The 71,285-nt window shown below is 44.7% G+C and overlaps 4 protein-coding genes across 4 annotated transcripts in view; 2 read left to right on the forward strand and 2 right to left on the reverse strand.

Moving 5' to 3' along the window:
- Positions 1–23,653: 23,653 nt before the first annotated feature.
- On the reverse strand, positions 23,654–25,948 carry mcl1b (MCL1 apoptosis regulator, BCL2 family member b). The gene is made up of 3 exons (XM_070965580.1): positions 25,260–25,948; positions 24,712–24,965; positions 23,654–24,543 (listed from the first exon to the last, which is right to left on the reverse strand). Exons 1-3 carry the CDS (start codon positions 25,750–25,752, stop codon positions 24,427–24,429), a joined length of 864 nt encoding a protein of 287 aa, XP_070821681.1. The 5' UTR covers positions 25,753–25,948; the 3' UTR covers positions 23,654–24,426.
- A 960-nt stretch (positions 25,949–26,908) lies between these two features.
- ensab (endosulfine alpha b) lies at positions 26,909–35,334 on the reverse strand. Its single transcript, XM_070966363.1, has 3 exons — positions 35,144–35,334; positions 32,289–32,411; positions 26,909–30,661 (listed from the first exon to the last, which is right to left on the reverse strand). The coding sequence occupies exons 1-3, from the start codon at positions 35,198–35,200 to the stop codon at positions 30,491–30,493; spliced, it is 351 nt and encodes a 116-aa protein (XP_070822464.1). The 5' UTR covers positions 35,201–35,334; the 3' UTR covers positions 26,909–30,490.
- Positions 35,335–36,102: 768 nt separating this feature from the next.
- On the forward strand, positions 36,103–41,997 carry hormad1 (HORMA domain containing 1). Its single transcript, XM_070966908.1, has 15 exons — positions 36,103–36,155; positions 36,421–36,565; positions 36,676–36,739; positions 37,451–37,487; positions 37,636–37,656; positions 37,779–37,805; positions 37,920–37,987; positions 38,525–38,673; positions 39,404–39,561; positions 39,797–39,865; positions 40,214–40,274; positions 40,667–40,719; positions 41,190–41,273; positions 41,579–41,602; positions 41,902–41,997. The coding sequence occupies exons 1-15, from the start codon at positions 36,117–36,119 to the stop codon at positions 41,995–41,997; spliced, it is 1,095 nt and encodes a 364-aa protein (XP_070823009.1). The 5' UTR covers positions 36,103–36,116.
- Positions 41,998–66,547: 24,550 nt separating this feature from the next.
- onecutl (one cut domain, family member, like) overlaps positions 66,548–71,285 on the forward strand; it is a 10,030-nt gene continuing 5,292 nt past the window's right edge. Inside the window, exons 1-2 of the mRNA XM_070965593.1 lie at positions 66,548–66,966; positions 67,399–68,784. Of these exons, the coding sequence (XP_070821694.1) occupies positions 67,746–68,784 (1,039 nt within the window). The 5' untranslated portion in view covers positions 66,548–66,966; positions 67,399–67,745. The remainder of the gene's footprint in view (positions 66,967–67,398; positions 68,785–71,285) is intronic.

The raw sequence follows: 71,285 nt of genomic DNA on the forward strand, positions 1-71,285 counted from the left end.
GTTTTTTTAAGAGTCAAATGCTTTCCAGCTATTTTCTGCATACTTTATTAATACTACTATTAAATCAAGTCGGACTCATGAACGTGTCCCATGTGTCAAGATTGCTGATACGTGCCATTTAGACCTCAGCTGACTGAAGCAGAAGCTGGACCTTGAGCTTTTATTTCATTTTATTTCACTGCTGCATGCTTTCGGTGCAGGGCTTCAGATGACTTCAGGACTGCATTTCTACTTTTTGCTGATGACGTAGCTCTGTTAGCTTCATCGAGCTGTGACCTCCAACATGCATTGGTGTTGTTTGCAGCCGAGTGTGAAGGACACATCAGCGCATCCACTGAGCTGCTCCACTGTCAGTGACTCCCTGTCTGAGGTCTTTCACCTGCACTTGCACACCAGTTTGTAAAAACAGTTAGAAGCCTGCACTGATCACTGTCTGAAAGGGGATTTTGGGTTGGGACACGAGGAAACGAGGGATTAATGTAAAGGAAAACCCAATGGGCTATGAACTGTGGAGGCAAGAGGCAGTTGGAAACATTTCTGATGGTTTTGTTGGTTAAACTGTTAAAACATGCAGCCTGAAGTCACCGCTGAAGGAGACGTGGAGGTGCCGGGGCAGCGTGAAGCTACGTCAGCGGTGATGCAAGTGTTGTTCCAGACCGCTGTGGTTAAGAGGGAGTTAAGCCTGAAGGTGAACTTGCTTTCCTCAGTTTATGTTCTAAACCTAAAAATAATAATAATTACAAGAAAATAAAACCAAGGCTGTAAAAGTTTCAAAAGCCTATTTTTCAATCAGCTTGTTACTCTGAGCGTCGGGATGCTGAATCAACACAAGCTTCCACCAAAGTCTGAACGGTTTTAGTTATTTCACATGAGATTTCTGTCCTTGCTTGCTGCACCAGTTGGATGCTGGTGAACATCCACCAGAGTCGAGCAGCATTTTTTGACGACGGTTGTGAGGTTGTTTCCTGTTGCTGCCGGGCTGCTGTCAATCAAATCTGACCCAACCACAAGCACACAGTCCGCAGTTTGTTGCATTCAATAAAATAAAAACTGAACATTAAGTCATGAACGTTTAATGCTAAGATGTTTTCAGCTGGAATAAATGTAAGATTTAAAATGATGTCATCATGGTTTAAAGATAATATCTAAAAACTAGATTAAAGTATGCATTGATATTTAAGATGTCTTGATCGGCAGCTTGTGAGCCGCTCACGTCATCAGTCTGAACTGACTCACTTCCTGAAATTCACCAGCATGGATGCAGACTGTGGGAAACATGCAGGTCCGCCAGTTCCCTCCACTGCAATCACACACACACATCCAGCAGTATCACACAACAGATTCAAAAGTGCTTTTTGTACTGCAGTAAAATGCTCTCTGTGGCTCATGTATTACTTTATGATCAGCTCATAGTGGAGTTAGTGTGAACTTCTTTAAATACAGCTGGTCGAGGCTGCGCTCCTCCAAGGACCACAAGATAAATCAGAGGGGTTATCAGATGATTGATTGGTTCTTTTGCACAAATTCGTATTTAGTCTGAACTTTTCTCTGGTCTGCTGTATTTTTACCTCTTTGGTTCTCGAGCAGTCGAAATGAAACCATGTGAAAGGTTTGCAGGGAAAGTCCCGGCTGCACACTGCTGCACACAAATGAATTTTCCAAGCTTATAATAAGTGTTTTTGTGCAAATTCTTAATCTGAAAAGTAACTAGTAGAGCTGTCAGATAAATGGAGTGGAGTGATAATTATAGTATTTACCTCTGAAGTGTCGCAGAAGCATGAAATACCAAATTGGAAGTAAAGTACCTGAAGCGCAGTGCTTGCGTAAATACACTTAGTTATGTTCTATCACTGCATATCTGCAGCGATGCAATCATCAGCCCTGTCTCTTTAGCATGACACTTGGCAGCGCAGCTCATGCTGGGAGTAAACACTGACTGAACTGCTGGCTGACGTGTGCTATGTGCACCCGGGGATGGCGTTCTCTCCTCCTGCTGTTCGCCTCAGCTGACTTTGTTTATCTGGACGGTGCTGACTTGCTTACGAGGCGCGTTTTCCAGAGAAATGCGTGGGAATGTTATGGACTGGCGCTCTGCTGTAAACCAGCTATTGCCTCACGTTGCACACAAGTTACCACACACACACACACACACACACACACACACACACACACACACGCACACACACCTTCCTGTATATCCATAACAAAAGGGAAACTGGAAAAACCAATCTCTGGGTGACACTAATGAGAACAGGTCGGATCTTGACTGGAGAGACGCTAACGGCAGTTGCGTTGCCAGCTGTTGGTCGGTTGGCTTTCAATTGTCTTTTTTAGGGCAGCGCGTCTCTCGTCTACCTTGCTATTCAAAGCAGGGACAAAGGCCAAGGCTGAAAAGCTTTAATGATTCGCAGTTGAAGCTGAGAAAGCTCCAAAGCTCTTGCTATTCCTGTTTAACCACGCAGACCTCGCATCGACTCCAAACAAACGCACATCGACCTTCGTGTTATATCCTGGAAATCCAGTCATGCACTCCCTTATTCGTGTATATGGGTTATATAAGTACACAGTGTTCCCAGGAACCCCCCCCCCCGCCTCTGGGGACCAACGCCTGCCCATATCCTGATCCTCATTCCTCCCATTCCTCCCGAACACAAACTGCTCCACTCTCTGCACCAGTGTCGAAGTTCTGCAGCTGCAGCTTTTGCAGTAAAAAAAGCAAAGACGGAGGGAGAACATGACAAAAAAGGCAAATGAGGTGCTGTTTTTAGAGCGCTGAGATGAAACGGAGGCCTTGAAAGGGGGAGCTGCGGGCTGATGTGTGTTTACAGGTATATGACTTTGCCAAAGACAAGCCTGCTCTTGTGAGTATTTGCTTTAGGAGGAAGCAAACAGAGTCAGCTGATAGAAGAGCTGGGAAAAGAGAGAGAGAACGCAAACAGGGAACAGGGAAGGACTGGTGAAGTAAATGACATCAAGCTTTAGCCGTTTTATAGCAACATGAGAGAGCAATACAAAGGTCATCAGCATGACTGCGGTGGCGTTTGTGCTGGGTCAGGCTCGGAAAAGCAGATGATGAGAGAGGAAGAGGAGTACAGGTCAGAAAACAGGAAGTGCACCTCCATTGTGAGACAATAATGGGAAGTTACATTCATTCATTTTTGTTCCAAATGAGAACAGCAGCAGGAGAAATGAAACTCAGAGCGATGAGTCAGAAGTCAGTTAGCTTTTGTTTAGACGTTTGGAACTGAAGAGAGAGCAAAAACAGCAGAAAAGCAGACTGAGGATGACTCAGGTCATCCGTTTCCTGTGGGTGTCCGACTGCGTGATTCCCTTCAGCTGGTTAATCTGATGTACGGGGGTGGGGGGCAACGCTCAATGCACCAGCACCAGAACAATCCAACTGGATAACTTGACCACAAGCTGGAGGAATTTTAATGACTGTAAGTGGTTTCATGCCACATAGACGGCACCTGACTCACCCTCAACCAGTCAGAGGGACGAAGGTGAATCATGAGCTCCACTTTAAAGCGATGCTTCAACACGAGCACCGGCCAGTCCCTGCAGGCTTCAAAGATGGCCGAGAAAAAAATGTTTGCAGTCTTCCTCTTCGGGGAGGACGAAGACTGCGCTGAAATTAAAATCTGTTTCTCCTGCACTGTCAGCTGATTGGTCAGACCTGCTCACTCATTGGCTGCAAACAGACCAGAGCAGAGATGAAAAGGGTCGAGCAGGAGTTCGCTGCTCCTGTGGAGGACGGCTTTCGCTCCTCTTCAAACACTGAACTGTTTTTTTTTGGGGGGGGGGGGGGCATTTATCTCCTCTCCTCGTCTGTGATTTCAATGATTTTGTTGATGAATAAACTGAACGAAACCCTAAAATGTGATGACGTGGCCATCGGCAGCATCTTTTTCTTCTATGTGTTGGCACCTTCTGCTCTACATAAACATTAATATAGATGTTACCAATTAAAAATAATGTGCAAAAGTAAATTCACATTCAATTATTATTAACATTAACTAAATGACAGGGTGATGAAGTTCAGGACAGGGGAATTTTTTGGTGTCTAATTGGTGCTAAATTAGAAAAAGTCCAAAAATGCTGATCCAGCCTGAAACAGATTTAAACCAAATGTGCAAAAATTATTTTTCAAAACAAGAGTCACGATGCAAAAGCAGTGCTTTTGTCCTGTAATTCACAGTTCCCTCCATGAACCTGCCTGCACTGAGTCATTTCAGCCGATCTGAGGCTGAACCTCCTTCAGACGTGGCTCGACTCGTGTCCTGAACTTGTTATTGAACGTCTGCTGCTGCTGCATCGGGAAACTGTTTCTCATCACACCTTCTCATCACGCCTTCTGAAACTAAAATCCTCCACTTTTCACTTGAATCTGAGCTCAGTGTATTATATTACACTGACTCATTTAGGCGGAATATAACTTTAACACACAATCTTATCATCAAAGGCGACGACTGAAACCTGCGTAGGAGTGTCGCTCTACAGGGCTGCAATATGAAACTCCAGCTCTGTTTCTTTAAGAGCGTGGGCGAGCGTAGTGAAAGAATGTGGAGACAGGCAGCCAGCACTGCTTCACGTTTTCTAAACACAGACGTGTATTTTCCCCCGTCCACAGACTCCACTGTCAGAGCCTTTAATTAAGTGAGATGTGTGTGGGAGGCAGAAGTTGGCCAGCATTTCAGTCAAAACACTGAAGGTGTGATTTTTTCGCAGGTAAAGCAGGGAAATTTTTCTGTGGGGGCTGATAAGGCACACAGTCTTACGGGAAAGCTGTCAGAAATACATGCTTTTCTGGATATGACTCGAGGCCGTGGCGAGGAAGTCGCTGAAACCTGACTGATGGAGCTACATTCAGTAAACAAATCGTCTTAACTGGGCTGCATTTACATGTTCGCAGCCCGAGGCGCATGCCTTATTCTTGACACATGGTTTGGATGCAGCCTTGAATATTCGATGGGTGTTATGCACCCAGCCACAAAAATGATCTCTAAAAAGCAGCAGATACCAGAGGGAGAAAACGTTCTTCCAGACAACAAAGAGGACTCATCCGTATTCCCACCTCGAGCCATGTGCAACAAAATGATTGCTTTTCCATCATTTTGCCAGTAAACACACTCAGGGCCTGTACTTCAGGTTTAGATCTGCCTCATGTCATTCGCTCAAAGGTGGTCTGCCCTCCTCTTCATCATTCTCCTGAAAAGACTATCAAGCAGCTTCTGTAATTCTTTAATAAAGTCGCAGTGGAAAACCGGAGAGCATGACCAATAGAAAGCATGCTTTCAGGGCCGGGGAGGACAGCACACTGAAACTCATCCAGGGAAACACAACACTGTCCCTGCTGCCTTTATGTAAGCCGCGGAGCCCCTTCAGGGTCCACTGAAGGGCTCTCTGCATTCCTTCGCGCTAAGCTCTTGTTTTTCTGGACTCACAGGGGCATGGCTGCACGTTAGCCAAGCCTGAAAACACCTCGGATCACTGAACTAATGCAACGCGCTTCGTGTGCACGTCGGGCCTCATGACCACCTGAGTTTGCCAGGTGAGGTCAAGGACGGACACCTGAGGTTTGTCATCACACCTGCAGGTCCAGCAAACCACCCCGCGGTGCTTTCTGTGATCGGACTTGAGAAACTACATGAGACGCTGCAAACAATTCAATTCAGGCGTAGCGGTGAAAGAAGCGCATTCGCTTTAATCAACCTGCAGCAGAAAGAGCAGTTTGTCTTAAAATTCCACATTTTTGTATTTATTTGACTATTTAAACAGATTTTTGTAAATTAATTCTAATCTTTTCCAGTTTCTCCCAGTCACAAAAATACATGAGTGATGGGTTTCCCCTGCTCCAGGCTTATAGTGCTTCTGCCCTTAAGGTTTTAAATGAGGATTATGAGGCACAAAATATTAGCTCTCCACAGTTCAGCAAACACTATCATCCTACGCAAACCCAGTGAGTCACTTACACTGCTCTTCACATTAGAGACAAACAAGAAAGACAGAAATTTGGGGAGGAAAATGCATCGGGAGTGTTTCTCCTGCACCTCCAGTAGGTGTCTTTGGTCACGTGCTGCCACTGGCCTGAGAATGGACTTATCTCTGTTATGAAGCAGTGCATGTTACACCAGGTTATCACGTGAACCTGTCTCTCAGGAATGTTGCTTCCTGTCTGTCTCACGCTTATCGTGTTTCATTGCCAGAATCTGATACAGCTTCAGCCCATACCTACATGCTTTGGGTGGGGTCTGCGGGGGCTTTTTGACCTGCAGGATCGCAACCAACCAAATCGATTAAGAGCTGATCACAGAACACCTTGCTCAGTGAAAACAAAATCTAACCTTGTTAGGTTGGCGAACTCTGGGTGTCGGTTTGATGATGCGGTTCGATTGAATTCAGCTCATGGTTGCTGATATTTGCAGGGTAAAGCGAGGCGACGTCAACGAGACTGCGGTGAATCTCTTTAATAACAGCATGAATGTGTGAAACAAATTAAGAAAAAACACCACGTGGATGGATGGAGATATTTTCAAATTGGAAAACCCTCAATGAACGAGCGCTGTGTGCATCACCACAGTCACAGTCCACAGAGGTGTGACCGGATGAAAGGTTCAGAGCTGTGCGAGGAAGATTCTTCATTTGCTCAACTGAATAAAGGCGTGACAAAGAACACCATGGACCTGAAGTCTGCTTCACGGCACAGAATCCATCAGGCTTTGAGTTACGGTGGACCAATCGGTGTCCTCTGAGGAACTACTGACGGCGTCTCTTTGGAGTTAACTTAAAGCGGTTAGCGTTAGCTGCTGTAGCATCAGTTCTACGAGGACTGGAGAGTGCTTCTTCTTGAAAGAGCAAAGCTCTTCTCTCAGTGGAGAAGATGTTTTCACTCTTTCCCCAGCAGGCTGCAGCAAGAGTTTCACTCTCCTACTACACGTATGGTTCATTGATCTGATTGGTTGAAGATAGCCCACGATAGACTGTGACCACCCACCAAGTACTTTGAAGGTCCAGACGTACATAAATAACTTCATTTTATCTTTACGGGACCCTTCTGGTTAACGAGAACTTGAGTATTATTTTTGTGGTTTTGGTCACTGGTTCCATCAATAATAGACTTACTGTGCTGAGCTGCTTTGATCTGGGAAAGAGGAAACATTACTAAAAAGTCAGACTAGAAACCTTTCATCATGGGCTACAAAGGACGTATTAAGAGACACTCTGTTCCAAGATGGCGAGTGGCTCATTGGGTGCGAATGCCAAAAAGAAAGATTTAAGGTTTGACCTTCACCTTTACCTGCTGTAGTTATTATTGCCTTAATCAAGTGCACTAATTCTGAGTTTTGATCATCTCGACAGACTTGTTTCCAACCCGTATGACTGTCGGGTCATTCTTCTCTTGTCCTGTCATACTTTTCTTTGGTGATTCCCAGTAAACAGAAAACAAAACAGACCCAACATACAATAAACAGGAATTCTTCTTCTGGATTGTTTCAATTTCGCATCAGCTCACACAGGATGCGTTTCAGAGGCAATCGGCTCTAATTGCATGTTTGTCAAAATGAAAGGAGGAAGACGAGCAGTGACAAGGATCTGCGGGGGGCGGGGGGGGCTCATAAGCTCATAGGAAAGTCCGTGTTCATTCAGAGGAGCATAAAATGCAGCCGGCAGCACATTCAAGATCAAACAGAGCGAGAACAGCAGTTTGTTCCCACAGAGGTCAGATAACCTATCACACATTTATCAGAGGAATCTGCCATCAGTCAGCAGCGACTGACAAACAGGACAAACTGCACCATGAACGCTTTAAGAAGCCTTAAGACACGAAACGGCCATGTTGGTAACAGCTTCAGCAACATAAATCAAATGTGTGTGCGATGTTAAAACAAGGTTTGTGTGCTCTGAAATGCTGTCAGTATCATCTCCTGCAGTCACGTGTCGGGCTGGCCTCTGGTCATAAAATGTTAATGTGGTGGAGCGGAGGAATGACGTCGCGCTTTAGTGAGGTGTTATATTCTCTTCCTGTGTCCTTGAACTGATCAGGCGTGTGTGTGTGTGTGTGTGTGTGTGTGTGTGTGTGAGAGCGGGACTGTTTACTCATGTGTAGCTATAGGTAGGAGGTTGTTGTTTATAGCCTGTGACAGTTTCCTGTCTTGGTGTCGTGTGGGAGTCTGTTTTCTATGTAGGACGCTCGAGTCATTTGTCAAACTCTTTAAGGTTTTCAGAAAGCAGCAATATTCCCACATAAAAGATGAAAAATGTTGAGACGTTAGTTTACAGCTCACATGGCGACTCGAGCTGCTTGTGGTTCGCTGCTTGTTTGTGCTCTAAAATACAAAATGAACCAAATCAGCAGGTCGTATTATCTACGCTTTGACAGTGTGATGGTTAATATGCTGCGGTGACGCTGTGGCTCACGTTCGTGCCTCTCATCTCATCACTGCTGCAAACCCGAGGTTTGCCAGGAGATAGATGAGACGGTTGATGCCACTTTGTTCAGTAAATACTGAGCTGGAGCCAACAGCTGGTTAGCTTAGCTTAGAAACAGGAGCAAAATCCACCTGCGAGCACTGCTAATGCTCGCTGACATATCTCTGAAGTCTAAAAATGACAAATTATGGTTTTATGGAGTCTCTGCTGGTTGCCTGTCAACGTCATGGAGACAAGAAGTCTGCAGGAAGTCACTGCCAATAAAGTGAGACATACAAGCCTTCAGAAAAAGGTTGTTTTCACTGTCTGTGTGAAGATTACGAAACATTGTGTGTTAATTAATGAACTTTATGGGTGCTTGAAGGCGTATTTTTCAGCTTTGGACACAGCCAGTTCAGCTGTTCCCCCTATTTACGCTAAGCTAAGCTCAGCTAAGCTAAGCTAAGCTAAGCTAAGCTAACCATCTCCTGGCTCCAGCTTCATATTCAGCATTGCGTCTTCAAGCTCCTCATCTAAATCTCAACAAGACAGCCAACAAACATACTTCCCAAAATGTCAAACTGTGCATTTAAGCCATTTTTGTGAAAACATTTGTTGCGGTTCGTGTGGCAAAAACACGGCCAGGACCCAGGATGCAGAGACTGAGTGACAAAGTTCATTATAAAACTCAAAGTTCAAATAAAAGAGCAACGAAAATCTCCACAACGTGGGAAAAAGGCAAAGTTGGCTACAAAAGACTAAACTAAAAATGCAATCCTGCAAGCCAAAAGGCACAACTACAGAAAAAAACACAAAATCACCAATAATGGGAAAACTAGAACTTCTCTAGGAACAAAAAAACACGGAAAAACGGTTCAATAAATAATAACTAGAAAACTCGAGAGACACTGGAGCTGGAAGCAAGGAAGGAGGCAAGGCAAACAGCGTGGCGAGACACGTGCGAGCAGACCAAGAAAATCCTCCGGCACTGAGCAGGTGGAAGAGCTGGCTGAAGTAGCCAGCGGCTGATGAGTTGATGCCGCTCAGGTGTGTCTCCAAAGTGGCCAGGAGATCGACCCCGCCTCCCTCCACGCTCCAGCGCTGCAGAGGAAGAGAGCGAGAGGAGAAGGGAGAAACAGAGGGAGGAGGACAAACGCAGGCAGGGCAAGAAACAAAACAATGCACAGAAAACATAAAAATAAAAAAATGCGACATCGCTTTGAAGGCATTTCTGAAATCCTGTACGGCTGCTGTGTATGAAAATATTAGAAATTATAGATTTTAACCTGTTTCACAAGATGCAGCTCCATTTCTACAAAGCCAAATATCTGGAAATGACAGCAGCTCACTTCGGTTTTTGTATGGGACACAAAAAAACACAAATTGTGAAACAAGTCAAAATGATCCCTCACAGCACACTGGAGGGAATATCTTAAGCACAGGAGGAGAGGCATTTCAGGATTATGGATATTTCGGTTGTATTTTTCTTTACTTGAGCAGCACAAAGTAGAATTAGCACGTTAGCAGTTGAGTAAATCGTAATTAAACTGCAAAACAAGTTTAAAAGTCATTTTTGTAGTCTGAGGCCGCATTTAGAACGATTTCTTCTGTTTTTTCCATGTCACAGCTGCAACTCGTGATTGGCGTAAGAAAAACTGGTCATCTGTTAGTCATGTGGAAACTCATTCTATTTTCCTGTGAGAACAGAAAAAAGTGTGAGTGCCAAGTACCTGCTAGCTCGCCCGGAAAACTGCCTCTTATTTATTTGTTTTTTTCTTGTCTCCCTAGTTCCTCAGACAAGGAGGCATCTGGAAATATTAAGTAAGTGCATTAGCAGTGATGCTAAATTAACTCAATGTACTCAGTAAACTGACTCAGTAAACAAAAGCCCTCCGGTCAGAAGCTCAAGGAACACTTGTGATGTGTTTCTACAGACGCGGATATGAAAAGCTTTCATTCATAGCAACTAATTACTGTAAATGCACCTTAGCTCGCTGTCATTAAGTAAACACAGAAATGCAAACAACAGCTCCTGCACAAACATATTCAGATCAGATGACATGCTGGCAAACACGGGCATGCATACATGCACATTTCATGCTGCCGTACACCGGATAGCACCTGCCAGCTGGCAGGGACTTTCATTATTGTTCATCAAACACACAAGTAAAATAAACTGGTCAGGTGCTTCTGAAAACCCTGACACACAGGTGCTATTGTGTTTGCGTGGCATAAAAGTCCAAAGCAATTTCTGCAAGAACTTTCGTTCTTGCTTAAGAAACAATATAAACAGATGTTTGCACCTGTTTTGCACTGTTGTGGTGGTATATAAGATAAGATAAGACTTTATTGATCCCACACCGGGGAAATTTGACTGTTACAGCCAGCAAGTATTACAAAGAGCAAAACACTTTTCAATAAAATGTGTATTAATGTTCTTTTTTAAGATTGGTTTCCGGTGGTGGTGGGACCACGAGTCGAGAGGATGGGGTTGGACGAAAATCTGGTTCTGTAGAACGGATGAGCCACAAATTCTGAACTTTTTGGTTCATTTCCAGAGGTTAGCGAGCTAATAAATGATCAATCTCTGAGCGGACTGGATGGGTAATGTTAGATGCGCGCTTTTTGATGGCAGTTGATGATCATGGAGTTATGGGCTGGGTCCAGAATAATCTTTTTGTCAACTAATCCCATAAAAATAGAACAACCAACAATGCATTAGTCCATCTGTAAATACTTTCTGACTTCCCCATCCTATCAGTGACCCTCAGCCCCATGCCCATTGGTTCCTACTGAAGGCAAAAATCTTTAAAAATGGGTCATAATTCAAGTCTCAGTAATTTCCTTAAACATCTGGGCACTGTAGTTGTTAGCAAATGTTGCCCAAACACAAGTAAAAATTGCATTTGTTGGGGACTATTTTCAGTGGCAGATGAATCCATATTTCATGCTCTAGTGAATAACATCCAGAAGCAGGACGGCGTCTGTGGAATCAGGCCAAAATATATTAAACTGCTTGTTTTAAAGGTAGTCAAGAAAGATGCAGCAGTGTGGCTCACGTGTGTTTTTATAGTTCTGAGGCAACATTGGAGCTCAGACGCATCAGATGTATCAACATGTTAGTGGGATCAATTCATCGTTGGTTTTGTCCTTTTCATGAATTCATTGGCAATAAGAAAAAGAACATCCAGTCTCATCCTTTAAGATGTTGCTCAAAAGGTCTTCAATCAGGACGCTATCTGTTCATCACGTGACCTTTGGCTAAACTGCTAAACCTCTTTGCTGGTTAAAAGAAGTTTGATTGAACTGTAGTACAGAAGGATTTAGATAGTAAAACGCAGGATTAAGCCACTGGCCAACAGAGCCAAAAAAATCACAAATATTTGTGATAATTCTAAAATCCATCTGATCGGCATTCATGGCAGAATTTAAGGGGATTATCTTCTCAAATTGTGTTTTCTGTAATGCCTTGAGCAACCTTTTCTTTGTCTCTGTGAAATGACAGTCTAACAACATGAGGATCAACACTTACCAAACAGCTTTCTTTCTGGTAATATGAAGGCGACAGGCTGGAGCTGGCAGGCCTCTTTGTGTCTTTGGTTATCAGCTGAGCTCTTATTTTGTCTGTGCTGTAATCCCCCCATCACCATCCATGGGGGAGGATGAAAGACTTCAGCCCTGACCCAAATTCACAGAAAAGCATAGAGAGACAAAACAATAGCAAAGCTTATAGAAAAGCCCCTAATTAAGGCTTTTTATAAGTGTGGAGGTATGCTCTGAGGCATGCATCAGGGGAACCACACACTGAAAACAGTAATTTCATCTGCTTTGTAAGACATTTATCAGAACCAGGACAACACCTAGCATTTTGATAGCAGGTCATTTTCATAGCCTGCAGATTACACCCACACGGTGTGAACAGGGTGTGCTGAGCTACAGCAGTTTAGTGAAATGCAAGTCTCAATCTGGAGCAGCAGGATAAAATCTGAGCAGGGATGTGGACGAGTAGCATTTCCACCTACTGCTGAAGGGCTCCTGAGTAAGACACTTAACCCCATCAGGTCCTCCAACAGGCTGTGGTTTAACTGGGGAGATACCAGGTGTGACCGTTCTCAACTGCATGATGGCTGCTGCTGAAAGTGACTGGATGAAAAAAGGTTTTGAGAAAGTACCTAAAAGCTGTTTCATGTTCAGAACTGCCATGTCTCACCCATAGGGTTAGCCTAACCCCAACCCTTGTAAATGTAATCCCACCAACTGTAAGAAACTACACTGTTATGAGGAGAAGGGTACAGGTAAGATACTGGTTAGAAAGTTACACTGCCTTTATGAACCGGGGGAAAACTACAATCTCAACTGATTCTCAAGTTGCGTTTCTTCTCATGAAATAATAACTGGGATTCTGTGGAATTATGTGGTTCTTCTTTTGGCATCACAACAAGCTTCTTCAGCCACAGAAGTTCTTTCACTTCAGTCATCTACATTTAAGTCCCATTAAACAAGAACTGAATCGATTGTTCACATCAAAATGTGTTTACAGGTTGGGAGTTGTGGACACATCGTGGATTCCAACACAAAGTGATACCAGCGAGCTTTGGTATGTAAAGTCCTACAACTATCATACTAGCAATCATTTATCTAATGTTGCAAATCAGCATACATGGACCAACTAGAACATTCCTTTGGGCTCCTCTTTCTCAAAAGGTTTCCAACATGTCCTCATGCCTAAAGGACTGAATACACTGATGCCAATGGCGTATACGAACACTGGAAAGTACCAGCGACAGGTGTGTCGGACCTTTGTCGTCACGTGGTTAACGTGAAACGGTCACAGTTTGCTGGGGTTGAGGAAAAGATCATGTTTTGGGTTAAAATAAGAATGTCGGCGTTACGTACATGGTGTACCTCAGGTACTTTACTCACTGAAGTTAACAGAAGTCAAAGTTGACTTGGTTTCACGCAAAGCAGTGTCCTGAATGAAAATCCAGTTTGACCCATTCTTCTACCACTCCTCCCTTCGTACGCAGACTTTTTCTCTCTTAATGCTATGACGTGGCTTCGACCTTTGCTCCCATCATAATTACTACGGCCACTAGAAGTCGACAATAAACGTAAATACGGGTTGTAATAACCGGCTTGCACAGATGACCCATACGGGCTGTTTTTCTGGTGAGGATGGATGGCTTTTCTCAACGTGTGACCTCCCTCACCACCCTTTGCCACATGCCATTTCACACTGTGAAGGTACGAAACAAACTGAGACAAACATACACGCAAGACAAACAATGTAAAAACCGAGACGGGGAGCATGAAAACAATGCAAGCTGAGGCATTTTTAAGCTACATTCAGCCAGTCAGCAAATGTGGGCTGCGATGTGATCCTATGAAATGCAGTCACATCTAAAAACAACCACAAAAAAACCTTTTAGAGCAGATTAAGTCTTTTGTTTCTAGAGAATTATTTAATTGTGGTTAGCATGAACCTAATAAACACAAAAGCAAAAAGTCAACTTTTCAGCTGTGGTTTGGATCAAAGACACAAAGCGTAGGTGTGATCACCCCACAAGAATGTAATTTTCCGTGTTGACTGTTTCTAATGCTGGTCGACAACCAGTGTGTTAGAACTAACAACACTGGAAATATCAACATTTTCTATCCATGCAAAAGAGAGGTCACACAGGATGTGCCAAAACAAGTGATGCCTAATGTGAAAACGGCTTCTGCATGTGACTGTGACCGGGTCAGGTTAACAAGATCAAGTTAATCTTTTAACACAGTTTGCCCCACTTAGGTGTGACGGATGGAACAGTTGACCAAAACATATTAACGTGCAAGCATCAGCAATGACAGAGAAAATGAGTTAAATGAAGAAGAAACTGTGGTTTGAGACTCGACTCATATGGTTCAGACTGTATGTGGGCAGCTGAAGTGCGCCTTAAGATTTGTTGAGTTTTTCGGTCCCACGCTGCTGCTGTGCCGACTTTAAGGCTAATTGCATTGGAAACCATCCCACACACTGCTGGCAAACATTAGCCTGCATTTGCTAAATCAGCCTTACAAATTAGTCAAACATGTCTACATGATATCGCCATGCAGCTTTTGTTCTATTCGTTTTCTGTTTTCCTCTGGTTTAGTTTTGGTTTCTCTCTCTATGCTACTGTAAAATGCCCCCTAAATTCCTCCAGGCGACCAATTCTCGTATGTGAGTGTACCAATGTAATAAGGTAAACATATGGCTTTTGTTCATTTGCACTGCAATCTGTGCAAATACTAGCAAGAAATGGGGGAAAAACACCAACTGTCTGTCACATTGTGGATGCATAAACAGGGTGCTGCCTCAGGCTGAATGAAAAGAGTCAAAAACACAAACTCTCCATCATCTACGCTGTGCAGCACATTTACACACCAGCGACCTTCTTATGTTTGCTTGCTTTTTAAGCTCACGTTAATTCCAATGGCAACAACTGCCAAGGACTGGATGAGGAGGACAGATAAGAATCCTTAAACACAGAAGAAAAACTCAACAGCCCCCTTTCAACCAATTTGTGGCAGAAACTAAAGGGCTCTGGGAAGTCCACTCAGGAACTAAAGACACATTCCTGACGTGTTTCTACCTCATTTAAAGGACTGTGAATACCGAACAAAAACCTTGTTCCAGACTTCTGAATTACTGTTCACACTAAGGTTTTTCTAATGAGGACTGTTTCCCCTGGCTGGACAAGCTTTGTGGGTGGGACTGAGAGTGGAGACGTCATCGTCCTGGACCAGAACCAGAATCCATTCCATGCAAAAATGGCAACAAGACAAGTTCGTGCAGTGGAAAAGGTGGAACTGGCTTTGTCACTCTGACCACAAACAGTCCTGGGTTAAAAAAATTGGTGAGGGCTTGTAGCTTCAGGTACGAGTGAGATCACGAAATACGATACAGGAAGTCCACTTGAATATCAAGGCTTCTCAGATGCTAACACACTTCACTGTAGTTTCTAATACCCAGAGATAGGATTTTACAACTTTTAAAAGTCATTTAAATGAGATGAGATAAAAATGGAAATACAGTGTTTTCGGAACAAAGTGAAGCTTGCAGTCATTTGACTGCAGCGCCTGAACAAATTCAGCCTTTATCTCCCAACTTTTACCACGAACTACCCGGCCACAGCAGACTCAGTCCACCGTGGTCTGATTCGTCATGTTGTCCAAATCGTAGACATTATTAGCATACTACTCATCACCTTTGTCCCCCTCTGCAGCACTTTTGCCTGACCACCTAAAATTTTGCGGTTTCGCTCGAATAGTAACTTCTGATCCCAAGCACTGGGAGATGTGCCGCTATGATTCATTTCCCAAGGGTCTGTGTTCAGTTTCTGCTGAGCAAGTGCTGATCCCAGCTTTAGATGAGGGAAGAAGAGGGGGTATAATTATCCTGCTGACGATGAGGTCATCTCTTGAACCTCTCGAGTCACGCTCCAGCTGAAACAAGGATTTCCACACACTCATCCATTCAGCGAGCACCATGCACAACACATGTGATCCGAAGATGCATGACTCCGTGGTAATCGCAAACGATTATCGGTCATATGAATTTTGTGCAGCCACATGCTGAGCTTCTCCAAATGACCACATAAATGGATGACTATCAGCAGTGCTGTTGTTTGTTTTTTTTTAAGCACAATGCTCCCCATTCAGCTGAGTTCAATGGCTTTTGACCCCTGAGCTCCACAGGTTGTTGTGCGAAATGTTGGAGACTGCAGAAGTCAACAAACCACCATCAATGCTCGGCAAACATGCAGTTTCCAAACAATAGGTGCAAGCGGGCGGGGTGGGGGGCCAACGAGCTGTAACTGACTCTGACCATCTGACCCTCCACCCACCTGATGGTTTTTCCAGACACAACATCACACCTTGGGGCACGGGGGTCAAACAAGCCCGGGCCTGCCACAGTTTGACCTGAAAAGTCAATGTAAAGAGCGAAGTCACAATACTTCTGCAAACAGGTCGCAGAGGCTCCAGAGCCAAAGCGTCTTCTGTCACAGTTCATGCAGGCTGTGACTAAAAAGGAAATGGGTGACCTACTTCTCACATGTTTGTCACCCACTTTCATGGTTTCACATTTCCCTAACAACAACGGCGTTGTCAACAAAAGGAATATGGCGAAAAGGTTGGAAGTGGCGACCGTCCCGCGGTTGTCTGTCGGTTTTCGACTTCTCTTTTCTGATCAATTTCTGAAGATTGAATGAGTCACTTGGTACGTTTACATGTGCAAGAGAAACCTGGTTAATGGGAGAAATCAGATTAAAGCTGGAAATCAGAGCCTGTTTCCTGCCGCTGTGATAACCTGATTACTGTAGGACACGAGGCTACATGCAAGTCAGATTTTTACCTCAAACCTTTTTAAACCAAAGGGGGCATATTTTACGTGCCATAAGGTTTCAGCAGGAGAGTTTTGAATCATTACAGTTTTATGATTCTGGTCTGAGGGTGTTGTAAGAATAGCAGCAGTTAAATCATAAAGCTTTTATGGTGTAAACGTGGCTGAATATTAGTCTGCTGTTAATCTTTTGTGGACTTAAGTGCTGGTTTCAGGGATTGTCTTTGACGGATGGAAGTGATGGTGTTTCCTCTCGCTCCACCACACTGCTGACACTGTTAGAAACTATTTTGAGCTTAAACCTGAGCAAGAAATCGGGCTTCTTCAGCAGACATCCAGCTGCAGGGGAGATTCTGACTGAACTGCCAACCGGGCAACGTGGGAAACTTCCCGTCAGAGCCAGAAAGTCCAGGTTCAGTGCGTGTCAGTGCGCCTTGGTAATTTGATTATTTGCAATGTTGAGACTCTGCATCATTAAAAACAGTATCAACTCAAATGGTTTCTGCAGTTGTGTCCTGTAGGGGGTCCCTGTGTCAAACCCTAGTTTTAAGAGCTTCATTATTTTATTTTATATTGTGTACACATGAAGCGTATTCTTGAATATGAGAAATGGCCAATGAAATTTGCAGAAACCAACATAAATTAAGTATCATACTAGATTAATAGAAGTGGCTGCATTGACCTAAATGAGGCAATAGGGCACATACACATTGCACTGAGGGTGGTTGGTGGGGGGGTCAGTAGGGCCCGAACACAAAATATTTACCCTGGCGCCCCCCAGCAGGTTGACCCAGCCATGTCCCTTTCTGTGTCTTAGCATTGCATTTAAGGAATCAGGTTACAACAGAACGCTAACAGTAAGACGGTTACTTAAGTGCATTTTAACATACCCAGTTGCAAAACTATATCACAAACTGACAAAAAAGAAATATCAACTCTTTTTCTGAATATTCAATCTGTTGGTCACAGCTGAAGCTTTTTCCAGACAGCTCAAGCCCTGGCCTTTGATTTCACATTTATTAATTGTCATAGCTGAACTTTTGAACAGGATTACAGCCCGAGACTTTCTGGACTTTCATAATTCCGAGCCCAGAAATAAAACTTGTATATCTGTCACTTTCATATTTCAGTCTGAGGCAAAGCCTTTCTGTTTTGGTCTGTAAATGAATAGATGGATCATTGGTTCTTTTTCCTTTTGCACTTTTGACTCTATGAATGAGATCCAGAGGTGAGAAAAGACTCATTAGCGCTTTTCTTTTGCTCTTTCACTTTCATTCTAACTGCAAACTGCAATAAGGAAGAACGAAGAAGAAAACACTGGCATGTTAAGTCTTCATCGGGAGGAAAAAATAATTGAACGTGTGCCAGTTTAGGAGCGCTGTGTACACACTGCTGGGACACAGTATTTATTCATAGACTAAATGTCCTGCTACTTCCTTCCCGTCTATAACGATCTTAAAATCTTGCTGGGAACATTGCCCCCCTCTCCAGACAGAATGCTGGCCTTGTTACTAAACTGTTCTTTCCTGAGTTGAACAAAACATGGAAAGCCTGCAGTGACCTAATGGAGGTCAATAACCTGCTGTAGAGGACACTGTGTGCTGGGAGAGAACAGGCGTTACAACAGCTTCTGCTTGAGCAAAGAAATGACACGTAGCTTCGTCTGACAGCAGCCGGAGAGATTTGACAGAATACTCAAACACATTCATGAAAGCTCGGTTCCCCAAATGAATCCATAGACTTAAAGCTAATGTCCTCTTGATGCAGCAAAAACATTGTCTTCTGTTATAACTCTGAAATACATGAACACAAGTATGTGACGGATCTGCAGTGAGGCTTTTGCATGAAGTTCTGGAAGCTAGCATCACAAAATGTACGCTACAACAGGGGTTTCCAGCCTTTACTGTCAGAGGAATCACCACGCCTGTCAGATGAGCTCAGCCACCCCCTCGTCAACCCCAGCCATCACCAGTTATCAATGCTTAGGTTTAGTTTGGTAAAGTTTGCTTGAAGTTGCAGAAGCTGGACTTTTTAACCATCTATTACTTTTAGCTAATTGGTTCAAATGTTTAGAGATTACTGGAAGGTAACTATTGAAAACAGTTGTCAGTTATTTTTAGCAAACCATTTTGACTGCTAAGCTCCTTTGCTAACTAGTTTTCATGCAGCTTTAAGGTATTACACCTGGCTCAGGTTGGTGAGTGTGCTGTCCTGAGCTGGTAGCTTATTGCAGCTGGTAGCTTACTTGCTATTGTGACACTTGATCCCCCAAAGATCACATCACAGCAATCTGTAATCCTATTCTTCCTCCTAAACACAAATATGATGTAGGGCTGGAGCTATTTTCATCATTAATTAATCTGCCGACTATTTTCACGATTGATCAATTAGTCTAGAAAACATCAAAACATTGTGGAAAAAGCTCATTTCTCAGAGCCCAAAGTGATGTTTTCAAATTGCTTCTTTTGTCCAACCAACAGTCCAAAACTAAAAGACTCTTCATTTACTCTCATACATGACAAAGAAAGGCAGCAAATCCTGATATTTAAGAAACTGGAACATGCAAATGACAATTTTGCTTGAGAAATGACTGAAACGATTAATCGATTCTGGACAACAACTACACTGCTTTCCTGTAATTTGTACATATCAGCGTACTGGACCATGATAGATCCAACCTATGTATGACATGACAAAATACTGCGCTTGTGAAACAGAATACAAGTTCAAGTGAAGATTCTGAGTCCAGAAAGTGTAGGCGATAAGCCTGCAGGTGACAACTGTCAGCATAGATACGATGTCTATTAGTACCCACGATGGTCATCAGTCAAAGAATAAAGTTTCAAAAGACAGATGACTAAGCTCAGACAGTAACACGACACATCACCCAGTGAATTAAATGTGATCTGTGATACGTATCTACACACCACAAAGAGCTCTGTGTTCATTTTCCACTGAAGTGCTGATGAGTGAGAGCCCTTTGACCAATCACCTCTGACTATTTCACATCTCAACCTTTGAAAATGCATACGCAGCAATGGCAGCCATTTGTATGAACAGTGCAGGAGCACAAGGAACTCACAAATTCTGAGACCTCTTCTATGGAGATGTCTGCTGGTGCAGCTGCATCATGGCAGGAAGAGACCTCTCTTCTTCCTAGAGCGCCAGCAGCGTGCAACACAAGCTAATGTTAGTTTAGAAATGTGCATCTGCTAACCTAACTGGCACCCACCACAACACAGAGTCCAACACAAAGTCCAGACTTGAAGCTCAGTGTGTTAAATATATTCTGATACTGTGGTTTTAGCTGGGTATGCTAGTTGGCTAGCTTGCTAAATTACTTCACATAATCCATAATACTAATTTACATATCATGACAAATGTGATGTAAGGGTACACAGGTGCATACCTGACGGTTGCTTTCTGCTAACCAAGAGCGATGCAAGGCAGGAGCAGCACTAACTGTAAACTACGCTAAGGTGGGGCTGGCTGCTTCGCCGTGGCATGATTTGCAAACAGTGAGCTGGTTAGCATCATGACGCCAGTTTAAGTCTCTGTTTTGGTCGATGTTGGATGCGTGATGCTTAGGTGTGAGCAACAGGATGCTAACTGCAGTTCACCCAACAGCCACAGGTGTCACTGTTTACAAGGGTTTTCTGAAAGAACCTTTAAGTAACAGATGAGCAACCAATCAGTTAGTTTTGGTGCTATTTGGAGCCTTAATCTTGTTAAGGACACCACAGTCTCAATAAAATCTCAGATGTACATTATCATCTTTCAACAGGCATGACTGTTAAATGGTACATAAGATTACACACGTTCACCTGTTATGACAGCACAGACCGACGAGTGTCTGCTTTACCTCCATTATAGATTAAAGAAGCGCATGTTGTAATCCATTTATAGATAATTGTAGGAATGAGTGGAAGGTTTGTGTGTGTGAACAAAGTCTTTGCAGTTTTTTTTTTTTTTTTTAAACCGGACTGACTGAATATGCAAATATCCGTTTTTTGCATTAAGTTTTATCAATGTGGCGTCTGTTTGACGAAGCTTCCAGGGAAAAGCCTTCCTGCACACAGGAAGTGGAAGTTTCTAATTGCAGAATAAAAAATTTGGGTATGAAAATAAGAACTGGGGAGTTGGTGCAGAAAAAGCAAACCCATGACTGTGTGGACTGCAGGAGCAGTGCTGAAGCACCTCAAGGCCGAGTGCTTGGCACCAAAGAAGGCAGAAAAGACTGTGCTAAAAACAGGACTTGCATGTTTATTCAAGAAATGCCCTGAGAGACATTTATTCTGTCACGTTTGCTGATAGAAGTGAGCAGGAACCCTCAGGCTTCTCTGCACATGTATACACACAAGTTCTGTATTCAAATAGCACAGCAATGACTGTTGGCCAAGATTTAATGACAGACTCTTTCTGAAGCTCAAAGGACTGCGAGTCTGTTATTCTTTGCCAGTGAAGCAGCTCTAGAAACTTTTGAAGTACTTGCTCTGGGTCTTTCTTTTTGCTGATAAGACACAACTTTATATCTAAACAAATTCTACTTCTCTCGAACACAGTGTCACTTAAAACTGCAAAAACTTGGCCTATCTTCGCATCTCAGAGTCATAATTCTGAGTATTTGCAGCTCTTAAGGAGTAACTGCAGCTGAGTACTCCTGTTAAAGATAAACTTGTGCGTCAGCTGACTTCCCAGAAACTGCAGCTTTTTTTAAAATCGGGGGGCGGGCTGTTGCTACGAGGAAGTGGAGAGGCTCACGACCAATGGCCTGTCTGAAAAGGCTGTTCCTCAGAGCTCAAGTTACAAACTCCATGTAAACCTGCAGCAGGCTGGTTTATGTGGGAAGCTCTTGTATGAAGAAAAACTTTGAGCAATGAAACATGACGAAATGTTTATCTAATTTTGAAACTATTTCGTCAAGTTTTCTTTGAAGTTTCTAAACGGGGGCATGCTAATTTTCATTAAAATCCAAGAGGGATTAAAGTTTGAGAAGCTTAAAAAAGCTGAGCACAGGCCTGAGTCCTTCCTGGTTTCCTATGGGTTGGGCTGCGATCTCAGCTGAATATGATCAATACTCCTGTCTGTATCTGAATGTGAAGTATGTGCACAGACAATAGTTTCTGAACCACTCCTTAAACTATCCCACGGCAGGAATGCGTTCACCTGCTGAAGGGTTTCCTCAAGCTTTCCACTTCACAGCCTCGCAAGACAAGTTTGTTCAAAAAACTTCACATAATTTACACTTTTAAAGGAAACAAACACAGCTGGGAAATGTGAAAAACACGCAATACACTGGAAAGCAACGAGTGTGGTGAACTCCGCTTTCTTGAAAGAACGTTTCTAACAGCTTCCTTGTGAAGTCAGTTTTTCTGTGAAAGATAACTGACCAATTAACCACAGTGGGAATAACCACGATGAGAACGTCTGCTGTGTTAACAGCCAGCCACAGGTTTCATTTTCAGTCTGATGTTCATTATTTAGGCCTAAAATGACAGATTTTAAGCTTTGTGTACATTTTGAAGATTTTTTCAGTTCATGTTTGATTGCCCGATTTTCATTTGTTATCTTTGACACAGTAAAATTTCTGTGTCTGAATTATCACATCATCCTTCAGTTATTTGCATATCTTGACATACCAGATCATGATATGCCCTTGGTCATTTATAGATGAGCTAACATTAACACGCTTCTTCACACAGATGAATGTATGAAGTAAAAATATTACAGTTTTAATACTCTAGGAAGAGAAAATAATGCATGCATACACACTTAAATAATGAACTGCTCCAATGAGCTGGTTACGAACATCAAGGTTGTTCAAAGACTAAGTGCACTTTACATATTCAGCCCCAAGACACTGAAGTGCTGTCTGTTTTCTGCACCCCCCAATCCACTTGTGTATGGTGCAAACGGCTTTATAAAATTGCCTCAGCTTTAATTCCCCATTGTGCAGCAGCCTGTTCCACATAATGAACTGTGCAGGGGTAACCAGGGTGGTGGCTAACATCATTAGCCACAGGAGAGGACATGGGGAGGTCTGCTGTGGATCATCACCATGGAGAGGCTCTACTCCATTTCCTCTAAGACCTCAGTGAGTGTTGTGTTTGTCCTGTAACCCGAGACAACGGGAGGATCTGAACAAACAAGGGCGCAGCCACACATCATCACCAAGGATTCCCCGGTTTGAGGCTTCGCCTGGCCTACACTGGGATTTAAGGTTTAGATGACATTAAGTACAAAAACTTTCTTTTTTACTCTAGAAACCTTCCTGATTACAACTGTATCAGAGATGTGAGTGGGGGAAACAGAATAGGCGTGTAATCTTTTTAATCAACATCCTGCCTAAAATACACACATTGTAATCATTTAAGTACCCAATCAAATATATTTGAGTACATTTCATTAGTAAACAGATGTCATTTAATTAAGTCACCAGTCTCTGGGTAGCTAAAACTGCCTTCCAACTCAGGAAGTAGACAGTGTTATGCAATTTTGAGGATGTTGTGAACTGTTTTTTACCCCAGTTTCACATCTCGTCGGGGCTGGTGCATTCGGCTGTTGTGCACCAGTTCTCTGCAGATAGCACGCTGCCACTGCGACTCGCTAAACTGCGGATGCAGCTGAGTGCTCAGGGCGATGGAGGTGCTGCCACAGCCTCATCGAATTTCTAGGAAACAGCAGTCATTGGTGTCTTGGGTTGTGGTGTGAATAAACACCAAGAGGTTAACAAGTACGGACGCAGTAAGCCTGGTTTAGAGCGAGGCTGATTCATATCAGCACAGGAGAACCTGGGTGGGTGCAGATGTGACCTCTGTCTTCTGCTTTTGTAAAATTCCCTAAACAGAGACCATATCAAAAGGTCAAACAACGTGAATCATATTTCTTCTTTCTTTTATTATTTCAAAGCTTACAACTGGATCTTACTTTTAATCATCGACGGCTTTCTCACACTGAGGACCATTATCATACTCCAACAACAGTCAGCTTGGGTCAATCATCTCGGTCTGCACAATCTGAGTCCTTCTTCCAACAGACTCAATCTTTCCAGGCTGCTGCACAGCCCAAAGTCCAGCATGTGGTTTCTGTAGTCTCCAAGAGTGGATCCAACATTTTCATAGCAAGGAAGTTGAGCTACACTCATGCAAATCCACCCCCTCCTCCTCCCACATGGTTGAGGTGTTCATACAAAAGTTCCAGGGGTTGTGAATGGGCTCTATGGAAATGGGCATCATGACTGCATGACAAGGAAAAATGCAGCCTTCCCTTCCTGCTTTGACCTGCGGCCTGCTTATAAACACTACAACCGCCAGGGAACTGTCATATAATGATGCACAAACACATTACCATCAAGCTAATATCCGTTCAACTGATTCCCCATAACCACTTTAATTTGCATAGATGTACATTTTACATTTATTAGAAAAATAAATTTCTTTGTAAATTAAATAACCCTAATTGTGTGACGGTTGAATGCTGTTTGTAAAGTCTGTCCTTGTGTGTCAACAGCAAAAATTTGACTTATTTTGCAGTTGGGGGTGGATGAGGGCCCAGGAAAAAGAAGACCGGAACCACTGATGTGCTCTCAGTTCAGCAGTAATGCTTCAGCGTCCTTTGTGTCATGTCAACAAGTCTCTGGGAGTCCAATACATTCACCTTATCAACAATGCCAGTGTCGCCCCGATACCAGCGAATCCAGCAAAGGCCATGAGCGTGTTCCTCACAGTGGACTCTGGGTCTGCTACTCGAAAGAACTCAACAAAGCCATCCTGTAAAGGCACAATCAAAAAGCAGATTAGACTGAGCTCTGAGGGTGACACACACGGTCAAAGGCGTGTGTCCACTGGACACGTAGGCTTCATTGCACAATGACGGAGGTTATGCAATCAGCGCATTTTTTTCTGCATCCTGTCATTCGGCCATGAGTCGTAACTCACCCAGGAGTTGTTTTTCATCAGCCACTCCCGCTGGTCAGCCAGCAGGTACGAGGAGATTTCCTGCCCAACCTGCTCCACACAGTTCTCCCTGCCTTTCTCCTTCAGGTGCTGAGCCACCACGGCCCCGAAGGCCACCAGGCTGGCGATGCGACCCCAGTTGGTGCTTCCGTCGGCAAAGAGGCTTCTGGCTACATCGCTGACAAAACTCACATCATCAGTCCGCCTGTCATCCAGAGACAGTTTGTTGATCATACCTGTAAAAAAAACGAGGGGTCATAAATCTACCCTGAACATTTCAGGTCACATTCCATTCACATTAGCTCATTTTACGACTTACTTCCGTTGAAACGAGCTAAAAGTGGCTAACTGCTGATTTGAATATAATGTAAGAATTGTTTCCTCGTCTGTTTTATTAAGAAAAGAGCTGCTGGTGGTCAAAACAGCAGCTCGGGACGTGGTTTGGTTTGAGCGGAGCAGACAGCAGCCTTTAGCCGGAGCTGCTAGCGGCCATGAAGCAGCTGTCTTTGTATAAAGTCCTGGTTACCTACCGTTGTATGCGTATCTGTGTTTCTCCAAAACGCCATCCACAACCCTTTTCATTGTCGATAGTGCTTTGCTTTCATTCCACCGAGATTTTGAAAGTCCGGTAAAGTCTCTGAAGAAACGTCTCATGAGTTGCCTCGTGTCGTTCTCCAACACTTCATAGCCCGGACAACTGGAGAGGTCGATTTCGCTGTCCGACTGCAGCTCCGGGGTACACGGCAGCGAGCCTTCGTCCATGTCGCTGCTGTTGTCCCGAAGGTTTTTCGATGTATAGCCCTTTGTTGCGCTCACTCCCAGGACCTTGGGTCGTTTCGGTGTATCGCTGGACCCGACATTCCCGTTGTGAGAGTCTAGAGAAGCACCCACAGTTATTTGCCGGGACGAATCTCCAGAGCCGTAGTGCATGGATCCATCCATGCCTCCATTTTGTTGAAGCAGAAAGCTCATGACTCCGGTGGTAACGTCCAACGCTGGCCGCTTCGTCGGAATGATATTCATTTGGATTATTAGCGTGAAATTTGCTCCTCTTTGATTACGTAAAAAGTAGGAAAAAAAGATGACGGCTGCTAGCCTATAAGAAACTAAACGCTAGCCTTGTCCTTACGGTTTACTCAGTCCCCATTGCTAGGTCGGAATGAACGGAAGTGAAGCGCTGAAAAACTGTTTTGTGGCTGTGATGACGTGTGTACGTACGTAAACGTCCTGCGTCACCACGACGTAACCCACTTCCCTAAACAAACGTCCTTTCAAACTGTTTTATTGTTTATAAGGCTAAGTTAGTTTTTAAAGTGAAGAAACTAGTGAATAAAAAGAAAAATGAAGAGTCGCGATGATTCTGAAGCTGAAAATATAAAGCTGGAGTATCGATCAGTGTGATTGATCCGCGTGTAATTTTTGTATTTTTCCATGACATCAATAATGAAGCTATGCGGGCTGAGGAAGCATTATCGGAAACACTCCGAATATTTATCATAATGATCACGACATCAAGGAAAATGACAGTAACATACAATATTTATAATAACAACAATGATATGGCCGTTTCTGATGTTAAATTTATAGTATTATTCTATTCATTTATTTTTGCCTTTTTGTAATTACAATCAGAAATAGAAATTCCATGGCTGTAGACTGCCATTTTTTTTTTACTGCAGTAAATTACACAACCAGGCCATATGAGTGATCACTGACATTTACAGCCACCCTGCCCTGCACATAAGCTCATATAACCTTTATGTTATCAAATGAAGGATGTATTGACAAATTTCCTCAAGCTGAAGCACAGCAGGGTTTTGTCATCACAGCCTGTGAAACATTTTGTGTGAATTTCCCTTGGGAACGAATAAAGTACCTATCTATCTATTTTAACCTGCGGTTCCTCCCTGCATAAATAAAATGTTCCTTTTTTTCCTTTCCATAAACGTGTGGGAAAAGCCAGAACATTCTGTCCTCCACAGCCCGCCACCTGTTAGAAAGTAATGACTGTGCCTCCCCCTAGTGGTCAGGGAGGGGTTGTGCTGCAGATCGGCACACCCACTGTTTACCCACAAGGCTCATGTATTTACATTCAAACCTTTTCTCTTGTGTCTCAGCATGTTGTCGGTACATCACAGTAACAAGAGCAGAAACGTGAAATCAATTACAAACACGTCAATCTTATTAATGTAAAAGTTTATTTCAAATACTGACAAAAATCCTCATCTACTCCCACACAATTGAAACATTCCAAGTACTCCTGTACTTTCTGAAGTCTTAAAATCATTCCTGTGTTCTCCAGTCATCCTCTTTATCATGTAAACCCTTATTTTTTTCTTGGAAGCAAGGGTGCCTCTGATTTCCCTGCAGTTACCTTGGGCCAGGATGAAATATACTAATAATAAGAAAACACAAGGAAAAAAAAAAAAAAGAAGAAACATTTACTTGCAAAACAAGAAAACGGATAAGGTAAAAGCAGCACAAAAGTACTTCAGAGCACACAGCCTGTCATCTCTTTATACATTCTGGCACGTGTTTATCATAGCTGAGCGAGAGACACCCTGTGTGTTGGTTTGAAACACACCCCGCTCTTTCCTCTCGATGAACTGCTCCGCGCAAGGCCAAACATCAAGTAGCATTCAAGAACTCCCGTCCACCACTGTTTCATAGAACGTGTTGTAGCTTATTCACCCGTTCTCTTTTAGCAATATTTATTTCTCACAGCTGGAAACTGCAGGCTGATCCTAAATGGTCAGTTCGTGCCAGTCAGAGTAGCACGAAGCGTTCCAGACTTTCGTTTTAAGCTCTGGTCAACCAAAAGCTGGATCAACTCCAACAATGCACCATTAAAATTTAGTGGGGGAATTTACAGTGAGGTTTACCACAGTCTCAACTGAGTGGACTTTGCCACCGGAGCTATAGGACTCTGAAAGAGAGATACTTGGGGAGAAGAGTCGGACTGATGGAATCAAGAGGACAGGTGTTCTTTACAGGGTATCTTCTCTTCGATTTGTCTTTGACTGAATCAGCAGCATTTACACATATTTTCATATGATACAGATTCACATAGCCTCTGCAATTCACTAAGATAGAGCAGAAGTAGTGTTAAACTGAAAGGAGAGAGGAACCATTGAATCAGAAAATAGCTCAGGCTATGAAAGAGTGAAAAGCAGGTGGGAGACAACACAAAAATCCCTTCCTGTTGAAGTCTATTTACAATGGCTGGAACAGAGAAAAGCAGTGCATTCATACGACACCAGAACGAGCACATACGTACAGGTCAGTCCTCTTTCGCCCACTGCACATTTGACACATTTTAAAGTCTCAATGAGAAACAAGTGAGGTTGAGAATGTGATGGTACATGCGACCTATGACCTAGCCTACATGGTGGAGTGTGCGTTTGTGAAGGTTCCCTGAAGCAGTAATATACAAGGAGGCGGATTCTCAGCGAGCGCCGGCGTCCAGTTCAGATTCTTCAATGTGTGAGCATTCGAAGTCTGCAGGTTTGCTGATCGCACCTTTCACCTCTTTCCCCACGTTAACAGGTGGGACGAGAGCACAGAGCGCTGGCTCACACTTTGCCCCCTCACCATGTGTTAGAAAATCTCTCTCTGCTTTGCCAAGTGTTGGAGTGAGCGTATCCTGCAGGCACACGGTGTCCCACTTTAAGCCTGCCGTGACGATCTGCAGAGCTGGGCTGACACCTGTGGTTATCAGGTTGCCTGCCGTTTACCCTCTGACACCCCTGAGATCAAAGATCAGTCTGTGTAGTGTGTCAGCTTTGGGAAGAAAAGCGTCGTTCTACGGGGCGCTGGTAGTAGAAGTTGGGCTATACTCCAGCTAAGAGTTTAGGGAAGGAAAGTTGTAGCAATCCTTTCACATAAGTTAGTGTTTCACAACGTGAAATAAGATGTGGAGGGAACCACTGTGGCTGACCGTGATTCTGAAAGTGTTAAACAATCTCTGCCAAAAAATGAGAAGCCCATGTTGTTTTTAAGCTTGAACAAGCCGCTAGAATGACTCTGGTCGGTCCCAAATGTTTGAAAGCGATTTGCATTGCGTGCGCCATCGTGGGACCCAACTCTGAAGGCTGCGACTGTGGTTACTTTTGCCTTTTCAGTGGGACTTCTGGGATCTAATGAAGCAGTTCATGCACGACACTGAAATGCTAGCGTTTAGCCGTCCGGATCTGTGTTTCAGGGAAGACAGAAAGGAAGATGTCTGGATGGTGCTCACATCTCTTTTCATACCTCCACGAGATCCGAGCACGACGCGGGCACAATCAGCTCGGGCTGCCGTCCGCCTTATCGCATCACAACGAGAGCCGGACGATTAGGTGGTAACAGTCACATTGGAAAAGACGAGCGTCCCCGCCGTCTCTGAGCCTGATAGCTGCAGTGTGAAATTTGGCTCAGTTGGTAAAGCGCAGAATTTCCAAGCTAGAAATCCCAGGATGTAATCCCAAGTGAGTCGATTTAGCACTAGCATTTCTCTCAGGCATGTTAGCTGGGCTGGTCCTCAAAGCGCCAAGCTTATCATGAATTACATGCTTGTTTGAGTATTATTTACAGAAGCATATACTCTATGCAGGGTGCTTCAATCCCCACAAATCTTTTAGGCTCATAGTAAACACACATCTTAATGCAACTCAACAACAACCAAACTAAGACTGAACTCAGAGATTGGCAGGGTTCCCAGCCATTAAAAATAATACAAGGATATACTCAGCTGGCTCTTGCCCCGGGCCCCTAACTGGAGCGTGTGTACATGGATTGTCAGGACAGCAAACAGGAAAGGAGGGAAGGAAGTGCGACTGTGGACGTTTCAGGGCTTCGTGTGTTTGTTTCGATACCTCCTACCGCTAAGCAGACGTCCCGTTAAAAAACGTGTTCAATTTCTCTTTGTTACATGTTACAATCATGCAGCATATTTAGAGAGAACATGAGCAAAGGGAGTCGAGAATTAAAGCAACATGAGCAGAGAGAGGGGGAAAAAAGGCCTTTCAAAGCCCCGTTTGGCTGAGCTGCAGCAGGTGATCTCCGGTTTGTTCGACGAAAAGTGACCAAAGGATGAGAAGAAAGGATGCCGCCGTTCACTTCCCCCATTTCCCAACATGGTGTCAGCGAATGCTAAAGAACCCCTAAGCTAGGCAGCTGCCCCTCACAGATTTGGTATGCAAGCGATTATTTACATACATCCTCTAACCCCTCCCGCCAAAGCCAGCCACCAGCATAGGTAAGGAACATAAAAATCAAACACCGCGCTGCGATCATGGTTCCTAACTCCCTTACACACATTATTTTGGTGTCATTTAGGATGCAAAAAAAGAACAAAGCATACTACAGACTACAAAGTGCATTAACTCACCCCATCCAACCCCTGCCCGATGACACACACCTACTGTGATGCATCTTGGAACACCGAAAACCAAGACATAAGGGAGGCGGTAGAGCAGAGTGTGCTGAGGGGGCAGAGCTGTGCGTGGTGGGAAGGCAGAGAAGGCCGCGACCTCGAGGGCCGCCTAGACCTCCATACCTCCCACCCCGCCCCACCCACATACAAGCAAATGGAGTTTTAACTTATACAACTCTGCCCGACATGTTAAAGCCAGTGGTGCCTGGGGATGAAAAAGGAGAGGGGAGGGAGTGGACATACTGGGGACATGGGTGAGGAGGAGGAGGAGGAGGAGGAGGAGGAGGAGGAGGAGGGACATTTGCCGGGAGCCCCAGGGGGGTGAAGGTGCTTCTGGGATGGTGGAGGCTAGCCGGCTAGCTTGCTTGTCACCAAGGAGGACTTCCTCTGGGGCAGGTCCTGCGGCGTGGGGATGTGGTCGCCAGTCACCAGGTTCTTGTCGGGCCCCGCCACAGGGAGCTGCTTGTTCTTCATCTTGGCCTTGGCCATGTTGTAGTCGCCCGAGTCGAAGTACTTTTGCTGTGTGACAAAAGAGATTAGAGATGCTCAGAGCCGCTCGCTGGTTCAGTTCAGAGGAGAAAACCAGCTGTGGTTGTTATTCCACACAACACAGAGTTCACATGTGAAGGTCTGTCAAATGTCAGGTGTGCACTGAGAGTCCCTGCAAAGGTTCCTCCCGCTCACACCGGTGCTGTGGAGGAACCTTCCTCATCCACAGACAGCTGAGGAGTTCAGCTCGAGCTCATGTGAGAGCTCTGACTGAGGCTTCATCACATGCTTCTCCTGCCAGCCTCGCCGGTCTGCGGCCTGTGGCACCGCGAACCAATCACTTCCTGTTCTGCCTCCTTCCAAAACACGCCGCCAATCAGATAACCAACACGTTTACTCAGGCTTGCAGAAATCAGTATCTCCCTTCATATCGCTTCTGAAAACAGATTTTTATCGTCAGCCTTTTATTTCTTTTATGTTGAACACATGCTGAACATGTACTCTGGTTTTTGTGAGTCCTATATAAACAAACTTTATCATTAATATAAAGATGAGACAAACACGGGAGCCAGCAGACGGCTTCATACAGCCACTATAAATGTTTTAAAGAACTGTGACATGTGGTCTCTCCTGCTTTCTTCTTCTACATTTGTCCACAGCGGCCACTATCACAGTGAGAGTGTTGCAAGAAGACGGCCCTGAAAAAAATACATGAACGTACTCTTCTAACACCAAAAGATGAAAGGGCTCAACTTCTTAATGGAAGGATCAAGCTGAATATTATATTGTACATATTCGTTTGCCAAATAACTAAATAAATAAATCGGAAATAAAAGGAGAACTCTCCTCTCAGATTCTCTAACTTTTCCTGTCATCAGTCTCTGATGATGTTCACTCGGGGAGTTATTTCATGATTAACTGCTGCAGTTTACTTTTCGGCTTCGCTCTCAGCCCGCCTCAGCTACACCTACTCCGAGTCAGTGATTTCCCAGAATGACTTTCAACAATCTCCAGAGGTGGAAGTTCTCCGTAACATATACATTACGAGTAGGTGGAGAGAGCGACGGACGAGCGCAGAGCGAGAGGAGGGAGAACGATGCCTTCGTGTGCTCTGCCCTGCTGTTCACATTACAAATAAAAAGAATCTGTTGGACAGGCTGTTGTGTTTCACAGGCCACCAACGTGGCTGCGCTGCTTTCTGGTCTGCTGACGTTCAGTCGGTGGAGGAATTATTTTTCTCTCTGCCTCAACGGATTGAACCCCACGGGCTTGCTGAACAGACTACAAAATGGCAGCTTCAGATAGACACCCTCGCCCTTTGGTTGTGAGGGACACGTGACGCTAAGCTAAGCTAAAACATGTCATTATGACATCTCCATGAGGTTAGTTATTGTCACAATTAAGAAAATACAAAATAACTTACAGAAAATGAGAAAATGAACGCTAAGTACGTCAAAGCCGCCGCTGCTCACAGGCGGTTTGTCAGTGAGGTGTCGGGGCTTGATCACAGTACAAAAACCTGCAGCTCCAGATGGCTGAAACACTTCAGCTTCATTTAGGATTCACACTAAACGCAGCACGTCATGTATGATCATCGTCACGTCATGTCTCCTCTCCTCATTTCCAACCATGTTACGCACAAACCCCGGCCACATACCCCTTTCTGTAGTCTCTTCATCAGGAAGTCTGAGCCGCCGGGCTTCTGGCCCAGGCCGGGGTATTTGGCCTTCAGTTTGGCCTCCTCTGCTTTCACCGGGTTTGCATTCTTCTCCTGGGAGTCCTGCAGAGACAAGAACAGCACATAAACAGTCCTCCTTTGCACAAAACAGGGCCTCTTCGATGGGTCGGCTGATACAGCTTCAGGAAGGTTTAGGCTCGGCTGTAACAGCTGTTTGTGTGACAGGCACTCATTTACGGTCATCCTAGAATTCAAAAAATGTTGCTGCTGCACAAACACCTAAATTCCTGCAGTAAAGTCTGGTAAACAGGGTCATTTCACCCTTCAAAAACACGAGAAGCGCTCCTGAAAGCCTCTGCTGCAAACAGGCTAGAAACTCTGACAATGAGTGGTGGGAACTGAAGATACTTCATGATGAGCGTGAGTCACAGCGTGAATGTTCCTCTATTACAGTCTCTCATATAACCATCATGCCAGAGAGGAAATAACTGAAGAAGAGGACAAAGCGTGGTGCAAACAGAGATCTAAAAATGATGTCTAACTCATTTTAGGGAGCTTACACTGATAACAACTGACGCTCTCTTTAGGAATCACGAGTAGAGGAACCAAACGGCGGCATGCACGGATCTGTTAAAGCCAAAACTAGTCCATGAAGAATGAACTCTGACCATTACAAGCCGATACAAGCCCTCTTAAGCAAATGGCCTTAAGTTACAGTATCACTATGAAGCAATAAAGTACTCCACGTTAGACACAATTTAGGCTTACAATTATCCTGAAACTTGCCTTTAAGCACGATAAGATAAACCGATAAATCACAAGTCCTGACATGCTGTTATTTTCAGCTAATGTGGGCTTAACAAACCCAGTTTGCTGCTTCTTGTGGGGGTCACGCTTTGGCTGCCATAAATAACAGTGTTATATTGCACATTATAATCCCCTGTTTTATGTTAATGTGGATTATTGGTTGTATGGGTTTTTTTTTTATTCTGGGAATTGAGGTCAAGACACAATAACTTGACACAACACTTCCTGACTCTTAGGACACAGTGGGGTTAAAGAAGCTTGAGGTGGCAATTTGTTTAGACAATGCAACATTTGTGCTGCTGCCTCTGACTAACACTGGCCAAACTGGTCAACTACCCGTCTTTCAACTCCCTCTCAAGCAGACGAGGCAAGTAATTAGGTCACAAGGGCACACCTTGTTTGTGTACAAAGCGTGAATCAAGTGTTTTGGCTGCACGTTGAAACCAGACTTGGAAAACAGTGCGTGTGAAGTGCACGTAGGCCTAAAGGGGACAAACTCAAAAAGGCCATTTATGCACTCCGTGCACATATACCTGCTGCAGACCTACTTCCACTATGCAGACAAGATCAGGCACTCAGCCTGCAAAGCTCGCTGGGGCAGGGATAAAATGTGACTCAGGACACAGAAGCCGATGAACAGATTCCCTCAGGAGGAGGGGGGACGTGTGGCACCAAGGGTGCTGATTCACTTGGGTCCATGACGAGAAATTTATGAGCTACTATATTCAGCACCAATGCAGAGAAACTGCAGGATCCAACAACACGCTCTTTGTGCACCCTCCAGATCAGAGTTAAACTGTGATGTGCAGAAACTGAAATCCCCTCAGGCAGCTTCAAAGTTCGACCAAACATTTCTTCCACACTGTTTGACCTGATAGATTTACTGTGCTGCTCGTTCCGGTGCCGCGTGGACGCCGTATCGCACTTTAACGGGTGAAAGATTATTCAATAGGACCGTTAAATCAAACTGATTTTACTTTAGGTGTCGAATGCATCGCATTATAGACAAATCTTCATTATAGGTTTGGTATCTTTACAAACATTGTGTTATTGACACAAAAATAAAGACATGTGGGTTAAAGCAGAGCTATGATTTGGGTCTGTCAAACAGGGTTAATTTGAGACTTCTTACCTGCTGTGTAGCTAATCAGGTGCATGTAAGGCCTTACTTAATCAGTTATCAATATATTGCATTGTGGATGTTTTAAACATTAACAATTTAAATGCTGTACCGTCAAAACAAACCAAATGCAAAGTCAGACTTCTCCTTGAGTTCTTCCTGAAGTACAACAATGGCTCCAGTTTGCCTTTGGATCCCTGTACATGCCAGTGTGATGGCAAGCAAACCTCATGACGTGTTTGTGGACATATATAGATAAGACGTGTTATACCTTATCAAACATCAACAGACCAACAAACTGCGGCCCTTCTGGACTGAGAAAAACAAACCACGCTGGGTGCATATTCTGACCCACACTGATGTCAGCATGTTAGATAAAGCATTGATCCAAGTGTTCAACGACGTGCTGCTGTTGTTGTTGAAGCACTGTGTGGAAATGCGGAAGCACTGTCACACTGCAGCTGTTGTCACTATGGGGAGAATCGGGAATATCAGCTGTTTGTTTTCTTAATGAACGTGTTTTCACAGCCTCAGAGTCTTATGAGTGAGATCGACAAGTTATGTCTTTACTGGGGGACTGTCAGTCCTCCACTGCACGCTTTGAGACCCTCCAGGACAGACCAATGAGGCCCGAGCTGCTGTGGACTCAGCAGCCAATGACACAACGCAAGGGACAAAACAAAGTGACACACTGGCAAGGTGCTCCGTAATGTGGGACAGCCACGATAAGACACATTTCAGCGTACCGAAGAGCTTATCATAGCCGTCCGTGTCTTCCACGAGTCCTCCCCTGCCTTGGTGCAGCGCTGAGCATACACATTTCACTTGTGCTAGCTGGTGTTAGCCACTTCTAGCTAGCATGCTCCGTGGTTAGCCAACAACATCAAGACAGCAGTCAGAAACCCACCTGTTTTTCGTCCTCGTAGTCCACCTGAGTGTCCGAGTCCAGGTTTTCTGACGACATTGCGTGCGTGTGATAGACAAGCGAGTGTCACGTTCGCCAGACGATTCAAAGAGATGATTTTACGGAGTATCGTTTGATGTACCTGTACTGAATCTAATCCTCCTTTTCTGGACACGACTGCTCCCCAACAAAAATGGCGTAACGAGATGTGACATCATCAACGGGGGAGGAGGGGGCGTCCCTCGCTGTGACTGGCATATACAGTAACCAATAGACGAGCATTAATGGTCCACAAACAGCCAATGGGATGATATTAACAGCGCTGCTCTCTGTGATTGACAGCCCGTCTTCCAATGATTTTACAAAATGGAGACTGGGGGCGATGCGGGGGCCGCACTGCATCAACACAAAGCACCTGAACAGCACAAAAGACATATTTGATGCAACACGTTGGCTTTCAATGTGGTACACTCTGTGTTATATTAACGTATGAATACACCAAAACTAGTTTAACAACATGATCGGCCGCTATCTTTATCATGATTTGTTTTTCCTTAGCAGTTAGTTGCTCCCAGAAGATTCTCCCTGCTCCGTGATTGGCTAACTTGTTGAGCGTGTTGTTGCCAGTCGATCCAACAATTAGCGGGAAGAGTTGAGTTACGTTAGCTAACACGTAGCTTGCTTCCATAGCTAAAAAGAACTTGTACGATATCGTCGTTTCGGTAAAATATTATTTAAGTAGTATCGTGTAAGTACAGACTCATTATCAACAGGCTAGATTAGGAACAATAGGAAGAAACAGCTCGGTCTTAGTGTGGCAGAAGCGGTTTTAGCTAGCAGGTGTAACAGGGTGATTAATGTCAGCTAACTAACTGCCTGCTAGTTGTAATATAATGGTGCTAAAGCGGTCTTGTAAATTACTTAACATCATTTCTTTCTGTTCTTTGCAGCTTTATTTTGTGACCTCATCAATGCGATGGCATGTGCAGTGTTACAACAAGTGAGGACTTCACAGGTAAATTTGCTCTTGATTGATTAGCAAGCTAATGTGGCAGTTATAAGTGGTTAGCTTCAGTACAAGCACACAGTTAATACAGTTTCATTTTATCTGTGCTGTCCAGTTTTTTCCTATTTGTAACCGCAGCATTAGTTATTGTGATTAGATTAAGTTCATTTACTTATGTGCTATCGTTTTGAGGTGCGTGTAAACTTTGGTATTTCCATTTTGTGCTTCCTTTCGCATCAGAGCTCAGTCTGCCTCATCTGTTTCACTCATGTAGGACACTCAGCTGCTGCCGAATCAGGTCCTCTCAGAGCAGCAGTCCCTGGTCGTTATGAAGAAGCTTCTGGCCATCGCGGTGTCTGGCATCACGTACCTCCGCGGGCTTTTCCCTGAGAAAGCCTACGGGAGCAAATATGTTGAAGGTTAGCTTACACGTGAAAACTCGTTTGATCTCACAGTGGTGATCAAGGTCCATTTACTATTTGGAAATAATTAAAAAGAAGATTCTTACCTTGTTTTTTTCTTCTGACAGATCAGAAAGTGATGATCCTTCGAGAAGAGCGCAGCTGTCCCGGTGCAAGTCAGATCGTTCAGTGGTAAATATTAAAATCTTGACTCTTTGATCAGTGTCAGCACTTTGATGGTGTGTTGCCTTTTTTTTTTTTTTACATGAAGTTTGGATAAGTAATAACACAAATGCTAGGGTGGGTGATATTGATAGAATTTAATATCACAATATTTCTGATCAAATCTTGACCAAAAACATTGCTTACAAGTACAATAGTATGTTAATGAGGTGATTTCAGAAAATATTCATGCACAGTGAGACTTTCTCGATGACCAACCATTAGGAAATATTCATTGTTAATTTCAGTCAGCTTAAAGAGTAAAGAAATACAAGATAACTAATAAAACACGCCTTGTGTATTCATGTTTTACTATGATGGCAGCACTTTTATGAGCACCTGCCAAGTACAATGTCAAGTAACACATTCTGAAAAACACTAAAAGATGTTTGTTTCTTCAGTTAAGAGTGAAACTCAAGAAAATACAAATGACTTCTTTTTATACTGTTGCCTTGAAATGTTGCCTAAAAGCTGTCATTTTAAAATGCAGTTTCCACCATCCAAAAGACTTTGTTAGGTGAAGATGTTTGAGTTTTATAGCTCCAGCCACAGTCTGCAGTATATCATCTATCATCTCATCTCATGTCATATCGTATCAAACCACATTAAATACATTCACGCCCAAATACCAGAGTAGTTACCGTTATGACCTTGTTAATCTGTGCTTTTAACCTCTTCCAGGTTGCAGGGCTGCTTTGACGCCATCCAGAAGAAGTATGTAAGTCATATTGAAGCTTTTGCATCGGTCAGAAGATTTGTTATATGAGTCATTATGAATTATACAACATAAATTAACATTAACTAGCAAAGTCAGTCCTTATTCACATTTTAGTGTCTTATATTCGCAAATGTGTTTTCCCCGCCAGCTGAGGGCAGTTCTTATGTCTGTGAGTATTCTGTTCATCTTTGACTTCTCGTGTGTTTTGAGCGGATGTTGTGCAGCATTTAGTCTTTTCTATGAAGCAAATATTCATGGTGCTGATGTTTTGTCCATCTGGCCCTGTTTTAGATCTACACTGACCCAGAGAACCCCCAGGTAACGTGCAGATTGTCATCTTGGCATCGTTGATTTTGAACGAAGCTAAGCTGCTGTCCGGATAACCAGCTTTGATATGATCATCTCACACACAACACCTGCCTTGTCTTACAGAAAGTGACTGAGTTTTACCAGTTCAGGATCCAGTACACTGTAAAAGGAGCGCTGATGGACTTTGAGAGGTAGGATTTTTTAAATTTGACAATCATGATAAATTTACAAACTTCATATCAATTGAGGAAACGGTCGCTGAGTTGTTGGGTTTCTACTCACGTACCAGGAAGTAACTTGATTTTCTATCTAATTGTGACTCAGTTAGTGCATTAATTAACACCTTTAATGCCTTTAACTCCTTGTCTGCAGACATTTTTTATGTCATCAGCCTCCTGAGCTCACACATCAGCTGATGTCGGTTATCTCTGAACGCCAGATATCAGCCTGATTAATCTTTAACCTTTGATCGAAACCTTTACTGAAACTACATCAGAAACCCTTTAAACCTCAGATGTTTTTTAATTTAGTTTCATTTCTCCAGTCATAAACAGGCCCAATCTGAACACCTGTGAAGTGTGACAGCACTGTCTAATCCACCGTCCACAGTGGCCGTCTCACCTGAGATTGTAACCTAAATATGTTTTACCAGTCGCCACAATGGTTACCTGGCAGGTGTCTCAAAGAGTCACGTTTAAGCAGCTGACGGTTTGTTCTTTTCTCATCAGCAGCAACAACAACAAGATGTCGATGTCATGCGGCAACACCAAGAAGGCGAGCATCCTGTTGGTGAGGAAGCTGTACACTCTGATGCAGAACCTGGGTCCTCTGCCGGACAGCGTGTGCCTCAACATGAAGCTGGCTTACTATGACGAAGGTAACACGCACACCAAAACACACGAGCCCGCCATAAGTCTAATGTTTTACAAATGCTGCGTAAATTCAGCAAAGATTTTAAATGGACGAAATAACGTGTGCCGCGGCTTCGCTCAAAGCTTCTAAGCATTTGTGTCACATTTCAGACATTTAGCTGTTGCTCCATTTTTAAGTGTGTAACTAAAGGTTCAGCATCTTGCTGAAGGGCAGTTTGTGGGGAAACAAGTTTCAGAGAGGCAGGAGAGATATTTACAGGCTAAACTGGAAAAGAACAGGTTTTTCTTTAGTTGTCATAACGCATTCACAGTTTTTACATTTTGCAGGTTTTACTCGCTGATCATCGTCAGCCTGCTCTCGTCCCTTGTTTATCACAAAGTTCCACTCAGTGATTTTGCTGAGATTCACAAGGCTTCGTGTGGATGCACGGTTGCTGGTCGTTGTTTAGAGGATTTAAAGCGTTTGGCTGTGGAGACCCTGCATGCACACTGTTTCCTGCATTTGTGTTTTTAAACTATGGTCACAAATATTTCTGAGCATGTCATGTTAAAACATTAAGGTTTTGAGTTTACACTCAGCAGGCCAGACCACGAGGACATACAGACTTGCTTCGTTCTTTTATTCGTTCATGAAATCAGACCGAAGTTCGGCAGGATGAGAAAGTATGTGTCCAGGTTTGAGATTCGTCAGCCAGAATTTACAGACGTGCTGTCGTTTGTCTGTCTGTTTCCCAGTCACTCCTCAGAGCTACCAGCCTCCAGGCTTCAAGGAGGCTGACGGCGACACGGTGGAGTTTGAGAAGGAGCCGGTCAAACTGACCATGGGCGAGGTGGTCACTCCCTTCCACACTCTGAAGATGGACATGACCACAGAGAGGCAGAGACTGGAGCAGGTGAATGAGAGGACAGTGAGACAGTGGGACAGACACTGAACGTTAAACCTCACCTGAAGTCACAGCAGTAAAACCTTTTATAGGTGCTCTATTAAATATGTTAGAGCTTGTTAAATAAATGCATTTACTGTCAGCTTGTTGGCCTTTGTGTCCCTGTCAGTGAGGGTCACTGCAGTCAGCACGTCTCGTCTCTGCTGTCTGATTGACAGCTGTGCTTGTTTGAAAATGTCTGCAGGTGGAGGAGAATGTTCATGTGACGGAGAAGTGGCTTCTGAACATACAGGAGGAGGGCGTCCTGTCGCAGGTCAGCACGCAAACAACTCGGACACAAAGCGATCAGATATGAAGAAACAATGATGCAGGTCGATTTGGGAACCCAACAAAAATAATATGCTTTGCTGTGGCTGCAATAACACGCAGGTAGAGGGCTATGCAAACACTCATAGAACTGGAGTTGCATCCAATAACTACTATCTTGCTCACGAAAACACAGAGTGTCGAACAGCTTCATTATTGACGTCTGCATTGGGAAATGTCTAAATATTGCACATGCAGGTGAGACCACAGGTCAGTGTGTGCTGTCTGAAGCAGCTGAGCTCAGTGTGTTGACACTGTGCGACCAGGTGTTCAGATCACATGTTTTAATCTGCAGAGTCGTGTGATTGAAGACGGGGAGAAGCCTGACGATGAGAACACACACTTGGACAACACTGGTAAATCCTCCTGCTGTTTCAATTCAACTGTGTACACAATAACGTCACCAGGGTTCACTTTAGCCCTGTTTGCCTTCAGAATGTCTCCAGAGTGCAGGAAGTTACTGCAGGTGTTCAGGGGGTGAAAACATTTCAACATTTTTCTTTCTTAAGCATGTTAAACATCGCTGTAAGCTGGTAGACTTAGTAACCTGAACATGTCAAAGGGTGTAACCCTGACTGTGCCATAAGGTCTGCTAGCAGAAGGTAATCCTTAAAGTCTTTGAATGTTGTTGTAACACGGCAGTTTTCTTCAAAAACATTCTGTTCAGATCCTCATTATCCACAAAGAATAATTGAGACGTAGGCGAGGCTATGTGAACATCATCATCTGTTGTCTGTATGAACTCCAGAGGTCCAGACGAGCTGTCGCGAGAAGATCAGCAGTCGTGAGGACGCCTCAGAGGTAGGTATGACACCAACTCCACTGACCTCAGCACATCCGGGCACAGAAAACACAGGAAATACGTTTAAGGTTCTACTGCAGAAGGCAAAGTCTATACAGGAAAATACACTAATCCTGTTAGCTTGATTCACTGTTTGACTGTCGAGAGAAAACTGGTGATGACGAATTAAAACATAAAAGAAAAACTCTTTTTAATCAACACGTAGAAGTGTCTCATGGAAGAAAGTGGACAGTATTAAAAAGAGAGAAAGGGGGACACTGTGTTCAACAATAAATGGACTGCATTTATGGTTTAACTCTCGATGTACGACTTTCAACACAAGGCGACGGCGTTCTTTTAAATTTGAGAGTTCAAATAAAGAACATTAAGGGTCAGAAAAGCAGAGCGTTTCTGTGGAAACACAAAGCAAAAGGCCTCTTTGAGCGCACTCAATTTTCAGCGGCGTTACGGACCATCTGTCCGCTCTCAGATGGACACTCTGCTGGAGAGGACCTCTGACACAGAGGGTGGCCTGAAGAGGACCAGAAGTGGACGGATCATCGCGTCCACTACGGTCAGTCCACCACTCAAAACCCAGCAGACACCTGTTCTATGTACACTGTTACAGCTAGAAGACCTGAGACATTTTTCTCTGTGATGAGCTCTGATAATTAACCAGTCAGCAGAATTTATCTCTGAGTGTACCCATAATGCTCTTTTTGAGTTTGCATCATTTTGACCTAAACGTAAGAGGAGAATTATTGGAAATCATTAAAGAGATTAAAAACACAGAGAAGCTCATTAGCGCGTGTGTGTGTGTGTGGGGGGGGGGGGGGGGGGGGGCAGGAGACAACCATGACTGTAAACAACAACAACAAGCCGGAAGCTCTGACGGACAAAATGGTGAGGAACTCGTCCTTATGCTGATCATAAACTCCTAATTTAATATGAATGGTTTCTTTGAATGTGAAGTTATTAAAACAGCAAATAACAGAACGTTTGTCACTCTGCATGTGTGGATCTGCAGCATGTGTTCATTCAGCGTTTGTATTTTTGCATAAAAAGCTTTTGTACAGGAGGTTCAGAGGGAGGTTTGAGATGAAGGCGATCCTGTTGGATGAGTCCACGTGATTGCTTTGTTTTCTCATAGCGGGATGTCGTCCGTCACATGCTCACTTCTGTGCTTCTTCTGCTTTTTTCAGGTTTGTCAGTATAACATCCCCAACAGCCAGGAGAAGGCGCCCTCCTCGGCGCCGCAGAAGAAACGCAAGTTCAGCGAGCCCAAAGAGCTCTTCTGACGTCTCGTTCCACCGCCAACAGCAGCTGTGACGATCTTCACTCACGTTTGTAAAACCTGAAGTCGCTCTTTTCAAGGAACTTCTGCTCCTTTCAGCATCGATTTTGGGTTTGTGAGATAACTTTGGTTTGCTTCACAGTTTATCTGAATGCAAATTTAAAATGTGAACAGTTCACATGTTTGAATGTAGAATAGTGAACAAATGTATTCATCAATACAGTGTTTAGGTTGGCTTTGATCGTTTTCCTGTTGCCATTCTCGGTTATTTGTTTCCACAGCAGATTTCAGACTTGAATAAAGTACAAAAATGTCGTCTGATGTCCAGTTTATGATACTTTATGTGTTTTTAAGTACTTGAAGGAGCGACTCCATGCAGGTTAAATTAGTTAGAAGTTAGGAAGAAATTATTTCCTCTTGTATTTGGATTTATTCAGGCAGACACACGCTTGTTAAACTTTGCGTGTTGTTATCAGGATTATTTTTGATCGTACATGTGTGCACAGGCTTTGGTCGTGTTGTCTTTGTGCCGTGCTGCTTGCAAAATTCGAATCTTTTCATATGAAATACGAAGCGAAAAAGTAATTGACATGTGAAGTCAGTAGGTCATCATTTTACTGATGACCTAATGGATGACATAGAAGAAGAAATGTGATCTGGAATAAAGTGACTGATAAGGCCTCGTGGTAGCAGCTGCTTCCATCAGCATGAACACTGTCAGACGCACGTGCATCTTCTTGGTTTGTCATCTTCTGCAGTTGAAAGATTTCACACTTTCTGCTTCCTGTCAGAAAAACCTCCCACTCTGCAGCGGGAAAAGACAATTCAGCTCGGCCACCATCCTGAAAAACAAACCTCCATCTTTGAATAGACCCTGAAATGCCACAATTTGCATGTGAGGTGCCTTAAATGAAGCTGTTAAGTGAAAGTGGATTATATCTGTACACAGTGACCTTTGGGCCCAGATAAGGGCCCATCAGCAGCCTCCCGCCCGGCAAGCTGTGTGTTTTTAATCTCCTATTGTTTTTCCCAGAGAGAGGGACATTTGCTGATAGACTGCCTTAACCCACTGCGGATCAATACTGCAGGAAGCCTTTGTGATGCATATCCAAGCAGCCCCCACCCCTCTGTGTCTGCAGCAGGCCAGAGGGGGCAGAGAGAGAGGGACTCCATCAAATCAGCCCTCACTTCCGAACAGGGGCATTGTCTCGGCCACCGCATTTATTCCATTGTCTGTGTGTTTTTGTGAGTTTCTGATAACGGCAGCGTAAAGCAGAGTGGACGGGGAAGTCCGTGGTGGACGGTACACACACCCCAGTGTGTTGATGCGCTTTATGAGCCGTGAAATGAATCAGGGTTACCTAACCTCACAGCCCGACTCAGTGGCACTTTTCAACACTTTTTATTATTGTGACAGCAGGGGTGTCTGTATTGATAAGTGATGAAATGCTGTGAGGGTAAAGGCGCCTTTGCAGGTCTCGTCATGTATTGTAGACAACCAGCATCTCTGCTGTAGACATCACAAAAAGACTATATCACAGAAATGAGCCGGTAAATGAGAACTTACGGTGGAAAATACACACATTGAGAAATCACTTCGCCTCACACCCAAAGAGTGTAACCCTTGGAGACACTTGAGGGCACAAAGACTTGAATATGGACCATTTTTCAATCACATCTGAGTTGAAAATGAAAAAACAACACACGGACATGTTTTAAGGGCGGACCAGCGTTCCCGTCACGCACGTTTCCAAAGATCTAGCGATGGAGGCGGGGAAAGGAATCTAAATTGCAATTTTATTTCATGCCAACCCTCAATCCTTCACTCGGATCTGGGACTCTACATCATTTCTGTACACGCACGCCTCACAGAAATGAATTCTGAAATTAAATTCAGGGACACACGTCCAGCGGCCAGTGTTAACAGATCAATCAGCTGGCCAAACAGCAGGAGGGGCCCGCCGGACGCCTCTGCAGACCAATCAGAAATCTGGGTTCAGCTTGTCTGAGTCGATAGCTTAGGTCCAGGGCCGCCTGGGTATGGTCAAGGCAAGACACACTGACAGACTGATGGACAGACAGCCGCAGTCCATCCCAGGGCTCCATATAGATTAAAGCCAGCTTCTGTGAGCCTATAGTGGTGGTGTAGTGATTGTGCCTGCAGGGCCTATAGGCCCCAAGGGGGGGCTGGGCTTTACACCAGGAGGGGGAGGAGCGAGGGATGGAGTGGACATCCAGCCCAGGGACCGTGACCCCTTTGACCTTGCCAGAAGGGCAGCAAATGTTTCCGAGCTGATTAGCGCTTCCCCAGCAGAGAACCCCGCTCGCTGTTAACCCTTTGGAATCGGGTGGTGGGCAGAGGTGCTGCAGGAAATCCACAAAATGTGTCATTCAAAAAGGTTCAAGCAAGCATTAAGTGAATTCAGATTTTTTAATAAATGCCCGAGAGGATTAAACATTCTTCTGCTGTTTCACTCTTAGGACAAACAGCGACACGCTGTGTGTTACCAAAGATTGAAAGTACCACAGCTGTGCTGTATGTGTACACCAAGTGGTACTATGTTTGAGTTTGAGGAACTTTGACTTGAATTTTTTTCCTTTTATTCTGTTTCAGGGAGGAGTATTCTACCTTTTATTCCACTGCTGGCCACCGTAGTTACTTTGCAGATTAGGCTTCATCTTACACAATTTATTATCTCATCAGTTCATAAAATCTGATGCATTGTTCCCTAAATAAATATCTAAAAACTACCCAAATAGATCAAATTAGCTATATCTCAGTGCTACTTAGATGTTAGCACATCAATATTGTCTACGTCTATTCTGCATAATGCGTACTTTTACTCTTAGTGCTGTTGTACATTTTGCTGATGAAGAAGGAAAGTTTATATATCATCATTAAATAAACTGCTAATTCAAAGTGCTGTGCGTAAGGTATATAGCAAGATACACACTGCAAAATGAAGACAAATAGGATGTAAAGATGAAAATCTCAACGAAGCTCATTAAACAGGAGATTCGAAACATGTTGGTTTAACACTTAAAAGCAAAGATTTGAAACTCGAACCTGAGAGTTGGAGCACACTTCATAATACTTTTGTAAACGCAGGGCTTTTACTTGTAGTAGAGTATTTCTACACTGTGGTACTGCTGTTTTTATGAATACTTCTTCAGTCACTGTATGTTTCCATAGAGGGAAAACCTTACTGTTACAGCTGAAGATGAATTTACAAGCAGGAGTGAAATATCCAGAACAACCACAAGGGGGCGATAAGTAGCCACAGATTGAGCCCTGAGAGTGGGGCCCTGTGGAAAAGTCCTGCTGCCTTGAGTCTGAGAGGAAAGCATCTTCCTGCTCGTGCATGCCTTAATCAGCTCGTACAGTCGCCCTCCACACTGTACACAATTTAAAAAGCATGTGATCCCACTAAACAGCCAACACGAGGCTATTCAACTTGTCTTTTGAGAGACACCACGGTGGAGTCAACAGTATTGATCCGAATAGGGAATGATAAAAGGAGGGGAGGCTGAGAGCAGGTGGCGGCGGCGCAGCAGATTCAGGGATTTAGCCGCTCACCAGGTCTGTATGGTCAGCGCTGCCGTGCAGTGAGGGGACCCATACCTACTCGAAACAGATGCTCAAAGCAATGGGATGTGCCCCCATTGTGATCAGAGTGGACAGCTGAATTGTTTACCACCAAAGGGCCCTTTTCTTCAGCGGCAGGCCTGCGCACAATGGGGCCCCCGCCGCACTGACACACTGAGGATTTCTGTAGGGGGAGGCAGGGGAGGGTGGGAGGGGAGTGCATCGAGGGACAGGGGGTTTATAGGGTGAGCCTCTGTCCGTACCCTCTTTTTTCTTTCTCTGTGCTCAGATGGACCCCCACCTCCTCCACAAAGCCCCCCTAAAGCTACCGGAGGGCAGGGGTTTAAATGTCACGCTTGGCCATCAGAGCGCCCAGCCCCCGGCTCGTGTCTCCTGGGGGAGGCACGCCAAGAGACCGGGGAGAGGGAGAGAGGAAAGCTGAGGGGAGGGAGACACTTGCCCTTGCCCCATTGTCCATTACGATAGGCATGAGCTGCTAACTGACTCCAAATCAAGTGTATCCTCTCGCCACGCGCCCCGGCCTTGTCCCACACTTGCTCAAACACAAAGGCCCTCTGTGTTTTTGTTTTTTTCAGCCATCCATAGGTGAATAGAAGCTTTGGTCATGGTATGTTTGACAGAGCGGCTTAAAACGAGGCTGCGGACTCTAAATTCAGCTGCATGATAAACACAGTTTGTCAGCCTGAGATGCGTCCATTCCGCGCTCCGGCGCGCGCCCACGGGACCAAAATCAATGCAAACTTCACGCGTTCGGTCACATAAGAGGAGCTTCAAAACGCCAAAGCGGCCAGAGAGGAGATGAGATGTGGGGTGACAAAGTGTCAAGCTGAAATACAAGTACAGGACGAAATATACGAGCTGCCGGCCAACTTTATCCCAGCCCAAGGTCCTGGCCCATACTTAACCCACCACAGGATTGAGTGTTTTATGTATCTATTTGTTCTAAATAGTGGCACACTTGACCTTGAGTCGAGATGTGTGCGCTGGCAGCCGGGCCCGGGAATCATCCGTCCTGTCAGGGACGGGAGGGAGTGACCTTGAACCGCTGAGGCGCAGGCGTAGCTGAGTGCACAAACTCATTTAACTCCCGGGTTTGTTATCGACATGCTGTAATCGTTAACATTATGGATGATGAATAACTACTGACTGCCGTATACCTGCGCCATACGTCGCCATGCCACGCAGACTCGGACGCGCCACGGTGGCAGACGCGCCGAGCTGTGCTGACGGTCAGGTGACTGTGGGGGCCACATCACTTAGACTTGTTTTTCCACCCAATCATAGCAACAACTCATCAGGAGTGCCAGCAAAGCACACCGAGGTGCTTAAGGACATAGATCACTCCTGTGCTTTACGCTTTTTTTCAGGCACATACCTCCATGTGTACTCAGGAACACTTAACCTCCAGCATCAGCTGTTCAGGCATCTGCGGCGGATCCTTTCCTCGGTCTCCGTATTGATCGTTGTAAATGGGTGAATTTACTGTAGTTTCTGAAAAACACAGAAAATGGACAAAGAAATTGTTATGGTCAACACTGCCAGAGCTTGAGGCATGAATTTTAAATGTTAGGTTTTTAACAGTGAAGCAAGTGAATTAGTGGTGAAGTATTCATGAAGTAATTTGTGAGAGGGCCACAGAATAAGCCCTGAAATGCTCCCCTTCTCTGCTCTCTCTAAGAAATAAAGTTATGTTTTCAGTTATCTTAGTTTCTTTGGTTTTGAGCTGGAGGGGTAACTGATCTATGACAAGCAGCACTCATTTATGACACACTGATTCTACAGATGGGAGAGCTTAAAAAGGAAATGTACTAAATTTTTGCAGAGTGCCAGAAAAGCAACGAGCAAATGTTTAATTTTCATTTCAGAGTCCTTAACATTGATTAGTGAAGGGGTGAGACAAATAATCAATACGGCGATATGTCATGATGTGCCCTCCTGGTATTGATACTCCGGCATGGCTGCTGCTAATCGTTTTCTTGTGATACTGAGGTGGAGGTTTTTCCATCTTTCACTCAAGAAAAGTCAACTTTAAAATTACAAAAGCGACTTTGTGCTTTTTTACACTGAAGGGCCTAAAGACTTGGCTTCAGATCTCAAAGATGGCCCCAGACGTGTTTTAAGACGTAAAAATACTCTAAGATTCAGATTCTAATTTGTGTCTGACAGTTTTTCCCCAGTTAAAATCACATCCACTCTTCTGCTTTCATTGCAGAATCTCTGAATTTGTGAATATTTGTCAGCTTCAAAACTTAAACTGCTGAACAAAAGCTGTTTCCTTCATCTCAGAAATGTCCAACCAGTTCTGGAACTTTCATGCGATTGGCTTGAAAACTAGTTGTGATGTCTAAAAATCGTCTTGTACATGCTCGTCTTCATGACTGCAGGTGAGCACAGAGACACTTATATATGAAAACAGTCGTCTAGTGTCAAACCGTGCACATTCATCATTGTGGACAGCGGAGGTCAAATGCCCACATGGAACGATAAGACAAACACATTTATGAGCAGAGGGGACTTTAAGCTTCTCTGTCGCCTGAACTGCTTGTGATTAAACAACAATGAAGTCACAGTTAGAGAACAACTTCGTCAGGTATGAATGAATAATAATAACACAAACAAACAGTCTAATAAATGACTCTGATTATGATATTTATTATGATGTTGTCACTCTGATCGGTGCGTGTAGATAGCTAAATTCACCTTTTCCCAACAGAACCCTGTTCACTTCAAACTGGTGAGAGGAGCACAAAAATAGATAAATAAATAAACAAACACTGAGATCTTTTGCCAAAAAAGAGGATACGATCTAACTTTAGAAGGCTGAGATCATGAAGAACTCCATCTTTTATAGGAAGAAGCAGCAGCTGAACACACACTTTAAGCTTCTGTGTTTATCTGACAGTGTGTGTCTTAATTAATCACTGATTTTCAGAACATGCTTTAAAAAAAAACTCAAACTGAAAGCTTTTTATCAGGCGGTAATAAACATGATGGATGATCACAGAACTTTCCTAATCAGTTATTTATTATCACATACGGCAGAACTTTTATGGAAAATGGGTCAAATCTTTAGATGATTTTCAGTTGAAATTATGCTGCAGGATTTCTGCTGCACAGGATTCAACCATCAAGACGAAATAGATGCTTCACCCACAGGAACAGTTTTATAATCAGCTTGAGCAAAATTAAATAAAGTACTACATGATGCAGTACCTGAGGCAAATATACATAACAGTACTGAAATATGAAAACGGCTCAGAATACAGTGAAATACTAAACACAGAACCAGGTCGCTGCAGTCTGGAAGCCTTTCACAAGTTGCCCAGAAGTTTGCAGTGGCACTGAATGTACATTTCATATACAGCAACTCAGAGTTTCCACACCAGGTCTTCAGTTTGACCACATACACAATCTGCCGGAGGGGAGGAAAAGTTTGTCGATCCTCCTCTCTCTCTCTCTCGCTCTCAGACGGCCCTGGGAGTTTGACTTCTGCCCTGCCAGTGTTTTCCTCCTCTCCAGGCTTTGAGGGCTTTTCATCTCGCCAAGGTGCAAGGGCAGCCACTTCTCTCCTCTCCCAGCCCCTTCTTCCCATCCAGCATGCACATACACATGCGGATTTCCATTTTAGCTATAGCACGAGATTAGCAGCTCCACCACCCCAAGGCTGGCTTAAGACAGGAGGGCAGACATCCAGCAGTGTTGGTGGGATGCATGCGGGGGAGATGATCCCCGAAGACTTGTTTGAGGCCGCTGTGGATTCTATGGATGAATCCTCAAAACACACATGTGGTTGTTTAGGATGAGCTTGTGTAGTGAAGTGTCAGTGTGTTGTCAGCTTGATGGCCCCACGTATGGCGAGCTGTGCACCGCAAGAAATAGACGTATTTAAAAGTGTCTGCTGTACTTACAGATTTGTGTTGGAGAAAAACCAGTGACGTCTTTTATGTTTGGATTTAGGTTTAATAAAGTTCAACCCAGGGCCCTTTTATTTTTAGGCTGTCACCACACGACACATTATATGCATATTGTTAATTTACGACAAGATAAGTCACTCACAGAGGTCATTATTTAATATTTGAATTGTGCTTTACGTGCTCTGATCATTTGACTCTAGAGGACTTACATGTCTCCAAACGGTGTTCTCTTCTTTGTCCTTTCACTGTGGACGCTATTCTTCTTCCTATTCTCCTTCCTCCTTTCTTCCTTTTTCTGAGCTATCAATTTCCGCTCTCACTCAAATACAATATGGATGAATCCAGTTTCATTTGCGCTGCTTAAAGCACTGAAATTACATTAAAAAAATGAGCAGCAGCATCCTTTTCCCGAATCGGTGTCCCTTTTGCAAAAAGTGACGCTTTTGGGTGTTTTCCGGTTATTGCTGCTCCTCTGACAATGATGTAATTCTACTTTAAAAACAGACCAAAGCCTGAAAACACATTATTTGGAAAAGCTCTCGGCAGAGTGCAGCAGCAGGATTACATACAGGCCTACATTAATCAAACCGCAGCAGCAGCAGCAGCACATCAGGCCATTTGACCACAAACACCCAACAAGCCCACCAGACAGATCAGGCTTCCTGGAGCAATGGCGCCCGTTACAACTGACCCGTAACATGTGGCCCAACTACAACTAAATTGTGGCTGAATTATTGATACAGTGGCGTTGGCCGCTTTGCAAGTGGGGGCATGAAAGGGAGCCAACATGGGAATGGTCTGCTAATTTTATATGGGAGCCTCAGGGCACATTCCTCCCAGTGAAGACCAAACATATTGACATATGTGTGTAGGGGGAGAGACTGTATATAATATCAGCCTGGTGTTGAAGGAGAAAATGGACAATGTGACTCACCGTATAGACAGAACCACAGTCTGCACATGCTGTATTTCCCATTTTTCTGTGAATATGAATCTGAGCATGTGAATGCCGGCATGATGCATGTGCGGAGAGGTTGGCAGGTTGGAGTAAAAATGCATGCAATATCCTTTTCTCTTTGGCTTTTGAGATTGCTCCCCTGGAATCATTACGGCTAAACTGTCTGTTTCACATTCATTTGTCAGTGTAATATCAATACTGTACGGAGAAATGGTGAGATGAATTGTGATGTATGGGATCAAGTCGTTTAGAAGGGTATACCAAGGGGGGGTGGGGGCTGTTTGTAGCTAAGCCAAGGTTGTTGACCATCAGTGAGCTGGCCCGCTAATTTCTCCAGAAGTGTCCAAAAGCCTTTGTGTCCTCAGTGCACTTTTATTTCCACCTCTCTTGGAATTGTGATGACCGTGCCTCGGGGCGACAGAGACACCTTGAGGAGCGCCCACCTTTAAATCCGCTGCTCCATGACTTCAACCATAACCCCTCGCTGGAGGGATCCCTCAGGCGAGATTTAAACGAGCTCCCCCAGGTCCGCAGCGGCTCCTCTGTTCACCGTCACGTTTTTAAAGAGGTGAATTGGCCCTCTCTGATGGCTGATTGTGAAATTTACTTGAATTAAAAAGAGAAAATTTGGATAAATTGATATAAAAACGTACATATGTGGGTAAATGCGCCATGACGTGTACGTGTAACCACTGCACCACAGAGAAGAAAAGGGCTGATTTTGGAGTGACAGTGACAGAAAGCCAGGAGGAATGCTGAGGGCCCCTTTCTTTCTTTCTTTCTTTCTTTCTTTCTTTCTTTCTTTCTTTCTTTCTTTCTTTCTTTCTTCATCCTTACCCATTAAATAGAAGGGAATCCCAGTGCTCACAATACAAAAACACATTCACTGTATTTACATGCAATCAGACTCCAGGCGTATTTCTTTGGTTTTTAATCATCTGATTTTTTTTTTCTTTTCAAATCTTCTTCTTTCACATTAAACACTATCGCTTGCATTTTTACAATTCTTTTCTCGCTCTGTCTTTTGCTATTATGGAGGACGAATGGCGAGAAAAGCATACAATATACAGGCTATTGATCCACGCCCATCACTGCAGAAAAAAAGTCAGTTCAGGGGGTGGGGGAATGGAGGGGGACTGGACACAGCGATCGATAACCTACTCTATCAGCCGTTTCCATGGCAACCGGCCGAGCAAGGACAGAGGGCTGCCATGCATTTTGCACCTGTCTATTTCATATACCTATTGTGATAATGAAAGTGTCAGGAAAACGAATGCAAAGGTGACATGGGGCTCCAGCCCAGCGTCAACTTCCACAATTAAAGAAATTACATAAAGGTTAATAGCTTGCTGGAAAAGAGAGGTGAAAAATGGGAGCAAGGGCGGGGGTTCTGGGGGGATTTCGGTGACCTCCTCCTCTCCCTGATGTGGATTGAAGGACGCTCGGAGGCAAACTAGGTTGCAGCAAGTCGAGTGCAAATCCGGGTGTGTGGTTTCTGGGTTGTTTTCAGAAAAACACGCACAGATGACAGTTTGGAATCGGCAGTTGTTTCCTGACGGAGGAGACGGGGCCTCTTTTGTAGCTGACCCCAATTTGGAGGTCGAGCAAGCGTGATCAATGTGCTGGCCATTAGCTTGCCATAAGCGACTGTAGGAGCAAGAACAGAGAAATATAGTGTATGCACAGAAGGAGTGAGGAACGAGGGGAGGCAGCGGCGCTGATGCTCCAGGTCAGCCGAAGCTTTCTTCAGATCAAAACCCAGCAGGCCAAGTCAGACAGACTGTCAGGAGGACTTGACACCCAGACAGTCTCTGTCCGTCTGACCGTGGTGGGCATTGAACTTCCAACCCTCTTTGAACCGGAGGCTCATTGGCTCCAGAGCCTTGGCGCTGAGCTGGGTCGGCCCTAAGTGAGGGGGATGGATATCATGATCTGGGGCCCGTGTTGATCATGTGCCGTATTGATCGCCAATCGAAACTAGTGCTGAAAACGCAGGATTGAGAGGGAGAGAGCGAGAAAGAGAGTGGGAGGGTAGGCAATCAGCTGTAGCTTCTCGCTACGGTCAGTGGCCCTGCATCAGGCTGCCGCAGAGGAGGAAATGGCGGTTTCAGAAAGTGTTGTACACTGTGAGTGCAACACATCTAGCTAAGGTGCTCTTCTTTGAGGGTTCCCCCTCTGCACTGGTGTATTCTTGTCTGTTGTCACCGATGCAGCAGTCATGATTGACAAATCACAACCGGCAATGGATTTGCTCGGATGTCGGCAGTGAAACTCGAGCGCTAACGCGGCATGTCGGCGAGTGGCGAGCTGCAGCGCTGTGGACAACACAGCGGTTGTCCTCCAGCACCAGCGGCACTCTGTGTTTTGTGAGCTGTGACAGCGATCTATTGATGGGCACGTGGCTCTGCGGTGTTGTTCAGGGGCCACTGGCCACTGCGCTGACCTTTGACACCACAGCCATGCACCGGCCTCCATTGTTAGGCGAGGAGGAGGAAGAAAGAGGAGCAGGAGGAAGAGGGAGGAGAAGGGGGGGAGATGACCCTTGGGTTCTTTGCGTTTGGATTCTCCCTCCCCCACAGCCTCACCTCTCCCATCCCAACACCTCCATCCATCCCTCCCCCCTTCCCTTACCCCTCTCCCCCGCACACACCCCACCTTATGCCGATCAATGACAGTTTCATGTGGCTTCTCTGGGCCTGCAGTGACGTGTGTCCTATTGATTTATCGACATTACTCCAGGCAAGCGAACCCAGAAGCCCCCTCTCTCAGTAGGCAGCCAGGCTCCAGCCCGGCAAAGGCGTACCTCCCCCTGTGCCGGGTGGGCCCATGCCAAGTCATCCAACTGTACCAGCTTTTTGGAAGCAACAGCACATTAACTGCACACAACCGCGCAGTATTTTTGTGTGCATGCATGTCTGTGTATGTCACTGAGAATGCTTTTAGGCATCACCCCCTCCCTCTGACCATCGAGTTTCAGCCTGTCCCCCCTCTTCTCCTTTGCACTCCATGGGACATGTAATGGGGACAATGAGTGAGACACCCTGGCACTCACAAACACATTTACTGTCGCCTCCGATTTCCAGAGGCGACTATTCCACTTTTATGGTTAAAAGGTTCTTTTCTTTTCGCCCGTGTCAATGTCATGCCTCTGTGACCATGGTTCATCCTTGTGGCTATTGCGCTCATCTGCCCCTCTTCCTATCTTTTACTGGGGTGAGGGGTGCAAAGCAGACAAGCCCATCCTTTTACATTCTGCCCCCACCCCCCCAGGCTCTCCTGTGTCCAGTGAAAGGCCAGTGGATTCAGGGATGGGAGGGGTAGAGGGCAGCTGGACACTCCCCGTGGCCTGGCTAGCTGCTGATGTGGGGGTCGTAGATGGGGGCGATCCAACACCATTAGGATAGTACTGCTGCGATGGCAGCTGGCCTTAAAAAAGGAGGAGGAGGAGGGGGTTCAGTGGAGACTCAGAGATCAGTGACCTGGCCACAGTGTCCAGCTGGGGGGTCATTTCACGGACCTCCTCCAGCCACGTGCTGGATGACCATCTGGGGATCTGGCAAAGCCCACAACAGCGGTAACATCATCTTCTTAGTTGCAGGGATGACAACAAAAAAAGTCAAGAAATCTGTCAGACTAATCTGGAGAGGGGTGGAGGGGTGGGGGGTGGGGGGCTGGCCGGGGGTGCACTGCAGCTGCCTGTTGTTCGGCATCACGTGTGGTGTGTATTTGCTGTTTAATGCACTGCATCTCAAAAACCTTCTGGTCTTGTTGATTAATTGCGGACAGAGTGATTCTCTCCCTCACTGTGCATTTAGTTTTCCTGTAGCTGATGATTACTTAGTTATCGTGAGAAATGCCCATGATGATTTCCCAGAGTTGAATGTGACAACTTCAGATTGCTCGTTTTGACTCCCAACAACATCCAATTTACAGTTATTTAAAGCAGAAAAGCAGCACAAGCTGCAGCCAGAGTATGTTTGGCATTTTTGCTTGACAAAGTGAAAATGTTGTTTTTCGGTTAATCTCACATAAAACTGACAGAGTGGTTAATGGATTAATCAATGCACTACATCTGATGCTGCCTTGCATGGGTCTATGGACTCTAAATGAGTAAATGAGTTGACTATAGTTTGAATATCTGATGAACTATGTCACTGAAGTGGAACCCCTGAAAGGTTAAAGGTGTTTTTAAAGAGAATTTCTCCTCTAAAGTGCCGAGGAGCACAGGAGGTCACTCGGCAGCCCAGATGGACCACCAGATTCTCTTTTAGCTGAGCCGTTCAGTTTGATGCCTCTGATCGGAGAACAGATTAGCACTGGTTTGTTGTCAGTGCTAACCCCCCCCCCCTTCTTCCTCCTCCACCTTCTATCCTCCCCCATGCTTTCATCATCCTCTCCTTCTCCCCGAGCCTTCTGTCTTAAACTGTTTAAGGTGATCGAATTTTGCCCATCCTCCAAATGTGGACGGAGGGGATCAAGGGTTGCTGACCCCAGCCTGATTGTAAAGGTTGTGGAGGGTAACCTCCATAATAAATAGAGGTCCTGCTAAACAGATCTGACCTTCTAACTGTTTCTATGAGCTTAAAAATCTCTGTCTTTAAATTGGGGATCCTGTAATCCCTTTAACATTTATCATTGTTCTGCTAATGAAAGTGATCTTTGCGTTCATGTCTGATAGGTTTCTAATTAGATTCACATAGACCCATGTGGAAATGATCCAAAGGATGAGCCAAGGAAGGACTGGAGAGGTGGAATTATTGCTCTCAGAAACACCAGAGCGCTCCGACGTGCTGAAAGAAATTCATAAATGTGCTGGAGGGATGGGCTGGGCTGCAACTGTGCACCAGTGTAATCTCTGGTCAGCACTTCTTCATGGCCGATACACTGATAGGAAAGAAATCCTCTTCTGAAATTTGATTAATTGCTGTCTCTCCGCCTCTCAATCCAAACATTGGTGGAAATGGAGGCCAGTTGACAGGACAGATACATCAGCCTGGAGAGCTGCAAGCCCCTGGCAAGCAGAGGCATTTCTTATCCTGTAACAGGATATCCACATACAGCGAGGTGTGGAAAAGTGAGAACTGCATCGTCTTCATTTGGCCATAACAAGGGAGAGGGGGAGGAGGAGTGTACGACGGGGAGGGACGAGGAGGGGAGGGGGAGTCAGCCAGCCAGCCAGGCAGGCAGCTCGCTAGGTTGGGCCGAGGCGTATCGATTGATTTCCCAATAGCCTCTGGTCCATGAGCGGCGAACCCTGGCCCCGGTTGCTAGGTGACCACACCATCCAAGATGGAGAGTGGGGTGATGAAGGGTGACAGCAGCTCTGAGGGTCAGTGGGGCCACTGGTCATTCTGCAGCCCCTTTGGGACGCTCCGGACATGCAGATAATGCAATGAAACTGGACCTCAGCTCGCAGGGAGAGGCGAGCGAAGCAGGAATATAGAAAGACAATGTCAGAGAGGCGAGTGTTGTCCGCCATCTTTGTTCTCCTCAGCTGTGATCAATGCAGAGCCTGCGAATCACGTCGTCGCTGTACGTATGTTTATGACACACACTACAGCAAAATAAAACCGGAGGGCAGCTGTTCGATCGGCTTTACAGCGATCATGTGAGGTTTCGGATTTCACGTTGCTGAGTTTTCCGCAAAAAATAGATTCCTTGACAAACATTTATGACACCCGTGTGATTTCAGAGGGGCCGTCGACAATATATGAAAATATTGATCTAACGAACAAAGAGCCATTCAAATAGTCATTGGCGGAAACATATTGCCTAAATTTGAAGATGAGGGATATTGTCTTTTCACAATCACAGTAAAAACACACGGCCACTCTCATCACAGCACGAAAGCAATTTACTCAAATGTGCAATTCACCAAATCGTAAAAGAGGCCAAGGAATTTATTGTCACAGTTCTGTCAAAATAAATATGCAGCGCTGAGTTGTTAGGGTTCATTGCAAGGAGAGAAACTGTTCATTTATGTTGTGTTCTCACTGTAAAATGAAATGACATAAAGTGCTTTATTCCTATTCATGGGACCTCTGCACATTTATATCATTGGTTTCAAACTGATTACAGGCAGCAAGTAGAACATTTTACAGCTTTTTATTAACGTATGACTCATGACAAGACCCCTGCTCATAAAAAAAACAGGTTTTGACTTATACAATCTTCTGTTTTAAACGATCAGCCAACGAAAGCTTTCAATCTAAAAGCAGAATAAATGCTCAGCGAATGCAGAATCCTCACAAACCGTCTGTGATCCGAACAGCACAAAAGAAAAATACTGTAAACATGAACTGGCCATAATCTATATCACATATTCCACAATGATACATGATACCGTAGCGCTTTTCTACATATCGATTGTTCCACTGTGCGAGTGAAAAATGATACGGAGGGCAAAAGAGAAGAAGAAGCAGGAGGAGGAGGAGGAGGAAAAGAAGAAGAGGGGAGGGGGGTGGATATAAACTGGGAGACAAATGTAAAAGGATCTACATCACACTGTAAGCTGTGCACTGAGAGAGAAGTTACCAGAAGGCAAAAAAGCAGCACAGGAGGGGGTGGGAGGTTTTGTGTGTGTGTCGGTGTGTGTGTCAGGTTGAGGGTCACGGGGAGAAACCCATCCAGTCGGCCCTGAAAGGCCACCTTGCATTCTGGCTGTTGCCTGTGTTCTTCCTGTATGAAGGATTTCCCTTCATCCTGTGCCATGCCTCTCATGTCCTCCTCAGAAGGAGCCTGAGCGTTTTCATGTCTGTTGGAGTTCCATATCCCGAGGAGGGAGGACTTATGTGTCTCTGTGTGTGCGCCTGTGTATTTTCCTCCATCCTATCTATTAATAATATTGGGGAGAGAGAGAGAGAGAGAGAGAGGGAGAGAGAGAGAGAGAGAGAGAGAGAGAGATAGAAGTGGATGTTTGCTTTGGTACAAGGCAAGATGTTTCTCTGTTTGCAGCCCTAAGCTGTGAGTATTCAGCTCTTAAATATTCCCCTCCCTTGTGACTCCAAACTATCTCTTGCCCTAAAGGGCTGCATGGACCTCCCTGGCCAAATATCCACATACCTTTAACAGCAACTGGCAACCGAAATTTTCAGATGGGAGGATTTAGGGCCTGAATGGCTGGAGAAAGAGTGAAAGAGGAGAAGATGAGAAAAGAGCAAAAGTACAAACACGTTTGTGTCCCGAACGTTTGGGAAATGGTCATTTATTACAAAAAATACTGTCTTTGGCCCCCGAGACTCGACCGTCGCAGGAACTAAAAACCGTGACCTGTTGGCTGCGTACGCTAAATCCTCGTCTAAATATCATTTTTTTATTCGGATCTCATTTTTGAGATGCAAAAAACAGCTGTGGACGACTTCAAAATAATGTGTTTTCTTTCATCCTGTGATCTGGAGAAAGTTATCCCCAGTATTTATTCTTACAGGCAAGAGTACTCCATGCAGTACTACAGTCTATGTAGTATCCTGTATTGCTTATATGTTAGTATTAGTCTTCCTTGTCACGGCTGCTACACGTTCAAACGACTGCATTACACCTGTGCTGGCCTCTGTTCATTTGCTTCCAGCGCAGCGTAAAATAGATTTTAAAATCCTACAGTTGGTTTTACATGCATTCATTTGCCTCTTCTTACATCTCTGATCGTTCAGACCCTCAAATTTCTTTTACGTCTCGACTTCGGATCTGAAACCGTTGGAGACTGAGACCAAAACGACCGAAATCGTCTGTCGTTGCCTTCTAGAACTGCACCAGATGACCTTTACAGATTTATATGATCGGCTCAGAAACAGCTCGGCTCAGGCTCTGGTTCTGGTTGTGACTGCTAAGAGACAGCAGTCCTTCTTTTCACCCTTTTCTGTCCCACTTTTGCTTCTGCCATAATTTGCATGGCCACAAGATGTCCTTGTCTGAAAAACAAGGTCTTTCAGGTATTTGAACAAGCGATCAATGTTGTTGTTCCACTCTTGAGGACAGTCTCGCTGCGAAGGAAAATGCAAAGGGAATCGAGCCTTTGCTGTCTCGTGGACTGTGGGACAGCGTCCCTCTTTAGTGTCGGGATGCCCTCGCAGTGGAAATCTTTAAGTCCTGCCTCAGAGGCCATTTTTATTCCTCTGTATCCGGACCCGCGACTGTTTGCAGTCACAGTGTGTGCACTTCATCCCTGTTGCTTGTTCTCATGCGGCAGATTTTTAACCTTTAAAATAATTTTATTTTTGCCATGGTTCTGGTCACTTTAGCTGTTTTAAAATGTGCTTTCTAGATAAAGTGTCTTACCACTGAGGGCCTGTGCACCCCAGCTTTTTATTTGTGTGTGTGTGTGTCACTCAGTGTGTGTTTAGCAGCTGAGAGTGAGGGGGAGGTGGATGGAGATGGTATCAATCGCCAAGCCAGGCCATTGAATGTATTGATTAGTTACCTTTCTTATTAACATGCTGATTAAAGAGAGAAGGGAGAGAGGGAGAGGGAGTGAAAGAGAGGCGGACGAGGCTGCACACACACACACACACTCCTCGCCTCGCCTCGGACGGACGGACGGAGAGGAAGCAGCAGCCGCGGCCAAGAAGCAGGGAAGGATGCAGAGTGGATTTAACAGCCGAGCAGGGAAGGAAAAGCAGGGAATAATTGGGAAGAGGAGGAGAGAGGGAAGCGAGATGCAAGAGAAGAGGAGGAGGATGAGGAGGAGGAGGAAGGAGGGGGGGTGGATGCAAAGGGGGGGCCAACCTGACTGGAAAACCAAGGAAGGAAAAAGGGAGAAACCCTGCTGCCTTTGATCCCCCACCGAGTTACACTGGCTGACTGGCTGGAGAGACTGACACACTTTTCGGCTGTGAGACACACACATTTACACCCACACACACTCACCAGCTCACACACACACACACACACACACACACATCTGCACCCTCACTTAAACACACACACGCTGTGAGGCTGACAGGCCGCGGCAAAAGCATGCATTATGGTAGCAGAAAATAGCTCGGTGTTTGTGTGATCAATACGCAGCCTTCTTAAACTGTATTTCTATCAGCGAGTGACCACGTTAAGCAGCGTGCGGTGAGGGATTTCTCAAGATGCACGCCAAGGTTTTCCGAGAAAGGCATTTCTTTATTCCGAGAGGGACCGGAAGGTGCGGAGGGCAGGACGCGGGGAGGGGGAAGCAGAGGATGCAGGACGACGCAGACTTGTTTATTTGTATGTTTGTGTGGAAGCGTTTTCCAGTGGGTGTGTCTGCATGTTTGTCAGTGCTTCTGCATGGAGGAGGAGGAGGAGGAGCGACGCTGAAGGCTCTCACCAGGCAGCAGAAGCTCACGTTCACGTGGCGTTTTGTGTGAGAAAGCAGTTGCAGGCAGATTGTTCAGTTTGCTGTGTGATTCGCTGCCGTTATTGTGACTCCTGCTGTGTTTAACCTGGTGACGGAGGAGGGTGTGTTAGCGCCACAGGCCGGGGGTGCGTGTGTGTTTTACAGGCCTTGTCTTGTTCATGTGTGTGTTCATGTGAGTGTGAAGTGTGTGTGTTTGTCATGTGCGTTCTCTTTAAAACTGAGATGTCTCACTCTGCCGGTGTTTCACAGTCTTAATTAGAAAACAACCCAAAACTTTTCTAAATGACTTTGTACAAAAGCTGCTTTTACTCTCATACTTTCTCATTTATTTATTTATGTGCCTCCTTTCCAACTCTAACTTTTGTCCTTGAATTAATAATCTTTTAGAGTGATGTGGGAAAGTCACTCTTCCCAGGTCAGTTTTCCTGTGAGAGAAACAAATAATATTGACGTTGGTCATTTGGCAGCTTGTTGGCCTTCATGTAACAACCAACTCTAGAAAAATAGAAATAAATCTGCTTTAATCACAGGAGTTAAAACATTACTGGAGTGATTAAAACTGGTGTTGTAGATTAAATTAAATGCAAAATAAAACTAAAATATAACAAAGCGTCCTCAGTGTGAGCTGAGGAGGAAAAAGCAGAGCTCCTGAGGGATCAGCTGACTTTAAACTTCCAGGAAAGACCCCCCCACCTGTAGCAACCTGGACCTCTCCCACTGTAAGACTGATGGCTGAGATCACCTCATTGTTGAACTTTTAAAAACTTCTGATGAGCAGTGACTCTGAGCACAAAGAGAGAGAGAGAGAGAAGAAAAGAAATAAAGTTAGACAAGTTCAACTTATCGACCTTTGCGCCCCCCTGAGCCCCACTTTGCATAAATTAAACACTCCTCCTTCCCCGCGCGGCTCGGGCCACCAGATAATTTCATTTGCATAAAGAATGCGGAGCCAATTACAGAGGGAGATATTTACATTTTATATGAAAAATAGTTGTAGGGCAAATAGGAGGCTGATTAAAATGCGTGGATCAATACCGGCAGGCGCGTGCTCAGGCCGGGCGCGCGCTCACACATATACAAACACACACACACACATTGATACAAACACACACACTGTTTGCAAAAGAAGAACTTAATAAGAATAATTTTTATTTTTATAAAAGCAAAATATCCCGCAGCAGTATTTTTAGATAATTCAATTTAATTCGAACAGAACAATCACGTCAAACCAATGCAGCAAAAACAAGTCATCACGTAAATATTCAGAAATATTTCCCCTCACGTGATGTTTGATTGTTGCAGGTGAAACTAGTTTTGGGGAGTTTTTCCCCTCCAGTACTCGCTGCTGCGGCGCGTTATTGGCTCATCTGCGCGGGAGGCGAATCCAGTGAATGAAACGAGGGAATCTGCATTAATCCAGATATGATCGATCATAACATTATTCACGCTGCGAAGTCAAGTTCCACATCGCGGCGCACGCGATCATTACTGCAGCTAAACCTGCAAATAATAGAGGAAAAATAATATGATTAGCATTCATTCACTCGCTGGAGCTCAAAGTTTCCAGCAGCAGCTGCAGTGTTTCACACCCCCGACCTGATGAAGGCACGTGGATTCTGAGTGTGTGTTATTTTATTTCATCTGTTTATTTCACTTTATTTGGAGAAAGCTTGTGTTTGGAACCGCTGTCCATTTTGTTAGTATCAGAACAATCGATAATCAGCCATATGTGGAATTATTCAGATAATATAATGCAAAATGATGATTTTTCTTCATTTATTTTGCCACATGAATTAAAAATAGCCTTAAGCAGCTGCTGTTAGTCAGCAGTGTGTGTGTGTGTGTGTGGGAGATGTTTTCAGGTAGAAATGTGTGTGTTTGTGCAGCAGGCCACACGCTGCTCATGCAGATCATCCGCAGGCCTGCAGGTCATGTGTGTTTATATGAAGCCCTAGGAAAAAAAAAAAAAAAAAAAAGGAAGAAGAAAAAGATCCATCTGAATCCTGTTAATCATGATCATTTTTAAGTTGCATAACAGATCAGATGAGATGGATGAAAGACGCTTTTTAACCTGAAGATCATCAATATTTATGCTGCAGGTGAACGTGAGCGTCACTCAGTCAATATTCTGCTTTTTACATCAGTAAAAGCTCATTTCTACAATTATTGTTATCATTATTAATTTGGATATTTTTTTTTTATTTCAGATCTAATCCGCTCAAATTAATTCACTTATTGATTATTCACGTTGTGATCTGTGTAACGCCAGGTCTCTTGGTAATAATTGATTTTATCGATTGGTGAGAGGTGGGAAAGAAATTTAAAAAATAAAAAAAAAAAGCAAAAAGGAGGAGAAAAAAGAAGAGTGTCAGAGTCACAGATCCATTATTGTAAAAGCATTTATTTAAATTAGATCACTGTTTAAATGCCAGTAGGCTGCTTCAGTTCATAAAAATAAAACACCTAAACACACATTTTATTTTCATTTTTAAAAATCGAAATATACATTTTTTATATATTTTTCAGATGTTTTTATTTGCATTGTCAATTTAGCCTCTACTGCAGTAAAATAAACATAAAACAAGCTAAATATGTTCAAAGAGATATTTACAAGTACATGGTGGCAGTACCTGGATTTAATAGTAAATGTAGTATTTTATAACGATGAAATATGGATTTAAATTTTGAGTTACTTCCAACATTGTGTTCTAAAGAAAGCTGGAAATAAAAATAAATAAATAATAATAGTAATGGTAGTTATTGTGCTGATGTTAAAAACAGTGTAAGAGTTTAAGGGACATGTTTGGAGAGTTTAAGTTCACACCTGCTCAAATAAAGTTTCTTCAGTCTTTAAATCTTCTCTGTAAACTTTTCACTTCCTGCTGTGAAACCTTTATTTTAAAAACACCAGAGCTGTGAAGTTTATTAAAAACGATGAAGAAATAAAGTTGAGAGACGCTGCGATTCACTTCAGCTGGGAAATAAAGTTGATGCTGAAACGTAAGAAAAGGCGCAGCCGCTTCCGTTTGACTGCATTTAAAAAAAAACAATGACTTTTATTTTCTTAAAGAGGTGAGAGGTGTGCGCGTGCTTTGATCACGAGCAGGTCGGTGAAATGAAAAAGAAATGTCGACAGTCTGTTAGGTTCTCAGTGTTTCCTCAGTGTCACCTGTAATCACAAAGACAGCTGACACACCTGACGCGTTTCACGTTGAGCGGAGTGATCTGAGCGCAGATGGAAAATATGCGGCTTCCTGCAGAGGTGACGCACTTTTTAGCGCAACAACAAGCAGAAACCAGAAGCTGCGACAGGAAATGTGGGTGCTGAACGCAGCAAAGTTAAACTACAAACTACTGTAAATGAATGTGATGGTAAGAAAACAGCATCAATACTGATGAAGAACATTTCTCTGACTTCCTGTGGTGGAGGCAGAGTGGAGGATTTATTCCGGCACTTCTTCAAAAATGAACTCCACCATAAGTTTGTTCCCGTTGTTTGTTTGTTGAGTTGATTTTTCAAAATAAGAGCTGGAAATATTGACGGAAAACGCACGTGTGTAATTATATATGACAATAAACCAGGTGGAAAATGAACTTGTGTTTTGAGTCAATGATGTACTGTGTGCGTACACACACACACACACACACACACACACACACACACACACACACACACACACCTGAACATGCATGGGTTCAGTTTCAGATGTTTACATGCCATTACAGTGTGTGTGTGTGTGTGTGTGTGTGTGTGTGTGTGTGTGTGTGTGTGTGTGTGTGTGTGTGTGTGTGTGTGTGTGTGTGTGAATGATTGAGTGATTAAATAATGCATCCAGATTAGATGAAAACAAAACTCATTCAGAGTCAGAATCCAAACCCTGCAGCAGCATCAATGTCACCACAGCAAGACGATTATTATTATTATTATTATTATTATTATTATTATTATTATTATTATTATTATTATTATCATTATTATTAATTTATTTTGGAGGTATAAAAAAATTATGCTCTTGATGTCTGGAGGAGTCAAGCCAACAGAAATAGATGGACTCTTATTTTCCTATTTTAATCCTTCAGATTAGATTCTTCTTTTGTGGTGAACGCTGCATGAAAACCGTCATTTAGATCCTGTTTTTTTTTTCTTCTTCGCTGCTGCAAACACAGACTCCATACCTCATTCAAAAGTGCAACCCCGCGCGTGCGCTCCATCTGTTATCATTTACCAATAATTGATCACGTTTACTCGGTGATTAAACAGCAGATTTGAGGGGCGTACAGTGGTGTGAAGCACAGGATGAATAATGTCGTATTTGCCTCTTCCATCCTGTTGCTGCTGCTGCAGCTCGGGGATGCTCGCGGGCCTTGGGACCAGCATGCACTGCACGTCCATGGCTGCAGAAAACGCCACGCTCCTGCTTAGTGCTTTTTCTTTATTTCCCTCTAATAAAATACGAATTTATGAATCTTGACGAGTCACTCTTCCGTGGCTGGAAACTCCTCTGCTTTCCTTTTACACCAGAAAATAAAAAAAGCCCTTTCTCCCTCTCTTTTGGCTCATTCTGGTGATTTCCCAGTACCTGAATGGTCATTTTAAGGTCACAGCAATGTCCCCTGACCCTTGGCCTCCTCGCTATTGGCTGCTTGTAATATCGGTTATGCAGGATTTGATGCGCGTCCCTCAGGATGAAAGCAGCAGCTAAATGGTTAAAATCTAAACACGCTCAATATTGGCTTTAGATTAAAAGCTTATTCTACACCCACCATATTGAAAGTCACTTTGGATGAGATCTGCGGCCAAATGGCTAAAATGTGAGTGTATTCCTCCTATATTTATGGCCTGCATTGGTAATGGAGGCTTTGAAGCTCGTGCTGTTGCTCTCACTGTAAGTCCCTCTGAGAGCATCAGCTAAATGGCTGAGATGTAAATGTTTTGGCTGTAATGTTGCTGATCCTGCTGCTGCTCTCGCTGTGAGGAAAGTGACTCTGGATGAGAGCATAAGCTAAATGCTTAAAATGGAAATGGCCTTTCTGCGGGTGATCCAAGATTGGGAGCTTATTGTGCAGTTACATTCATTAGTTAAGCGATAAATATAGGTATACTTATAAATATATATGAGGCAAATATATTTCTCCTCATTACGCAGGAATCTATGCTCTTTTTTCCAGTATTATAAGTGGCTCCATGTGGCTGAATGCAAAGCCCAGTGTTGACAAACCCAGACCCTGAACGCCCCGCCGGGTGTCCGCTTCCCTCCAGGCCCGCACTGTAAAAAGTTGGGGGGCCTTTCAGCTCGGATGTCAGCCTTGCTTCTCGGATTTTCCAGCCACAGAAGGTGAACTTTCACCCCGACCTCCAAAAGGACCTTTTATTTTCGCTCTGTAGCCGTTGACCATTTTTACCTCCAGCTACTCGCCATCCATGCACGCATCCCTCCGTGCTGGCTGCGCGCGGGGCGGATCGATAGGGCAGCATCTGCTCCGGGAAGCCGGCGGTCCCACACCGCGCACCGCGCTGTTTCCAAACGCCAGAACTGCTCATCTCTGAAAATTAAACTGACAGACAGATATGATTAGTATGCGCTCTGCCTCCCTGCTTCTGTCTGCGTGTTTCTCTCTGAGGCCGGCGCGCGCGCAAACACGCACGCACAGGCCTAACCATGCAGACTAGATGTATATTTATGCTTATGTGTCCACATATTGGCGCCAGTGCACGTGAAGCGACACCCCTCTCGCGAACGTGCGCATGCAAGCATGCACGTCCTCATGCAAAAGTGCACACAAGTACAGCCCTGCGTGCACGCACACATGCGCGCACTCATATGCAAAATCATTACAAAGTCGCACACACTCATCACACGCATTTACACTCGATTACATTCAGTGGACACTCTTGCAGTTGCGCACGCTCCCAGCAGGCTGGGCCTGCGGTGTGTCTGCTCCGTGCTGCAGCAGCAGGTCGAGGGTCTTCTGGAAAAAGGGTCGCATTGATCCTGTTGAGGGACTTTCCAGACTGAAGCGCTGGGTGTGAGTGAATGGATCCGCGAGCTGAGTGCTGATTAAGAGCTGGGCTAAACACGAGCGTCACTTGACAGTATTTATTCCTGAAAGGCTGAACAAGGAGAGTCGAAAATAAAATAAATGCTAAATCCTTCTGGGCTGTTTGGTACTAAAAAGACAAGAAAACCGGATGTGGGGCGGTGTGGAGAAGAGTGGACACGGATAGATTTTTTTTTCTGGGGCCAATAAGTGAGAAAGACGATTTACATAATTGCATATTCACCCTTAATTCGTTTTGTATATAATCTCATCCATCTAATCCAGCCGTCCACTGATACCAGAAATCAAAAACAAAAGTGAAACCTTTTATAAAATTCTAATAGTAATAAAATCTGAAGAAAAAGCTGAATTTCTTGTGCGTTATCATATCCCTCTCCACCTCCAGGTTACAGATCATTTTTCACAAGGACAATAGCAGCAACAGCATCACTTGTTAGATAAGAAAAGAACTAAACGACATTAGCTGCAGCTTGTGGAAACCCATTGATCAGATACAATAAACAGCCGAGCGCAGCACAATGACCAGGATGTGCGCACATAATTCATAAGTTGTGCATGCAATCAGCTGAAGAAGGCTTAACCTGTGGGGTTATGAGAAAGGGAGCATCTCCACCTCCCCCGCCCCGTCACCCCTCCCTCCTCCCCCCGGAGAGAAAGGGTTAATTGGAGTAGGAATTTCATCGCACATCTGTCAGATTTTTAAGGCCGTGACGCACTGAAAGCAGAGTCAATGTGAGCAAGGGGGAGGAGGAGGAGGAGGAGAAGGAGAAAGAGTTGGTGGTGAGATCGATGAAGTGGCAGGCAAAGGGAGGAGGAAAATCTCACGAGATAATGAAAGAAAAAGAGGAGAGCTGCTAGTGTAGCGCAAAAACGAGGCTAGACCCGGAGATTTTTGGAGTGGGGAAACAAAGACCGAGAAACGGGAACGACGCGACCGAGAGAGGCTCGTTTTCCGCCGCAGATGGTTTTTGCTCTCCGGTTTTGGTGAATGTTGCACCCCGGGGCGCAGCGGACCAATTGTGTGAATCTGCAGGGCTGCTCGGCGACACAATCGGAGACATGCACAGGACGGACAACAGCCGCGGACGCGCTCTGAGAAGTGGATAATAAAGGTAAGATTTGGAGCTCTGCAAACGTTCACATGTTGATGTTTCCGCCTCCGGATCGCCATCAGCTTTGGTCGTTAGTTAACGCGTCGTTCAGATTCATTACATGTGATGCAAATATGCAAACGCTCCGGTAATACTCAGCGCGTCGCATGCGCGCTACTTTTGGATCCATAACTTTGCATCAGAAGGAAAAAAAATCCCATATTTCTAAATAAGATTTGGTTGAAATGATTAAAACGCAGATATCGATGTTTTTTGGGTGTTCCGCGGGATGTGTGAGGTGAAAAAAAAATCTCCAATGCTTCTAATATTGTTGTTTGAGATGTGCGGGTGTGAATCCGTGTTTAAGCCAAACGTTTTGGGGCTGTTTTGCTTCTCTGTGCCGATCAAAGTTTAAATCCAGCGGAGTAACTGTGCCTGTCTTGTCTCACGCAGGCACAAAAGCGAGGCTTCTGCCGAGGAACACAGCTGAGCACCAAAGACACGAGAGAGCAGAGTGCTGATGCACAAGTGAGAATAAAATCACAGTTAAAGCTCCTCATGCGATTCCGAACGCGTTTTCTGGGAGTTTGAGGGAGTTTGAAGACAGTACTTAACGTTATCAGATAATTAATTAGACACCACATAAGCCCGGAAATCAATTAATTCACAAATCAATAAATCCATAGTCTGGTGTAACAAGAGACCTTCCAGACTGTTAGCCCGGCTGTTGAACAACAATAACAAGAGAAGAGCAGCAACACTCGGGGCAAGAAATACAGATTTATTTGGTGAAATTGAAGATGGATGGGAGTCTAGAGGAGATGTCCCTCCACAGCCACTCTGATCTGGCTCACAGCCAGGACGGCAGGGCCATGCTGCACTCGCGGGACCTTTCAGCTGCTTTCCCCAGGCCTTCCCTCGGGGGCCCCTCCATGTCTCTGGAGCCTGAGCCCCGTCCACCGGGCTTCGACCACTCCATGTCAGCGCTGGGCTACAGCGGCGACTCCCCGTCCAGCTCAGGCAGCACCTACACCACCCTGACCCCCCTGCAGCCCTTTGACGACAAGTTCCACCACCACCACCACCATCACCACCCCTGCCTCCCGGTCAGCAATGTTATCGGCAGCTTCACCCTCATGCGCGAGGACCGAGCACACCTCAGCACCAACTTCTACAACCCCTACGGCAAGGACCTGGCCATGTCCCAAAGCCTGACGCCCCCCTCCACAGGCTCAGGCCTGGGCTCCTCCATGCACGGCTACGGCAGCTTGGGCAACAGCCCAAATGGCAATGGCGGCCAGATGCTCCATGGTGGCTACGACGTCCACGGGGGGAGCCTCTTCTGCCGGACATCGGATTTTGGACGTGAGATGTCGCCACCAGGCCTAGGAGGAGGCGACGTGTCGGTGGGGCATCAGCTGAACAAAATGGAGGCTCACCAGCACGCCCCCAGCCACCATCCTCACATCTACAGCCAGCACTACCAGCCCCACCATCACCCGAGCCAGCAGGCCTCCAAGATGGGCGAGCACCTGCACTCATCGTCCGCCTCGTCCTCGCCCTGCGAGGGCAAGCTGCCGGGCGGCGGAGGTGGTGCCGGGGAGGAGATCAACACCAGGGATGTGGCCCAGAGGATCATCACGGAGCTGAAGAGGTACAGCATCCCCCAGGCCATCTTCGCAGAGAGGGTTCTGTGTAGGTCACAGGGCACACTGTCTGACCTCCTGAGGAACCCCAAGCCCTGGGGCAAGCTCAAGTCCGGCCGCGAGACCTTTAAGAGGATGTCCCGCTGGCTCCAGGAGCCCGAGTTTCAAAGAATGGCCTCGCTCCGGCTGGAGGGTAAGATCTGGCTTTGCTCTCTGCCTGCCTCACACACACATACATGTTCACGCTCACGCTCGTACACAAACCACAACAACAAACAGACACACTCTCTCCCCTCGTTTTCCCCAAACACCTTCCTTCTCCATGTCTTCCAAAAAAAAAATTCTCCTCTCCAGCAATCAGTATGCAGCTCAGGTTGAGACATGAGGAAAAGCAAAAGCATCACAGTGATGTTTCCCTTTTTCACAGCGCTGTGAATGTGCTCCTGCTTCCTCTATTGTCTCAGCAGCCTGGATAATAAGAACTTAGCGGCACATTGAGGACAGTTTGAGCCAGAAAGGGCCATATGTGCCGTTCCTTTGTTTACTTTGCTCCCCTATTGATTTGTACAGTAGCTACAATAAAAAAGCCACAGACATTTGCCCTCCTCTTAAATGAACCGTGAAGATCAGCACGAGCAGCGGTTGGCGATTTAATCGCTTTTGAGCCCACAAAATAATTTGTGCAGATATGCCATTCTGGAGCGATTGATTAATTCGAGCAGTGATTTATATCTGCTCAGCGCGCGGCTGAAGTTGAGTTGGCAAGGTAGCTGATGCAAATTAGACTTGAGCTTTTGCCAGACGTCTTTTATCAACGTCGTCGCTGGGGCAATCACTGCGAGGCCAAATACAAATGTTGTTCTGCTCGGAGGCAGCACCTCGCAGGTTGGTGACATTCCTCATATCTGGAAAACAAGAGGTTACTGCTTAACTGGAGGCGAACGCGAACCTGAGAGCTGCATCGATTAATCGACCGGCAGAAAATTAACAGACATCTATTTTATTAAATTCACTCATCAAGCAAAAATCCTGAACACGCAGAACAAAATGTGAGAATTTTTTCTGTTTTGTGTAAATTCATTAAATGTTTGGCTTTTGTATTGCTAGTCAGGAAAAACAGGAAATTTGAAGGAGTCGCTTTGCAAGATTTTTCACCATTTTATGAGCTTTACCTGCAGAATTATTAAAGGTATGAATAGAAAGTGAGGAAATCATTTGTTGCAGGCCTGCTAGTATTCCTCCAGATTTCACAGGGTAAAGATTTTTTTTTTTTTGTGAAAGGCACATTGTAATCTGCTGCTTGACATTTAATATTCTTTGGGGATGTGGATTGAAGACACGACAGCACGCTGTACAGTGCCGTGTTACAGTGTTGTCCCTCCACAGGGACCGAGGGCCCATCTGATACACGGAGCACAGAAAGAGATCCAAGTGAACACAGTAATATGAGACGAGCGTAGACGAGAGTGTGTGTGTGTGTGTGTGTGTGTGTGTGTGTGTGTGTGTGTGTGTGTGTGTGTGTGTGTGTGTGTGTGTGTGTGTGTGCGCACGCTCACTGCGGGGGTCTGTGAGCCGTGCGTGTGTGTGAGCCTGCCCAGTTGATCACTGCTTTTCGCTCTCTGTCAGCACCTCGACTGATTAAGCCCAGCAACACAATAGGGTTCATAGGTAATGATTGTGCACTCTTGCAATCCCTTCACAATTATTGATCTTTGATTGTTCGGCTCTGAGAGCACATGTGTACATCCTCCATTCAGCAAAACGTTACAGCAATCACGCTCGGCCCTCTTATCTAAAGATGAGTTATCTCGGGGTTTTTGTTCTGTAATTTGGCAGAAAGCTTGTTTGATGAATCCAATCCTGCGACGTGCCAACGCTTTGTATGCAAAACACGGCTTCCTGTCACACACAAAGCTCATCTTCCTCGCGATAAAACAGCCCTTTGTTCGTCTGAGCAGATTTCTAATCATCGCTCATTCCTTCTTTATTTCCAGCATCGCCGTTTCTTCATCCTTACAAACACAAACATTATTTTAACGAGTCAGTCCTCCAAGTCAGAGCAGCCGATCAATCGGACTCATAAAAAATTAAAGTCCCCACACAGAGAAGTGTGCTAATGTTTGACAATGCTCCTCTCTGCCTCCACACGCTCTGAAATTGCATATTTAGTTCTTGGCAAAGCCACAATTTGGACAGCTCGGCACTTTTCTACATAACCTACTTTCCGAAGGGGGTTGTTGTTTTTTTCCCCCCCTGGCCAACCCCCTTTTGTTTAATTACAAGCCTCTATTGATTTCCATGGGAAAGAGCAGCACGCCTTGCCCACACACACCTCGGCCGCATCGGCGAATCGAGACTGGAATTAGAATGCGTTGGTGCCCTGTGCTCCCCAGTCTGAAGACAGCTCAAGTGCTCTCTGCTTCACGCCTCAAGTTTTAAGATGATCCTCCTTAATGCAGCACTCACTTAAATACATAGAAGGCCCTTCAGTGTCAGCCAGCAGCGGCGTGTTATTTCCATAACTGTGTCTCTTATATGCTGCAGAGCTGTGGATGCACAGTAATTATGGAATGTGGCTGCAGCCATTTTGTCTTCTCAGAGACAAAATAATTGTCTTTCTTCAGAGACATTTTGCTAAACACGGAGGAGGTGATCCCTGGGATTTATCTGCAGTATTTGTGTGTGTGTGTGTAC

Source organism: Chaetodon trifascialis, chromosome 7, assembly GCF_039877785.1.
Source record: "Chaetodon trifascialis isolate fChaTrf1 chromosome 7, fChaTrf1.hap1, whole genome shotgun sequence".
In the NCBI taxonomy this organism is placed as follows: domain Eukaryota; kingdom Metazoa; phylum Chordata; class Actinopteri; order Chaetodontiformes; family Chaetodontidae; genus Chaetodon; species Chaetodon trifascialis.

Coding starts and splice junctions, on each gene's coding strand:
- mcl1b (XM_070965580.1), bottom strand. CDS start 25,752: ATGAATATCATTCCGACGAAGCGGCCAGCGTTGGACGTTACCACCGGA. Junction 24,966..25,259: donor ACACAGATACGCATACAACG/GTAGGTAACCAG, acceptor TTTTTTTTACAG/GTATGATCAACAAACTGTCT. Junction 24,544..24,711: donor TGATGAAAAACAACTCCTGG/GTGAGTTACGAC, acceptor GTGCCTTTACAG/GATGGCTTTGTTGAGTTCTT.
- ensab (XM_070966363.1), bottom strand. CDS start 35,200: ATGTCGTCAGAAAACCTGGACTCGGACACTCAGGTGGACTACGAGGAC. Junction 32,412..35,143: donor ACTACGAGGACGAAAAACAG/GTGGGTTTCTGA, acceptor TTGTCTCTGCAG/GACTCCCAGGAGAAGAATGC. Junction 30,662..32,288: donor TGAAGAGACTACAGAAAGGG/GTATGTGGCCGG, acceptor TTTGTCACACAG/CAAAAGTACTTCGACTCGGG.
- hormad1 (XM_070966908.1), top strand. CDS start 36,117: ATGGCATGTGCAGTGTTACAACAAGTGAGGACTTCACAG. Junction 37,988..38,524: donor GCGCTGATGGACTTTGAGAG/GTAGGATTTTTT, acceptor TTTTCTCATCAG/CAGCAACAACAACAAGATGT. Junction 40,275..40,666: donor CACACACTTGGACAACACTG/GTAAATCCTCCT, acceptor TATGAACTCCAG/AGGTCCAGACGAGCTGTCGC.